The 72,089-nt window shown below is 28.7% G+C and overlaps 5 protein-coding genes, 1 long non-coding RNA gene and 1 pseudogene across 15 annotated transcripts; 1 reads left to right on the forward strand and 6 right to left on the reverse strand.

Moving 5' to 3' along the window:
• Positions 1 to 882: 882 nt before the first annotated feature.
• LOC111292438 (B-box zinc finger protein 18-like) lies at positions 883 to 8,207 on the reverse strand. Its single transcript, XM_022884835.2, has 5 exons — positions 7,749 to 8,207; positions 7,058 to 7,154; positions 6,827 to 6,942; positions 6,483 to 6,728; positions 883 to 1,212 (listed from the first exon to the last, which is right to left on the reverse strand). The coding sequence occupies exons 1-5, from the start codon at positions 7,839 to 7,841 to the stop codon at positions 1,204 to 1,206; spliced, it is 561 nt and encodes a 186-aa protein (XP_022740570.2). The 5' UTR covers positions 7,842 to 8,207; the 3' UTR covers positions 883 to 1,203.
• A 3,563-nt stretch (positions 8,208 to 11,770) lies between these two features.
• LOC111292426 (glyoxylase I 4-like) lies at positions 11,771 to 13,029 on the reverse strand. Its single transcript, XM_022884814.2, has 3 exons — positions 12,792 to 13,029; positions 12,590 to 12,704; positions 11,771 to 12,453 (listed from the first exon to the last, which is right to left on the reverse strand). The coding sequence occupies exons 1-3, from the start codon at positions 12,956 to 12,958 to the stop codon at positions 12,163 to 12,165; spliced, it is 573 nt and encodes a 190-aa protein (XP_022740549.1). The 5' UTR covers positions 12,959 to 13,029; the 3' UTR covers positions 11,771 to 12,162.
• Positions 13,030 to 16,375: 3,346 nt separating this feature from the next.
• On the reverse strand, positions 16,376 to 17,834 carry LOC111292218 (truncated transcription factor CAULIFLOWER A-like; annotated as a pseudogene). The gene is made up of 2 exons (XR_016345725.1): positions 17,693 to 17,834; positions 16,376 to 17,265 (listed from the first exon to the last, which is right to left on the reverse strand). The product of XR_016345725.1 is annotated as a truncated transcription factor CAULIFLOWER A-like (transcript).
• A 614-nt stretch (positions 17,835 to 18,448) lies between these two features.
• LOC111292219 (V-type proton ATPase 16 kDa proteolipid subunit) lies at positions 18,449 to 20,244 on the reverse strand. The gene is made up of 3 exons (XM_022884475.2): positions 20,035 to 20,244; positions 19,667 to 19,952; positions 18,449 to 18,926 (listed from the first exon to the last, which is right to left on the reverse strand). The coding sequence occupies exons 1-3, from the start codon at positions 20,111 to 20,113 to the stop codon at positions 18,794 to 18,796; spliced, it is 498 nt and encodes a 165-aa protein (XP_022740210.1). The 5' UTR covers positions 20,114 to 20,244; the 3' UTR covers positions 18,449 to 18,793.
• Positions 20,245 to 32,593: 12,349 nt separating this feature from the next.
• Positions 32,594 to 34,677, reverse strand: LOC149516405 (uncharacterized). The gene is made up of 3 exons (XR_016345729.1): positions 34,361 to 34,677; positions 33,229 to 33,320; positions 32,594 to 33,148 (listed from the first exon to the last, which is right to left on the reverse strand). It is a non-coding gene; the product is annotated as an uncharacterized LOC149516405 (long non-coding RNA).
• Positions 34,678 to 35,303: 626 nt separating this feature from the next.
• On the reverse strand, positions 35,304 to 37,715 carry LOC111293122 (polyprenal reductase 2-like). Of its 7 annotated transcripts, none has more exons than XM_022885870.2 (7): positions 37,409 to 37,712; positions 36,968 to 37,317; positions 36,306 to 36,540; positions 36,062 to 36,124; positions 35,841 to 35,939; positions 35,676 to 35,747; positions 35,304 to 35,558 (listed from the first exon to the last, which is right to left on the reverse strand). In XM_022885870.2, exons 1-7 carry the CDS (start codon positions 37,628 to 37,630, stop codon positions 35,454 to 35,456), a joined length of 1,146 nt encoding a protein of 381 aa, XP_022741605.1. In that variant the 5' UTR covers positions 37,631 to 37,712; the 3' UTR covers positions 35,304 to 35,453. The 7 variants fall into 7 exon arrangements, 5 of the variants coding, with proteins under 5 accessions (XP_022741605.1, XP_089622827.1, XP_089622829.1 ...); XM_089766701.1 differs by having other exon boundaries at positions 36,968 to 37,178; positions 37,409 to 37,687; XM_089766703.1 differs by lacking the exon at positions 36,062 to 36,124 and having other exon boundaries at positions 35,841 to 35,957; positions 36,279 to 36,540.
• Positions 37,716 to 67,513: 29,798 nt separating this feature from the next.
• LOC111292351 (NAC domain-containing protein 37-like) lies at positions 67,514 to 71,712 on the forward strand. 3 transcript variants are annotated; one of them, XM_089766704.1, is made up of 4 exons: positions 67,514 to 67,609; positions 69,305 to 69,481; positions 69,708 to 69,979; positions 70,913 to 71,712. In XM_089766704.1, exons 2-4 carry the CDS (start codon positions 69,316 to 69,318, stop codon positions 71,501 to 71,503), a joined length of 1,029 nt encoding a protein of 342 aa, XP_089622830.1. In that variant the 5' UTR covers positions 67,514 to 67,609; positions 69,305 to 69,315; the 3' UTR covers positions 71,504 to 71,712. The 3 variants fall into 3 exon arrangements, with proteins under 3 accessions (XP_089622830.1, XP_089622832.1, XP_089622831.1); XM_089766706.1 differs by lacking the exon at positions 67,514 to 67,609 and adding an exon at positions 68,041 to 68,412; XM_089766705.1 differs by lacking the exon at positions 67,514 to 67,609 and having other exon boundaries at positions 69,015 to 69,481.
• Positions 71,713 to 72,089: the final 377 nt, after the last annotated feature.

A 72,089-nucleotide genomic window follows, 5' to 3' on the forward strand; every position in this document is an offset into this window, starting at 1 on the left:
AAAGGGATGTTACCCATCAACTCAGGACTAATTTGGATTTTCTCACACCTTCAATCTAATTATATTATTTTTATTTTTATTTAAAATTATTAAATTATTTTTTAAATTTAATAAAAATCAATAATTTTATTACTATATAATATATAAAAAATTTTCTTAGTATAATATTAATAAAAAATATTATTATTTATAAATTTTATTATTGTATAATAAATTAATAAATAAATATTATATTATAAACAGAAATAAAATTTATTATCTGCATACTTAAAAATAGATATTACTATTTTAACTAAAAATAGATATCAGCATACCTAATAAAAGAAATGAAAATTTCCTCTTATATATTAGTATTATTTTTATTAATTTTTAATTATTTATGAATAAAATTATTATCTTACATAAAAATAATTTTTTTATTTTTTATTAATTTTATAAATATTAAAAAATTTAAATTTTTTATTATGTACAAATTTTAATTTAATTTATTAATTTTTATTCTCACTATAATTAATTTATCCGTCACAAATGTTTTTCATTCAATTACATATATTATCATTGATTTTTATTTCAACGGTATAATAATCAATTTAATTATTATAATAATTAATCTTAATTTTATTATTATTTTCAATTTTATCGAAATCAACCACCCCTTCGTAAGAACATAGAACATCATCATCATCAATCAAGAAATTCGAGTTTCCTTCTTCTTTTTCTAGTTTCCTCCACCCTTTTCTTATCATCCCTTCACGATAAACAGCAGAAATGATCACCTTTTTTCTAGTTTCATTTTCTTTTTTCATGTTTATTTTTTTTCTAGTTTCATGTTAGCATTAGCTGAATTAAGAGATTCTCTGGGTATGCATTACTCTTTAAGCATTAATCTCCCAAGCATTACCAAATGCTCCCAAGTGCTTTAAGAAGTCACAAAAAGTGCCGTTTTTTACAATGCCATTTCAACATCACAAACAAAATTTACAGAAGAACGACAGAACACATTCTTTTACTTTGCAGCAGGTGCTATAAAGCTGTCTGAAAACCACTCTAAACAACTACGCCAATTGTTGAAGATGATAAGTTTACCAGCTACGGAGCAGTTAACAAAAGTAAACAGAGGCCCTCGAGGCTTCTGGCTTCCATATAAAATCGAACCGAGAACCAGGTCTCCTAATCATCATCACATCTGCCTAGAACAGTGAATTATTGTTCCTTGAGACAAAAAAAACAGGGGTCAGGGCAATTTTGCAAGCTTAAGAAAACAATTTGATGCATAGACTATAGTTTTATTCCTGAATATGCTTGGGCGGCGTTGGTGCACCTACATCATGAGACAGAAATGAAATGATTGTATCAAGTTCACAAGAAGGCTGTTCATATCACATTATGAACTTCAGAAATGTACCATTCCTCTTTATAATCTCGCAGTTCAACTTGTAAATCAAGACGAAATTTTTCTTGGCAATAAAAGCGTCATTTATCCAAAAATAATCAAATAAATGCACTAGCACTGAAATCATTATATTTTGGAGAATTTCTAGGAAAATTTTCTGACACAAGCTTTATTAGTGTCCCGCAATATTATTCTTTAAGGCACAGATGAATGATGACTACTTTCTCTTATAAAATCTTATCATTCACTATTTGATTTCATGAATCTTAGGAATATCTTCAACACCTTGTTATCATATTTCCATAACTATCTTCTCAATCTGATGTTACAATCTGATTTGAGAAGTTATATAATCCTCATATTTGGGTTTTTGTCTTTCCATGCATTCATGCATTGAAACAAATGCATGCCTATTGCACATGAAATAGAAATTTGAGGGCTTCCAACCAAGACATCTACTAAATCTCACTCCTTAATGAGTGATTAGAGATATTACCCCTAAATATTTTGAAAGAACAAGATCATGTGTTTTAAATGTAGCAAAAGAGAGGAAGCCCGATACAAAGATGTATTGTTTGTAGTTTAGAATGTAATGCATCCCACATTGGATAAAAAATTTTAATTATTGATGAATAAAATTAATTTTTGTATTAATTTTATTTATATTTTAAATAATTATGTTTGAATAGAAACAATTATTATATGATAAAAGTTCATAACTATTTGAATATAAGTAGATTATAGTTTATAAAGGTCATGATTATATAAAAGATCATAACCATCTGAATTGAAGTTTATATCTGTTCATTATAAATAAATCTTTCAATATAACTATTTTCACTACTTCTGATTAGAAAGTTTTGATGTTTTGTTGTATCCTAAAAGCATAATTGCTTTTAAGAAAAAAATTTTCACGTCTCAAAATCAAAATTCTTTTCTATTATTTTTCTTCTTTTATTTATTTTTTCTAACAATTTAAAGGCAATTATGAGAAATTTATAATTCACATGATGAAGATATTCGAAAAAGAAATTGGAGATCAATAGTAGAGAAGGCTCAATGTGTCAAAGAATTAATATTTTCACGGACCAAAATATTAATTTTCATAAAGATTTTCATTAAAGGTATGCATTTTATTTTTTGCATAATTACTAGTAAAAAGATTGACTGATGAAATAAGCATGTTAACAATTTATTTCATTAGTGTGTAAAGTCGAAACATAATATGCAAAATATTGATTATATTGCACAAGGTTATGCATATATTGAAATTGATTCCACAATTGAGTTTAATGAATTGTATTATATTTATTTAAAAAATTAATGCTTATAAAGATTGGGATGAGAAATAGTCTGAAAACTTAAAAAAGAAATACATTAATTCATTTATGACCAAAAAAATTATCACTTAGTGTCAAACAACAAATTAAATTGAGTTCTAATGGAATGGCCAATTGTTTAATTGTCGTGTTTTGGTTATATATAGAATAGAAAAATTGTCCCATGGTTTCTATGAAAACAATAAAAAATGGATAAAAGAATTTATTATAAGAAATTAGATGTAAGTAAAGAATATATGCAGAAAATAAGATTTGCCTACAAGATTAGTTTTATTATTAAATTATGACACCAAAATTGAGATACTAAGCTGAATCAAGTTATTCGTATGGTTCTATCTTTGTTGATCGTTTTTAAATCAAATGTTAATATATTTTTTTAATTTATTATTGGTTCAAATTTTAACTAGTATTTAATTTTCATGAAAACTAATTAAAATTAAATTGATGTATGTGAATAATTATTATTAAGATACGGTGTTTTATGGATTAATTGGTGCATAATAAACCAAATAATTGTTATTATTAGAAGCATAAGCAGTGTAACATGTATTTTACTTGCTGGGTGTATTACGCTATAAGTGATTGTATAAACTAAAATTTTATTGTAAACAATCACAAAGTAAAAATCATAAATAACAGTCAAAGAGTTAATCAATGATTACAAAAATACGTTGTTGCTTTTCGCGTATAGGATATTGATTAAACGAAAAGGCATGTCATTAAAAATTATCGAAGTATTTATCGGTTACTAGTATTTTGAAGGATGTTTATCAATATCTAATAGCCATGTTTATAAATTAGAAAAGAACATGCAAATTCAATGTTCCAAAGGCACCAATACATGCATGTGTTTAATTTCATTTTATGATGGCATGAAGAACATTGATACAGTTTGCCATATATTACGAAAATGAACTATATGGGATGAAATTTTCTTTCTTATACATATAAAAAAGATATAGACTATGGAGATAAAATATCATCATCCAATTAAGATATGGACTATAGAGATAGAATGCCATCATCCAATTAATACATTATTAGTTTCATGACAATGGTAAGGATGTGGAGGGTTATACCATATTAACATATGGGCTTAGATAATAATATTGGTTTGTGAAAGCCATAAGTCTTAGAGTTAGCCAATCAATGATTTAACCAATACAAATTCATCACGAATTTTTGCATAAAATATGAGTAGAACTCACATTATAATCATTGTTTATACTGTTTTATGAAAATAATTCTTTGGATTCATGTTTCATGACTTGCATTGATATGGTGATCTAGATATGAATATATTGATCACAAAATAATTGTGAAAGTATTTAAAATTAGAGTTAAATATACTATGAACTTTTATTGTATATAGGCATATTGGTCATATGAGTAAAGTTTGAATTTATTATATATTTAAAAATATAATGACCAATTAAAAGTGATAAATAACATAGATATATAGGCTACACAATGGTGGAGAAATAAAATACTCATAAAATTTTAAAATCAAATTTAGAAATTTCAATAGTCATGAATTTGGAATTGGCCATTAGGTAATTACTTTATGCATTGAGAACTCATGATAATATTTGAAATAGTTGATTTTCACTAAAAGTCCTTATTATAAATGAGATAACTTTCACAAACAAATCTATATGATTTGTAGGTATTTTGTGGATTATTATAGTTAGCTTAGAATAGCCATAAGTCAAAATTGATGCCACAATCTTGATCAGGTTGTGGTAATTTTTTGTTATATATAGGGTCTAATTCATGGATTGTACAAATGATTTATTATTTATAGCTTTCTATAGTAAAAATTTTAAAGTATATTTACTTTGAAAATCATGAATGATTCAAAGATCTTGTGAATTTAAAAACTTTTATAATAGCAAAAAGAATGTTATTTGATTCATTTGGGTGATGATAATAGTTTTGTTCATGGTAATAAAAGTATTAATAGTGCCTATGATGAAATAGATTCATAATTAAGTATTTATGAATTGACAAAAAAGTCTAAAAAAGAGACTATAGAAGCATGATTATAGTTAAAATCTGCTCATTGATGTAAACTTTTATATTGAGTTAAAATATAAAAGTTTTAAAACTTTTATAGAAATATTAAGATATTCGCTAGTTATCTTTCATTAAGGGTGGATTTAGAGGCCTTTTACTTAAAAAAGTGAAAAGATAAATGAAATGACAACTTGATTAAGTATATATGATATCTTGACAATTGAATGAAATATTCTTTAATAAAAGAATACATACTTGCACATTGTGGGGGTGATAAGAATCAAAATAAATAAAAAATTACCATCATAGTGTTATAAGATTTCAATATAATTTTATGAGTAAATTATACAAGCTAATAAGTTTAGACACTTATTAAAGTAAAATCATAAAAAGGTCTTTACAAATCTTAAAATGACTAAAATGGTTTGGTTTGTTCATTGAGTTCATCCAATTTTACTATAAGTATAATTGTATTAAAGATATATAAAAGTACGAAAATAGAATGGTTGATATTTATGAGTATAGAATTGTGGGCACAACCAAAACCAACTATTTCTTAAAATGATAAGAATGAGGCAACAATGTGTGGAGCATATAAGTAATATCCAAAATGAAAAGTTTGGACTTATTAACCTTAAGTGATTATATTAGAGATTTAATCTCAAGTGGGGTTAATTACTATAAAAAGAAATTGAATTCCAAGACATTGGTTAGTAGTACTACAAGTAGAATGCATTTAAACCCTTACTATTAGACACCAATAATGGGAACCTAATTTTGAATTAGTAACCCCTAAATACAAAATTTAATGGGTAAAAATAAGTTATTATTATGTGTCTATCAAGCATTAGCAAAATCCATTCAAATTTTAAAAACTGGTGTGATCCATTGTGTGGGGAGGTTGAGTTTTTATAATCTTAATGGAGTTTTAAATGTCTAAAGCAATGGAGACATAATGAAAACTCTACCTATATAAACACAGAAGTAGTACCACTTTAACAAGAAAAATTAGGGTCTCTCTTGTAAATGTTTATAAATAGGATCAGCACATAGTATAATGATGCTAAAAATAGTTATAAACCTCTGATAAAAGAATAAATTAATATTATGTATGTTATATCTTCAATTATGACCCTAAGAGTTAAAGTTTAATCTGCAGACACTATCAACTTCGTTACAATTCTAAGATTTATACACTAATTGAATTATTAAATCAAGAGATACGTCTAGTATTCATAATATTTATTTGTGTGAAAGGTAAAAATTAAGCACAAATATTCCACACTAATGAGGGATTGTTGATAGTTTAGAATATAGTACATCTTACATTAGATAGAACGATTTAATTATTGATAAATAAAATTAATTTTTATATTAATTTTATTCATATTTTAAATAATTATGTTTGAATAGAAACAATTATCATATGATAATTTTTCATAATTATTTGAATATAAATAGATTATTATTCGTAAAGATCATATTATATAAAATGTCATAACCATCTGAATAGAAATTTATGTTTATTCATTCATTATAAATAAATCTTTTAATATAAGCATTTTTACTGCTTCTAATTGAAGAGTTTAAGATTTTATTTTATCATAAAGGTATAATTACTTTTAAAAAAGTGTTTTTCACGCTTCAAAATTAAAATTTTTTTTTATTATCTCTTTTCTTTTATTTATTTTTTCTAACATATATTAAGTATTAACAGTAAAAGTAGTTCTAACCTGATTGTTTGAGGCTTGTCCATGTATTCGACGAGGCTTCATATTCAAATCAATCATTTTAGTATCTATTTTGACGTGGCCATCAGCATTAACATCTATCCTTTGAACAGGAGAGACCTTGTGATTTTGTTGGTTCTCTCCCATTATTGGTTTAGCTGGCTGAATTTGGACTCTTCTTGTCTCACTGGGATCCACCGGTTGTGAAGCTGGGTCCTGATCTATATTACCAGGTTTATCCCCTGTAAACTGCATAAGAAAAAAAACATAGCAATAAAATTCCAAGGGCACATTAAAACTCCAGGAGGAAAATACGACCCAATTCTCTTCAAAGATAAGTGACAAACCTCTACTCTCTGCCTTAATAGAACATATCTTCCATGAGTTCTTTTACCCCCAACATGTACAATCATATCACATTGCAAACAAAGGGAACTTCCATCTATGTCACAGTAAAAGAAAGCTACATGCACATTCCAAGGCATGAACATAGGTTTAAGAAACTTCTATAGAACCAGATAAAGCAACAGCTCTATAATAAAAGAAAAAAAGTAAAAGACAAAAGGACACCTGCATACCAGGTGCATTTTCACATATGTCACAGTGAGGAACATCAATGGGATTTGCCAGACCGACCCGGACATGCCGGCTAGCAAGCTTATTGCACATGTGGACCTGCCATAATGACCAACAGTTCAAAGCAAAGCTTCGATTTTCCAGGACAATCCAGAACAATGAAAGAATTCTTATTCTAATTCTAAACAAGTTTGAAGAAGCATCCTTTCGATAACAACACATAGGTTGTTTTTGAGAAGAAATAAAATCAAATATACCAATCTATTTTCCATAAAAATAAATCTCTACTTTTCTACACGAAAAAAAAAAAAAAAAAAACCCCAAAGTATTCGTTAGACTAAAACTATTCATCAAATTTGGAATTCCAGCTAAGAACTTATAGAAAAATAAGTCTGAACAATTGCTTATGGTAGCAGATATACAGAAGAGACAGACAACATAAAGGAAAAAAGTTCAATCTTGAAGAAGAAAAGAGGGGCCTTTAGTTGGGTTTGGATTAAAGAACCAAATAACAAGTAGCTAGTAAGTAATAAACAATTAGACTAGCAAGCAAGCACGAGAAAATCCCTGCCTCCTACAAAGAAGAACAATAGACCACAAAATCCCACATGGGGTCCGGTTAACAGCTAGAAAACTCCCCAAAGTGTATAGTTACATGAAGAAAAACAAGAATCAATTGAATAAAGAACCAACCTTTTCATCGCAGGCACGGCAAAGAGCAGCCTCATCGGCAGCACAGAAGAGAACAGCAGCAGCACTTTCACAAGCGTCACAAAGGGTTCGCATAATTCTCTCTCACTCCTATACTCTCCCAATCAACCAGCAAAAATATTCATCTTCTTTTCACGTAAGAATAGGCCGTAGACACAAAAGAACAACCCCAACTAAAAAGCAAAAGGAAACAAGATGTTTTATAATCAAATGAAATGATACGCAGAGGTAGCTGTTTTGTTGTTGGGGTTGGTTGGTGATGATGATGATGATGGCAAGGACTAGGATTGGTGGTAGGGAAGAATAAAAAAAAAAGAGATGTTTTTCTTTTATAGTATTAGAGGAGATTAGAGAAATGGATGAGGATAATGTGGGTATTTAATAAGCAGGCGACACAGACATCATATGAACGGGGAGAGAGAGGGGACTGGACTACGGAGTGGAGATGTGTTTCGTTTTGTCAACTTTTGGTTTGATTCATTTGGTATTTGCTCAGTTGATGGACACCACAAGTTTTAGACAGAGAGCCTTGGCTCTTAGGAGTTGTGGGGCTGAGAACGTCTCTCGCTTTAATCTTGCCCACCAGTCACATATCTGCCAGGGGAGATGGGACCCAGGTTTTTTTCTTCTATCCAGTGAACTTTGGTCTGCTGCTTCTGGAAGCCTTGCCGTCGACAGAGCATCTCTTTCTCTCTCTCACCCTCATGAATCTGTACCTGATTGGTTCCAAAATCTTCTCCGTCGAGATTAAAGTGGTTGATGCCTGATGCAGGAGGCATATCTTGTTTCCGTAATTTTTGTACCCAATTTTCCTGTTTTCTCTTATCACAAACGAAATTAGTTCCCAAGTTTTTTAGTTTTGCAGGATGGTATCCAATCCAACCCAACTACGCCATACACAACCCTTATGTAATTACTTTGTATTTTTACCATGTTAACAAATCTATATTTTGAAAAAGAAAATTTATATTCAATCCTTTTGTAATTACTTTTTATTTTTACTATGTTAACAAATCTATATTTAAAAAAAAAAAAATTAGGCTCCGTTGGTTTGGAAAACTATTTTTTATTTTTATTTTTTAAAAATATTTTTTATTTTTCGTTTTTCAAAAAATATATTTAATAAATGAAAATAAAAATTATTTTTTAAAATACAAAAATAAATAAAATATTCAATAATATTACTATTAATGTTATTTAATTATAAATATAATATATATTTATTAATTAAAAAATAACGTATAGTAATTATTTTCACAATTAAAAATATATATTCTTTCCATATTTCCATTCATTTTTATTTTCCAAAAACTTAATTTTCATTCTCAATACCTTTTCAATCATATTTTTCATTTTTTTAAAAATAAAAACAAAAAATAATTTTATTTTTTAAAATTAAACACTACTTTAATTTCTTTAAAATTTTTTACTGGTAATTACAACTTTGAATATGTACCACTTAAACTCATGAATTCAGTCAGCAAGCAATTACATCTCATCCATAGTTGTAAATTTCGGATATAAGGGTCGAAACGCTTCAAGTTTAATCAAATGAATATATTAAGAGAAGCTTTTCGTGCCAATATTAATGTCGAATAATTTCGATTGATTTTAGGTATCTTGGATAATTTCGGGTTGTTTGGGCAAAATTAATAATTTCGGCTGGTGCAAAATTCATTCATCATGGACCTTTGCTCTATATTACCATGTCTTCAACTTTTATCATTTTTTTTCTGCACTTTACCTTCTCACTATCATACTGACAGATCCAAAAGCCAAATTCCAGAATCTTTTAAAAAAAGTAAGATCGTAAGAATATCATAAAAGAAAATTAAAAAATATAAAAAATAAGTAAAAATTTGGCAATTGGCAGTGGAGGTTTTGAGTCTCGGCTAAGAAAAAAAAAAAACAAAAGGTTGTTGAGCGATGAAAAATGAAAAGCGACGGAAGAGGTGTTGCTGGAAGGACAGCGGCAGTAAAAATCAAGAAAAGACCAAAGGAAGAAGGAGAGGATAGACTTGAAACAGAATAGCTGTAGGTTAGAAGGCTAGAAAAAAAATAAAAAATGAAAGGAAGAAAAAGAACCAACAATTGATTAGTTAATTGGTTAAAGTTCGCCTTTTTTAACAAAAAAATATTAAATTCAAATTTGACTAGTAATTACTTGTTAGAATTATTTTAAATATATAATTTATAATTATTTATTTAAAATTATAATGTATGATACATTATTTATCTTTATATTTTTTCTTAAAACAAAAAAAAGATAAAAGGATTTTTTGTAATGTGTAGGAGTATCACATTAAAGCATAAACCTAACTCAAATGATGGATGTTTGTTGGGCTTATATAATTTACTTAAATATATAAAATGGATGTTTGTTGGGCTTATATAATTGATTTAGACTTAAATATATATATGAGATGTTTAAATTTTTCTTTAAAAATTTGATAAATTTATTTATTTATTTTTAGTTTTAAAATTTTAGTAATAAAAATATGATAATATATGATTTTGTTTGTTGTAATTTGGAGTTTAAATGTTACATACTAAATTTTATTTAAATGATATTTAAAGATATTTGAATTGTTGAAAGATGTAAATCTTAATTATTTTTATTTTATTATTAGTGATATTTTATATAAATTTAAATATATTTATAAGTATTTATATACTTCATATCCAAATATCCGAAACAATATGACAACTTTAATCTCAGCACAACAAATGAAAGAAGGTCAATAATAAGGATGACAATTGGACAAGTCAAAATAGATTTTTACTCAATTCAAAATCAATTTAATAATTTTTTTTAATTTTTTATACTCAAATTATTTTATATTACATAAAATTATATTTGATTTGATCTTAAATTAATAAAATATTATTTTTAATATAAATATAAAAATAAATATATATAATTAAATAAATAATTAAAAAATAATTTTTTATATATATCGAATCGAATAAAATCGAATTTATTTAAAATCTAACCTGATCCTATCTTAACTTTTTTTACTAGCACCCGATTTGATTTAATTCAATATTTGATTTTTAAAAAGATAAAAATTTTATCTTAAAAAATTGAGTCAGATTAAAACTTATTAAATATGGATTGAATTGCATTCCGACCAGTTCAATCATTATAGCTAGTACTATTTATTATCTACGAGAGAAGATGGGGCTAATGACAGCTTGCGTTTGTGGGCTTAGACAGCTTGCGGAATTAAGGAATTTGTTATATTTATTTAGCATATTATAATTAATTAATTATAATTTAAAATTATATAAAATTTATAAAAATTTATATAAAACTTAAACTCGTAAACGATGAATTTGTTATAATATTTTATTATAATTAAATAATTATAAATTTATAATAAAAAAATTATAAGTAATATGCACGTAAATGAACAAAATTATAATGCAGTATACATTATTCACCAAAGCCATTTATTTATAAGGACATTGTCTTGTCTTCGATTGAACCACGATAAATTAACAATGCAAAATCGTTTTTGTTAATATAACTGATGATTTCATTGAATCAAAATGAAAGTAGAAATTTGCTTAATAACAGTAGAAGAAATTAATTTTAATTACACATTTCAGTTGGAAGATATTTGTTTGTCTTTTTCGCCAAGGTTTATATGATCCTGTGGTGTTCATTTCTTTCTTCTTCCTCCGGCCATCCTTTTGATTGTGGTGTCCACATTTTCCCCTGCCACATAAATGAAATAACAACTAAATTCAATTGAAATTGAGTGAAATCAGATGATGAATGGCTGTAGTTGTAGTTGGTAATAATCAAAGCAGCCACGGCTCTTGCTTGTAAGCAACACTTTCTGAAAAAAAAAAAAAAGCAGCACTGAGTAATAATTGGAAATCTGAAGATGGAGTAGAGCTCTACAAAGTAACCCCAGGCAAGCCTCAGGTAAAAGGGGCTTATGTATATAATAATGGACAATTAACCGGACAGTAAAAATAAATTGCAGGCATCTTCATAGATTGAAAAATTTTTTATAACAAAAAGGAAGCAGATGCTGCAATATGACATTTCACATATAACAGTGACAGCTGGCCTTGCCAGGCCAAGGCACAATATGACAATATGGCAACTCTCAGTTTTTACAGACCATTTCTTTCATCCTTTTGATCTATATAAGAGGCCATATTTCCAATTCAATACAATCAAAAGCCTCATCTAGGCTTACAGGATATAGATATATTACACAAGGATTAAAACTCAATCTTACAAACTTATCAAATACTATAACCAATACAATTTCTTCATGAAAACAAGACACTAGATCATTATAAGACCTGTAAAAACAATTGCAGCATATAACAGCAGAAAAGAAAGTGAAGTTGTTCACTTTTTTTTTTTTTGTGCTGTTCAAAATGAAATGTTTAACATTTCCATGCTCAAGCTCTCCATCATCGCATTTTCCATGAATCCACATTTAGATGGTGCAGCCTTGTTGAAACTGCATAGCCTTCGCTTGATTGAGCAGGAAGAGAGAGGAAGGATGGGAATGTTCTCACAGTTGCAGAGCTCAACCATGTACCCATCTGGATCATGGAAGAATACCTGATCAACCCTGTTCCCTTCATCTTCAACCACAGCTGTGACATACTTAATTCCCATGTCTTGCAGCCTCCTCTTGACAAGGCCAACATCTGTACACTGTCATCACAAACCATTTCAGCAAAAACTTGTTGAAACATATTAGTGATATCACTTCCTACTAGCTAGCTGCTACTGTAAATTAATGCTGCAGGCATAGTTTCTGAAAGATTCAACTTGAATTCATATATTATACCTGGAAGGATATGTGATTATCCTTAGGATTAATTGGCCGCGGTTCAACACTAGTGTCAAAATCATCAATTGATGGATTCTCAATTAAGTGTATCCCAATGCCATAGTTATACAACCTGCATAAGATCCAGCAGATCAGTTATTTATTATCCTGCTTCATTAAAAACTGAATTTCTTGAAGAAGGCTAGAGCATCAAACTTACCAAGCTCCATTGAACTTGAAAGAAGAAGGGCGTTTTATGAGAACAAAGCCCAAAACTTCTTCATAGAACCGCACAGAATCCCAAACTGATCTACACAACAATGAAACATGATTCAATGAGAGAAGTGGCAATGCCTCATGGTTGGTCACTTCCTCAATCTCAATCATGTTTTCACTCTTACACTTTGCTTCTTCTTTTATCTACTTTCTCACTTGCTTGCACTCTGCATGACTAGGTTACTGCCTTGTGGTCCTTTTATAAAGCAATATTGGGAAACATCTCATTTCCTAAATTCGAATTCAAGAAATTATGAGGAACTTTCCTAGCAAATTCTCTTTCTCCCAACCAGACGCATATACATTAGAGAAATTGTCTGATACCCTTTATTTTGAAGAAAAAGGAAAAGTGCTTACATTTCCTATTATTGGACATCACTTTTGTTTTTATTTTTTTTGGCTCCACTGTTAGGTTAACTAGATAAAAATCTTAGTTTAATGAGTTGGTTCATGAGTCACTCTTAAGAAGTGGCATCCAATAAGTCTGAAGTTCAAATTTTAACACTTGTAATCCCTTTCTCTTATTTTTATTAGTAAACTGTGAACTCTTTTTTTAAAAAAAATTGTCCAATATTAACTTGATTAGCCTCTTTTATAGAAGTATATGTAAAACAACTTAAAATTCTTACCAAAATTTTCACGGTTCTTACTTTTATCAGTTATTCTATTCTATTCAAGTGTAAATCTCATTATAATCTGAATAATTCAAAAAAAAAAAAGTAGTATTAGTAATTAGATTAAAGGCTCCCAAGATAGTATTTGGATTTCGTCTAGGAAAAAGGCCACATGATCTGTTTCCTTGGGTTCTATGGCTTTGATTTATACAGACAAGAGGCCATTTAGACATTAAGCAGAGGGTCTTTAAACCTGTCGCCATTCCATCAGTACTGAATTTGCCGTGCTAGATAGCATATACTTCTAATTATTATAAGCCTAAGGCAAACATGTTTATGATCAGGTGAAAAAAATAGAGTTGGCTTGATTTTTTAAACGTTTCTTTCGTTTCAAATCAATCTTACTTTTTCGTTTGAAGATATTTCAATGTGTGGATTCCAATTAGCTAGTTACTGCTTTGGCACGCGTTTTTTGCACTGATCATTCGTCTACATAACCATTTACTTGAAACTGACCAAGATTTTTCCTCCCATCAGGTTCGGCAGAAATCAAGTTACAAGAAAAAACAAAGCTGTCTGGTTTAGCTTGTATAAGCCCTTTGAGTTATAGGCTAACATTGAAGATGCTGATAAAAAAAGTAGCTAAGATCAAAGACAAATCTATTCAATTATGGTTCTTTTGTGCCCAAATTTGGTGATTTTGAAGGCTATAACCAAACAAACATCAAGGAAGAGCAGAGCTCTTTTAGCCCTTCTAGGTACTAAAGACAAAAAGTACAAAGTTCCAAAAAGGTCGGAAACTTCTTTGATGCTTCCCGTTTACAGGATGACATTATCAAATTTCCTTCACCGATGTTTCACTCAAAGAAAAAGGACAGGAGGCTGGTTTGAAACTTGACAGACCCTTCAGTGAAATCATTGGAAGCATTTTTTCTACGTAATTGGCCCAGCCTCCATGTATCCTGATCGCATCACATGGTTGCTAATAAAAATTTGTCCGTACAATTATACATCCTAATTTCTGTTAATCGTGTCAGCAGTTTCAAACAAGTTTGGTTCTTTGGCCCTAAGCCCCCTTGATTCTCTTTTTCTTTCTTCGTTTCATTTTGGCCGGTTTGTTTTTTTCTGGAGGACCAGTGTTGACAATAACAATTTGACATGTCTAATTAGTAAGATTCACCACCTCAGGATTAACGTTTTCTTCATTTCCAGCAAACATATTGAATATTTTGCCAGAAAATGCTGACATGAAATTGGGTTTCCTTTTTTATGCGATTTTGGTACAAATATTGGATTATCTCTGCAACTAGATTTTGATAGCGCACCAGAAAACAGCTTGACAGGAAAGCTTATCCGTATCCAAGCTGTCAATAAAGCCATAAATCGGTGAGTGAGACGATGACGACGACCATCAAAACAACATCAGCATCGATGTTTCTGGGTAGAACATGAATCAATAAGATTCAGGAAAGTGAAATATCTAGGGGGCAAAGCGCAAAAGTGGTAGAACATCCATAAGCAGGCATTTGAAATGGCGATGCGAGTCTGTCTTCAAGCTTAGCTGTTTTGGGTTATAGAGAAGACAACATTGATCGAGTCCAAGTGACAAGTCCAAAGCCCGGAAAACAATTCAGTAGCATTTACACAGGCCTTAAACTGTCCAGCCCATGAGTACTATTCTAATAACGTTATAAAAAGGAAAATTCTCATTTGCATACCTGCTGCTGCTGGTTAAAGATCATACTACTATTCATCTAGCATGTCTGCTGCTTCTGGTTAAAGATACAGGCAACCCAATTATTAAGGAAGTATTGGTGTCAAATCTATATGGTTGTTACAATGTTTTTACAGTAAAAGATGTCCAAGCAACTTCTAATCAAATATGGATGTGATTTTGATAAGAGTTAATATGTAATTCCCTCAAAATATATCACTTCTCATTATTTGATACTTATAAAAAAAATTACAATTTGGTATTCAACTTTTATTCCATCATGTTATTTACCTCATACATCAATTTATTTAATAATATGCTAATGTGATAAAAAAATCAAAGAATAAATCATGATATATGATGTATTTTCATTAGCTAATATTTATCACGTTATCATTTTATTTAACACTGTTAATCAAAAGTGACAAGTATTGACGAGAAGAGAGATAAAATATAAAATTTGTGAATTTTTTATTAATACCCAATCGTGAAAAATGATATAATTTAGGAGTCAATTATAAAGTAGCAAACAATAATCATAGAGTTATGAAGTATGCATTTAATTTAAAAAATCAGGGAAAAATATATATATATTTAGCTAGGAGTTAAATAAAAGATGAATATTGATTAAATTATATATTTTGATCACTATTTCATTTCTTTATTTGATCTACAGAGTCATATGGTTTATCATTGATTAGAAAATAATTCAAAATCTTGGATAAATCAAACTAAAGCAGATAGAAACAACATTGAAGTTAAAATCCGAATTGAAATAGTATAACCTTAGGTAAAAAACCAAATAAAACAGTGCAAATAAAACCTGAAGTCTAAATGGAAGTAATTGTAAAGACTACCTCCAAACACCCAAGTTTGTAGTGATTCTAAAATAATCAAACTCTTACCCCATGACTAAAACCTTGGTTCCTTGTTTTTCATCTCATTTTATTCATTGATGTCATGGTTGAAATCAGTGAACTCAGAATGAAGCATTTGAGGAAACACACGTTGCATTATCAACTGTTGCCGATTATTAGTATTCAACTCTGGTCGCATGGATGGAGCATAGAAGCAAGTTTGGAATGCAGCCTTAGGCTCCTTGAACAACACATTGCATGGCAGTCGACATTGGATCATGAAGAACTGGAATTGATGGTGGATTGAACATTACATTGTTTGTCAAGGCAATTCTTGGATCATGACGACCAGGAAACGAATGCTGGGAATTGTAAATCACATTGTTTAGTATAATGCTGCCACTAGATGCAATCCCTGATTGAACACTGAAATCAAGATTATTCATCATCGACATCCTTAGCGCTTTATCAATGGGATTTAGGCCGAGGGAAGCTTTACAAGAGCCTCATCAGTAGGGGAAAGGGAAGGTAGTTGTATGTTAAGGGGTTTTGTAGGGGGAGGAAGTTGCTCCCAAATAACTCCAAAATCCACGTTCTTTTGAGGAAAGGATTTGATGTGATCAAAATGGTTTAGAATCTCGACAGGTAAATGAGCTTGGATGTGCTTATCAGAATGGTTTAGATTCTTCAGATGAGAGGCTGCAGGGATGTAATAGAAGGATTTGGCTTTGATTTGGAAGATTGCATCAAATTATGCTGATCATCTCCCTTCATCAACATGGTCTTCCGATTTTCAACTTCAAGGTTCAGATCAAGTTTAGTAAGAAACGATGCAATTTCTTCAGGGGAGAAATTGTCAATACGATCATTCCATGTTGGAAACTTGGCTTCGAAATTTGCTTTGCGTACATGGGCAACCTCATCGTGAACCTGTCTCCTAAGTATGCTGAAAAAATGAAATATAATAGAGATTTTCTTTTGCGCATCCGATGCAGCCTTACTCTTGTATTTGTCGATGATGCTGTTAACCTGATCAGGATCTGAAGGCCATATTTCAACCTTAGCAGGGCTATCCTTCAATTTGGGTTCGAAAATGATCATGCAAACCTTCACATCGCAAAGGATGGAGAACTCATAAGCCTTCTTTTTCAAGCCTTTCATTCGCTTCTTAAGTGTTGTAGCTCGAGTCTTCTCATGCTCTAGAAGTTTCATGCTCAATTTTCCACGAGCCATCTAACAATAATCATGAAATTAACGAATCAAAATGAAAAGAAATCATATATTTAGACACTTTTAACTTCGAATATTCATGTTTTGAAGATGTCAATATCGTCTAAACTTTAAACCTAATCAATAACCAAAACAGAAAACCAAATCCCAAACACATGGATTCAAATTTCAAGCTCAGTTAATCTTTTTACGCCAAACTAAATCGTGTTCATGCATGGGTTTTATCCCATATACATAGATCACACAGGTTTATGGTTTGCTTTATTCCTTAAATCTTTACTATACACAATTTATACATGGCAAAAACTCATTGTTTATGGCAATAAACCCGATTAAAGTACAAGGAGAAGAACAATAAAAGGCAAAACGATGAACAAAGTTCCATTAACCATAAAGAGAAAAGAGCACCTATATAAATTAGAGTAGTTACCTTGGATTTTTTCACTGGCCTGTCTCGCGGCTACCTCAAAGATGCAGTTTCTCAAACTTTTTACAGGGAAACAGGGCTTTCTCTTAATATTTTTTTTTTTGGTAAAAAAATATTCAAGATAGATAAGTTAGTTAATCCCTCATATAACAACAAAATATATTATACCTGATAACCTAAGATAAATGTTTACAAATTATGCATTCGAGATGAGCCTAACAAGCGACCACCAACAAAATTCAAACCTAAGACTTTTTCGTCGAAGAAGACGAATCTTAACTAATTGAGCCAATTATTGTAATATATTCTCATTACAAGTATGGAATGTAATTCAAGGATGCTGAATCTTGATTCAGAGAAAAGGAAATTTTATGCTTATTGATAGAACCAGACCTTCGTCTGACATCAAAGCGTTCATAAATGCACCTATTACTTAGGTGTCTTTTTCTTTTTTGCCTTTTTGTTTGAATGTTTAAATATTTCATTACACAGCTCCATCGTTTCGTATGTTTGCATTATTTGGAGTATGATCCTTTTAAATTTTAGTATAGAAACCTAATTGATGAGATTTTACTGGATTTAATCGACTTAAGAGGGAAAGAGACAGTTATTATTCATTCACCTTCCAAATGGCAACCTACATCTTGTCTATCTAACATATATAGAAAATTAAACCCATCCATAGCATCTGATTGGCCTTATGATAGACTCAACAAAGAGAGCAATGCTACAAGCACTCAAAAAAAGCAGAGAGAAATGTGGAAGAAGGGAAGCTGACAGTAGAACTTCATTGCATCAATGTCAATACCAAGATGATCAGAGACAGAGCAGACATGAAGTATCATTATAACAGTCTTTACATCTCATCGACCTTACATGTAGATTACATGAATAGATAAGAAAAAAATGTAAAACAAGGTTTATTTCAAATTGAATCTATGTTCTAATCATACAAACAGCATAGAACCACTTAAAGAAAATTCATGAATGAGTTCAAAATAACTACTTGAAAAATGTTTCACACTGCATGCTAGTGAAACAAATAGGAGACAAGACAACCAAATGATGCCAACTAGCAATAACCCAAGTCTCAGAACTTGCACTCTATTCTGCTCGGGATTGACCAGCCCGGGAAGAAAGGATGATGCCAACAATGAGTCCATACAGAGCCAAAGCCTCAGCAAAAATGAGAATTAGAATCATTCCAACAAAAAGCTTCGGCTGTTGGGCATTCGCTCTGCAAAAAATAACAATAGCAAGCAAATATATGTATAGAAAAAACTAAATCAAACAAGGCACATTGTCACAATTGAAATGTATCTAAAAACTGAAGATACAGCAAAAACATTTAGCCAATAAAAATAGTACACATGAAAATATATGGAAGTAACCAAGAGAAATAACACAAAAAAAAAAACAACGCAATCCATAAATACACCACAAGTCTGTATTCATTGGCAACAATTCTAAACTTCTCCACACGAGTCAGCAAGACCTTTAAAAGTAATTTTTTCTCTTTCTAAATACTTTGATATTTATAACTTCAAAATACCTTATTGAGTAAAAATAAACTACATTTCATATAACAAGTAAAATTGCAACTAATCTAGGTCCAATTCACTCAACTGCAACAAATTGGCCACTGTAGCTTCATCAGAATTCGTAAAATGAAAAGCTAACCATATGCACACCGTTGTTATGACAAAAAAATTAACGCACTCCCATCAGTAGCAGTCAAATCCTAAAACTAAACTGCCTACAAAAATTTATCGTAATATTGAAGGCTAAATTTCTGAAATTACAGATTTTACTATGCCCTAAGTTGAATTACTTTTACTAATATAATCAGTGAAAAATATCTATATAACAAAAGAACAGAGAATGAAATCTGTATCCAGCAAACAACATTTCAATATTAAAGAATTGAAAAGCAAAATACCAAAAACAAATAATTACAAGAAGATTAGATAACAATACCTAACGCCAGCGTCGCCGACGATTCCAATAGCCATGCCGGCGGAGAGACCAGCGAGGCCACAAGCGAGACCAGAGGAAAGATGAGCATAGCCATCGAAAAGGTAGTAAGATTTGGCCTTCGGGTTAATCCCAGTACTTATAATAACCGCAATAATCAACCCATATATACCCAAAACTCCAGCCATAACAACAGGGACGATCGATTTCATTACCAGCTCTGGCCTCATCACTCCCATCGACGCCACTCCGACACCACTCTTCGCCGTCCCGTACGCGGCTCCCATACCTGAAAAAACCAAACCAATTGGATAGGGAAATTAGAACCGATCAAAAATTGAAAAATTTTCGAGATAGGGTTAGATTTTTACAGGAGAAAACGAGGGCAGCAGCCGCGCCGAGGAAGCCAAAGAAAGGAGCAGTTTCATCGCCGCTGAATGTGGACGGCATTTTTTTTTCTAAATTTTCACCGACGATTTGAAGATTTGGGGAACTATGATCTGTGGAATTCTTTGGTGATCAGAGGAAGAGAGAGAGATGAAGAAGGAACCACGAAATTTCAGTGGACCCACTTGAGCGTGATCATGCCACAGCCATACAACCAGTCAAACTTGTCTTAGGCCTGTTTTGGGCTGAAAAGCGCATTTCTTAGATTTGGACATGTCTTGGGCCTGATTTGCGTTGAATAAGACTATTCTTCGTTACTCCTGTCAAAAAAAAAAAAATTAAATACATATTAAATATCTGAATTTTATAATTTTTGTTACATTAGTACCTAAAAAATATTTCTATCACAGTGGCCCTTGAACTCTAATTCCATAACTTAATTACTCCAAAATTTAACTCCGTTAGAAAAAAAGTTAACATATTTTAAATTGTCAATTAAATAACATTAGCTATCAACAAAAATTTCACATCTTCAATTGATTTTTTTTCATGTCATTAAAAATTCACATTAGATATCAACACCAAAACAAAAAAAAAATTAACATTTTTTATTTTTTAACTGAGATAAAAAAATTTTCAAGAAGCTACTTTCTTTGAGAAAAGAAAAAAACTATTAGTTTAAGGAAAAAAAAAACTTGATAAACAAAGAGGGATTATGTTTTAAAATTCAATCTTTGTAATCATTCCAAATTGTGTAATTGAAGTGTAGTATTTAGGCAATCGATTCAAAAAGTACAATCATTGGTAGTTTTGTATTTAGGACAATCAATTTAGAAAGTGTAATCGATTGGAGGTTTTATGTTTAGGACAATTGATTGATCTTTGAAATTAAGGGTTTAGATTAGTGATAGTGTGGGTTAAATGTCTGAAAGTGAGACATTAGAATTGACTTGTAAAGTGAGAAATTGATTCAGAAGTTTGGCTATAGATTTCAGAGGAGGTAGATTTCAATATTAATCCAAACTTAAAACCGAATTCAATGTCCAATATTGTTACATCTTCTTTATATTTTGGGTAAACATAAAATTTCTTTTTTTTTACTCTATGGAGTGGTGGAGGTATAAATTGGAGCTTTTAATCCATAATGACAAAAAAAAATTTTTTTTGAATGATTTGTTGATTTTGAAGTTGAGGTAGATCTATTCTCTACCATTTAAAGAGAATCAAAGAAAGAAATAGAAAGATTGAAATAGCTTTCTTAAATACCCAAAAAAGTTACATGATTTTAAACCTTAAATACCTACACTATTATCTTTCTTTGTTTCTGTCGACTATTTCTTCTTCTTCTTAAACAACAAAAAAAAAAGTTAGGTTCTTAGAATTTTTTTTATCTTAATTAAAAAATAAAAAGTGTTATTTTTTGTTGTTGTTTTAGGTTGATATTTGATGTGGATTTTTAATGATGTGAAAAATAAATCGAGTTGAAGAAGTAGAATTTTTGTTAACAACCAACGTTATTTGACTAGCCATTTAAAACACATCAACTTTTTGTCGAGCGGAGTTAAATTTTAAAGTAAACTAACTTACGAAATTAAAGTTCAGATATTAATGTGGTAGAAAAATTCTTTAGGTACCAAATGTGACAAAAATAACAAAGTTCAAGGGCCAAATATGTGTTTAACCAAAACAAAAAATCTCATTAGATTATTTTTTATTTATTTTTTATTTGAGATTATTAGAATTTAACTTAATTGGTGAAATTAAAAATTCAATGCTTTATCAACCATTCTACCAACCAACCATTCAAACACTAACAGTTGTGTTTTTTTTTCAATTACACTAGTTCAAAAAGTATGGAAAAGATATGGTTTACTTGAACTAGGAAGTAAACCTCGCTTCGCTTCAAGATAAAATAATTTCATACTAAATTAAAGTTAAAAAAAATAAAATATATAGATTTATATATACTTGTAGTTAAAGAGATTACTCAGACATATTTTACTATTACCAAAGCACCAATATAATTATCAATATATTTTCCAAAACCTTTGTTTTGAAGAGTGATTAAAACTAACAAAGAAGAGGAAAGCAAATTGGCATGAACTCAACAATACTTCATAATTGAACTTATGTCTGTAAATAAGCTTAAATTTTTTAACATCCAATATTGTTAATTCATCATCCTATAGTAAAATAAAACAAAATAAGATCAATGATAAAAATAATTTATTAGCATGATGAAAAATACAACAAAAACTATTTTTTTGCTACTCAGAATCTAGCACACGTAAAAACTTTGTAATACACACAAAAGAATGATATTAAGCAACAAAAGCAAATTTTATTTCATTAGTAAAATGGCAAAACTTCGTAATACACACAAAACTTACTATAAATAAGAATGCATTTATGAAAGTAGATATAAGCAAACTTCATGACAAAAGGTAAAACACAAAGTAATAAAGGATAAGGAATAAAATGAATAAAGAATCTGTTATATAAAATTGTCATTGTACCAATAATTACTTAATCATGCATTATTTAGCAACCAAAAGTACTCGTAAAGCAAACACTAGATACAATTATTATGAGATCAGCATGTTTAAGGCCTTAACATCTTTAGCCTTACCCTGCAACATACATTACAAAACAACCAAAAGAACTTCACTATTAGCAGCATTACATTATTAAATTCTAACATCCAATATATCAATTGCATTCTTAAGGTTAGTTAAAATACAACAACATGAATATTAAAGGAGAAAACAATAAAAAATATTGCAATATAAGGTAAATAATCAAAATTCATTTCAAATAAATTTTGCAAAGACAATCATACTTTTAGTAAAGACATAATGAAATGGTTGAATGCAACAGACTGTATGTTATTAGGACATCTAAAACTGCTTGTATTAGTGTATCCTACAAGCAAATGTAAAGAATACCTGTTAAAAAGAAGCCTCACCTCAAATCAATTTTCAATTCAAAACAAAAGCTATTGAACATTAGTATTTTGATAATAGCCTAACTCAAATCACCCAAAGATTCTTTTGTTCTCTTAGTTTGTGTTGAGCAAAAAAAAGGAAAATATGACAGATTTATAAATACAAAACACTATAGAAAACATTATCTATATATACAAAATGACACATAGTAAAAAAAAATACAAAAATAGAATCACATAACCTTAAACTTAAAAAACTTACATCTCTAACTATACTTTTAAAATAAATATCACAAAAACCCAACCAAAACAAAACACTAAACTTTCCACTTACCTCGAACCTAATCAACAAACAACCTTGGACAACTCCTATAAAAAATAATTTTAGTCATCATTTATACAACCAAATCTTAAACAACACACCTTTTAAACTTAAAAAAAAAAAAAAAAAAAACAACATGCAAAGCTCTCCAGCTATACTTTTAAAATAAATATCACAATATAATCCCAAAAACCCAACCAAAATAGAACATTAAACTTTTCACTCACCTTAAATGTAATCAATAAGTAATCTTTAGCAACTCTTGCAAGGAAAAAAAAAAAAACAAAATGCCTAATCTTAAACAACACAATCTTTAAGTCATCTCTAACCAAACTAAAATAACATGCAAACATCAAAACACCAACAATGAATCAAGCAAAAAAAAAAAAAAACTAAAAAAAACACAAAAAAATTACAAATACACAAACTCAAACTAAACTAACATTCAAGTCAAAAAATAAAAACAAATCAAACAATTTTCACCATATTCATGCAATAAAATAAAATCCAATTCAATTTAAAGACATATAAAGCTATTAGCCTTGAATTGATTCTTATTTTAAAATGAAAAAACATTAAGTTAAATAAAATTGATTAAGATTTTGAAAAAGATTTATTTAATACACATTTTTAAGTTTTCTTATTTTTAGTACTAAATAAATAATGTGTTTTTCAAAGTATAAACAAACCTTTCTTTTTTTTTTTTCATATTTCTCAAACCAAATTTATCTTTAAACATTATTTATTTATGCTTAAATGAAAGTTCAATTATTGTTTTTAAAGTGCACTTATTCATTTTGGACTAAATACAATTTTGAAAATATTGGTTTTAAGAAATAGATTAACTTAAGAAAGTTGTTTTATGAAAACATAATTTTCCAATATTGAACTTACTTTATTTTTCTATATCAATTCACAAAGTTTAATATTTGAATTTTATATAGATAGAAAGCCCTTTAAGTCTAGTTTTTAAATTTTCAAACAATTTTTATTTGGAGTTGTATAACTTAATATATGATCAAATTAGTAAGTATAATACAAAACAGAAAACAATCAGTGATACTATTCATCCAGAATAATTTAGTATCTAAAATCTAGCTGACCCAATCGATTGGATACTAATATCGATCGATTCTCTCAGCTGTAATGGTAAAAAATTAAGTAAAATTCAAAATCCAATCAATCCCTTAATGTATCAGATTGATCCCTTACGCCTAAAAGTGCTTCAACAACTACTTTCAAAGGAAAAAATGATGTGTTTTCATTTTTCAAGCTTGTCCACGGCTAATTCCTCAATTCTTTCATAAATTGGACATTCCAACACATTAAGAAAGTTGATGAATCAAGAGAATAACTTCAAACAAGTCATATTTTCATATTTTTAAAGAAATCAAGAGTTTTAGAGCTTAAATTCAATATCATTTGTATTTCTTGCATCTCAAATATTATTGTATTTCATTCATCATTTTTTTAGTACTTCATTAGACAAATACTCAACCTTTAAAGTTATTTTAGTTTGTAAAAATTATTTGGGTTATTTTGTAAGTAAGATGTCAGGTATCCTTTTGATTGTATAAGGGTAGATGTTTTTATCTTAAGCCTTAGGAAGAAAAAGATAAAGTTGTATTCTCAATTCAAATTTAGTAGATCGAAGTCTCAGTGTGAACAATCAAGATAAAGGACATAAGTGCCTTGAAGAGAAGGGCCAAACTTTTATAAATCCTTATATTTGATTTCTCTAACCCTATCTCTTTACTTTGCATTCATTGTTATTACTTATATTTACTTTAAGATTATCAATTTATTGTTATTTACATTATATTTTGATATTGGTTTTAATTTCACATTCAATTGTATTGAAATCATTGTTTGTGAAATTTTTAGAGAAATCCAATTTACCCCCTATTTGATCACCATCTCACCTAAAAAGTTAACAATTGGTATAAAAGCTTTGGTATCTTTTTGTAGGTTTAACCACCTTAAGAAAAGTTATTATAGCTTAATTTAGGTTTCAAAATGGTGAGAAAATCCTTAAAGCTTTCATGTTCGATAAATATGAGTTTTGTAAATGGAGAATAAGGACAAAGATGTTTATAATGACCCTTGATTTTAAAACTTGAAATGTCATAGAGAAAGGGCTTAAAATTCCTTCAAATGATGTAAACTAATAAGACAAATGATGAATGATGTCAAGGTAAAGTACTTACTTTATAGAGCTTTTGACTTTCATAACTTTAACTTAGTATCAAAATACTCAATCTTAAATGATATATAAGAAAAGTTGGATGAAATACATGAAATACAATAATTCAACTTAAATGCATCAGGTCTTATGGCTTTTAAAAATCCAAAGGTAACTTCTAGTTCTATTGATTCAAATTCATATACTTTTGATGAATTACAAGATACTTATAATAAGCTTTTATCCTAAATGTGAATCAATGAAGAAAAAATATAAAAAAATGATATCAAATTTGAGTGTTGAAAATGTGAATGCAAAAAATATTTTGGAAAAAAATGAAAAAATGAAAAAAAATTTTAGAAACTTTCAAAATAGAAATGAATTTTTAGAAAAAGAAAATATTATTTTCAAAATCAATTTTGATAAATTGACGAATGAAAAATAAAAGCTTTAAAAGAGTTCATTAAGTACAAAAATGATTAAATGTAATTTTTGTTATTTTCATGGTCATACTTCACCTACTTATCCTATTAGAAAAAAAGTCTCATTTAGAATTAGACGAAAATGGGTTCCTAAAGGGACAAGAGATTTGATGACTAACTCTCAAGGACCTAAAGCAATTTAGGTATCAAAAATTAAATGAGATTATTCTTGTAGGTATGCTAGAGTAAAAAACTACAATGTGATATTAAAGATTGAAACTCTAAACACACAATGGAGATAGGTAACATCTAAGCTTTTATGAATTTGAATTTGGTTATCTGTTCTTGATGAATTTTGAATACTAAATTATTATCTGTTTTATTGATATATCTTGATTGATTCTAAATTATTTTAAAGAAAATACATGCGCACATATGCTTGTTGATATTGTGTTTAATGCTTGAAATATATTTTATATATGCTTGATGTGATTAACTTATGTGCTTAATTATTTTTATATTTATAAACAAACCTAAGAGGAGCATTCGAAGCTTAATAATTTCGAAATTTTATATTTTACTTTGAAAATGATTTTTGCTAGAGTCAAGCTTTAAAATGTGAAATATTATTTTAACAAGTTTTTAAATAGAAATGAATTTGAATATCTTGGATTCAATGTTTTAAACCTACTCTAACAAAGAAATATGATAACTTGCATTGGTTTTAATTTTTCACAATGTTAAGTGCAATTTATAAAGGATTTTGGAGCTTAAAATATTAAATCTTGTTTTTTAACAATTATGGGTATAAAAATCATTTGTACTACAATTTCAAATTATGATATAAAACTTTTCTAAATAGTTTAAAGAACTTAAAATATATTTTTAATATTTTTGCCCATCTTAGTAACCTTTTCAAAGAAATATAGGGTTTAAGAATTAACTTTTTGATTTCTTTGTTTTTAAGGCCAAATGACTACTTGAACAACTTTTTTTGACATTTGAAATTTGTTGGAATGATTCAAGTTGGTTAAAAATGAGTATGACAAGTTTTTAGATTTTTTTCAAGATCCTTTTCAAACAAAAATGAGTTACAAAATTTTCAAAAGGTAAAATCTTGGACATATTAAACTTTGAAAGGTTCATTCTATTTTGTTTGGCATAAATGAATTTTTTTACATGAGTTTGGTGATACAAATATGATTTTTATGGCTTTAGTACATTTTGTATAGTATATATTGATCCTTGAATAGTATAAAACCCAAAAAGCTTGCTTGAAAAATTGGTTCATATTATATATGTTTTATGACTCCAACAAATTTTATTATTTAGAAAAATATTTACAAACTTGTTCCAAAGTTTTTTTTGAATGGAAGTCATAAAGGTTTAAATGTTTCAATGGTGTTTTGGGCACTATCCATGCTTAAATGAGGTTTGGACCATTGAAAATTTGAAATATATGCATTTGTTGAATATTTGTGCTTTTATCAGATTTTCTTGATCGTCCAAATACATTTCCATAACATAAGTTTCAAATAGGGTAAAGTTAGAACATTTTCAAAATCATGCCAAAATTTACTTTAAAATGTTTTTATCCAAATGCATTATTTCTATAAGTGTAAAATGACATTTTTAACATGTTTAAATTTTATTTTAAACTAAAAATATCAAAATCCTAGATTTGGAATAAAAGAATTATAATTTTTTACTGTTTTATTGCTCCAACAGAAAAAAGAGATCAATCTCCTCTTTAAGGGATCGATTGATTTTTTGGCCAGAAGCAAAATGAACTTGAAAATCACAAGAAGGGATCGATCACCTTACATGAGGGATCGATCACCTAAATGACAAGATCAATCCCCTCATGGAAACAATCAATCCATTCACCCAAGATGCCACCAAATTCATTTTGGCTATTCAAATAGGTTGGAATCACATATGCCAAGCTTATGTTACACCCTTTTAACTCCATGGCCTTTAACCTTTGACTTTTAATTTTAACTTTGATATTGAATTTTTCAATAATTTTTTAATATATATGTTTTGGAATTAAAAAAGGTATGCATATGAATATTTATTTAATTATATTTTTAAATGCTACCTTGGAACAAATATTTTATTCTAAAATTAAAAATTTTCTTTCAATACTTGAATTTATTATTTCTCATATTTGAAATTAAATTTTATTACTCTCATAAATCTCATGTACACATGGATGAAATTAATTTTTGATGCAATGCTCATGTGGTCAAAATGCTTGATTTGAAAATGCTTAAATTGTTTATTTCTTAATTTTTGAAATAGTTTTGAAATATGTTTATTTTATGCTTAATTGAGTTATTTTTTTATTTTTGCTTTTAAATTTGATGCATGATGAACTACTTAATTTTAAATTAAATATATTGTTAGTTCATCTATTGTTCTTGTTAAGTGTATGCTAAATATGATTTAGCTTGACTTGATATTTGAATTTTTATGCCTAAAGTTCATATGATTAGAACCTGACTTAAGTGAATGATTTTCTTATGATGTTTATTTTTGCCTTAAGTTATTGTCTTTTATGGCTTATAATTTGTGTAGACATATTTATGCTTTTGTGATGAAATTTTTTTGAATATATTTGGATAGTAAATATGTCTTCCTTCAGCTTTTCAATTTCTATATGGCTTTTAACATATTCTTTTATGATTTCTTGAATAATTTTGAATATTGAATTTGTTTTCTTTATGTTTGTTATTTTCACAAATTGACTTTTGCACATTGTATGAGTAACTTTATTTTTTATGTCATTCTTGTGATATATGATGTTTAATTTGATATATTACCTCTAGCTTAAATGTATATCTCCTTTACTTTTGGCAATTGTGTTTAATGATAAAATTTTATTTTTCCTATTGTGACTTGGAATATGAAATTCATTTTCTAACAATTAGTATAATTTTTATCAATTGATATTCTTGATGTTATTAATGAATATTTTTTTGTCAAAAATATTTTCTAAGTCTATACTAGAAGAACTTGAAATGAGCATGAATGAGCTTACATTTTTGAAATTTTAAGTACAACAAGTAAAGCATGTCATCTTCATCAATCAAACCTACTTTTGCTTAAATGAAGTGGATTGGAGAATTCAAAGCCAAATGAGCATGATAACAAAGCTTGAAAATAATGAAGATAAATTTATTGACTTTATTCCTATAATGTATGAGTTTGAATACATATACATGCTTGCTTTGATATGTGCAAATATATGATTTTGTGGTTAAATATATGAACACATTGCATAAATTAGTCACCAAGCTATTTCATAGAAATTGTCTTAATATTCTTGAAAGCTTGGATTGATTAATTCATTTTGATATTCATGCCTAGTTCTTAATTGTTTTTATTATTTTTGAAGTTAATAGTTTTTCATACATGAATATTTGTTTAAGATAAAATCTTTAAACATGATTATGAGTTGAATATATTAGTTTCTTGATCTTTAAATTACATTAACTCATAGATTATGAACTCATAATTTAAAATTTTATACATGTTCATTGATTGAAGTCCATTGAGATAACATGTACCATATTGTGTCTAATTGTTTACAATTTTTTGGTATATTACCATATATATTTTGAAATGATGTTTTTGCATATGTTTGTATGATTTTGATTTAAATATATGTTTAAATACTTACATATGTTTGGATTAAGTACATTGTTATGTCTTGAAATAACTCATAATATATTTGAATAATTATGCTTTTATTATTTTTTTGCTATAGCATATGTGCTCATTATGTTTGAAAAATCATGTTTACATAATATTTGTTATAACATGATGATTGAATCTCATTGCTCATTAGTACTCATGATTCATTACATATGTATAAGCTTATAGTTCTTATTTTGGATAGGTTATGCTTATAAAATATTAGTTTTATTATATTATAATTATTGATTAAATCTTTCATATACTTGAAATATGTGTGATCTTTGAAAGTTGTTGGACAAAAAAAATGCTAATGAATCTTTTGAGCTTTCATTGATGCTTGTTTAATATGTCTATCCTTGTTGCTTATACTTTTTATGCAACATTGTGTGTGCCTTAAATTAATTATTCCTTATTTTGAAAAAGAAAAAATCTTAGAATACAATTTTGCTTGAATTAAAATGAGTTATTTTGTGATAGCAATTGGTATGCTTTTTAATGACATATCTTTAACAATTGGTATCCTTAACATTTGATATAAGATTAAATATATGTGCTTGAATTTATGTTTAATTGCTATTGATGTTTTATATTCTAAGCCTATCTACAATAACATGATTTATGAGTAGGTTGTATATCATTCATTATCCTTTGTTTATAAATTTCATATAGTAAATTTAAGGACTTGTCCTAAAATGCTAAAATCGGATACATTATAATACTTTTATGCTCTTATATTTGAATATATGTATTTGAACTTGATTGTGAATACCACTTGATTACATGCATTCAAAAATACTCTTGATATTATTAGTATCATGCATTTTGTCATATGCCTTAAATTCATCTCTCTTTATTTTGCTATAACAAAAAAAAGTTGAGTTTAGAGTTATTTCTTCTTGTATATTTATAGCAATTGATATAGAGCTTAAACATTTGGTATAAAGAGTTTAAATAAAAAGGGAGAGAAATATTTTATGAATATATTTGCTCATACCTTTTTATGTTTATTTGCTCATACCTTTTTGCTATGATAAAAATGAGAAGAAATATTTTATGGACAAATTTGCTTGTGCTTGATCTGCGTATGTTTATGTATGCTTAATTGTTATATATGCTCTAACATATGTTAGTTGAGTCATTTTGCTTGTGCTTGATATATATATATATATATGTGTGTGTGTGTGTGTGTGTGTGTAGTTGAGTCATTTTGCTTGTGCTTGATATATATATATATATATATATGTGTGTGTGTATGTGTGTGTATGTGTGTGGAGTTTTGCCATGCATTGTTTAAGGGGAAGTTTTTTAAAATAGTTTTAAAAAATTTTAAATATATTAGAGAAAGTTTTTCATCAAGCAAATTTATCTTTAAGTTTTATCATATAAAAAAAAAAGATATTGTTAGGCTTAAATTGATCCTTATTTTGAAATGATAAAACATTAAGCTAAATAAGCTTGATTAAAATTTTAAAAAATATTTATTTAGTATATGTTCTTAAGCTTTATTATTTTTAGTACTAAATAAATAATGTGTTTTTCAAAGTCTAAACAAACATTTCTTTGTTTTCATATTTCTTAAACCAAATCTATCTTTAAACATTATTTATTTAAGCTTAAATAAAAGTCTAATTGTTGTTTTTAAAGTGAACTTATTTATTTTGGACTTAATACAATTTTGATAATATTAGTTTTGAGAAATATATTAACTTAAGAAAGTTATTTTACAAGAACAAAGTTTTTCAACATTGAACTTGTTTTATTTTCTGTATCAATTCATAAAGTTTTAATATTTGAATTTTACATGGATAGAAAGCCCTTTAAGTTTAGTTTCTAAATCTTTAAACAATTTTTGATTTGAAGTTATATAACTCGAGATATGATCAAATTAGTGAGTATAGTACAAAACAGAAGATAACCAGTGGTACTATTTATTCAGAATCATCCAGCATCTAAAATTTAGTTGACCCAATCGATTAGGTACCAAAACCAATCGATCCCCTTAGCTGTAACGGTCAAATATTGAATGAAATTCAAGAATCAATCAATCCCATAATGCATCTGATCCCTTATCAAAACCAATCGATCTAATATGCCTAAAAATGCTCTAACAGCTACTTTCAAAAGAGAAAATCATGTGTTTTCATTTTTTTAAGTTTTTTCAAAGGCTAGTTCCTCGATTTCTTTATAAATTAAGCATTCCAACATACCAAGAAGGTTGATAAATCAAGAGACCAAGATCAAATAAGTCATATTTTCATTTTTTCAAAGAAATCAAGAGTTTTAGAGCTTAAATTCAATACTTTGTATTTCTTTTATCCAAAATATTGTTGTGTTTTATTCATCATTTTCTTTGTACTTCATTAGATAAACACTCAACCTTGAAAGGTATTTTAGTTTACAAAAATTATTTGGGTTATCTTGTAACTAAGATGTGAGATATCCTCTCTTGATTGTATAAAGGTAGAGGTTTCTATCTTAAACCTTAGGAAGAAAAAGATAAGATTGTATTCTCAATTCAAATTTAGTGGATTAAAGCCTTAGTGTGGATAATCAATAAAGAAGACGTATGAGCTTTGAGGAAGGACCGAACCTCTGTAAATCCTTATATTTAATTTTTCTATTCCTATCTCTTTACTTTGCATTCATTGTTATTGTTTATATTTGCTTAAGATTATCAATTTATTGTTATTTGCATTATATTTTGATATTGGTTTTAATTCCACATTCAATTGTATTTAAATCATTGTTTGAAAAAAAATTTAGAGAAATCCAATTCACTCCCTTCTTGGATCACTATCTCAACTAAAAAACTAACAAAGACAATAAAAAAAAACCATTTATTCACCTTGAACTCAATCACAAAATAGCACCGAATAATCCCTATAAAAAAAAAAAAAACCAATCAAATAAAAAATAGAAACCAATTCATAAAGAAAAATCCCATTTCAATCACCATGCATGCAACCCAATCTCAAATAATACTATCTTTATATCACTTTAAATGAGAATCAAACAACACGCAAACCATAAAAGAAACAATTTAAACAAATAATAAGAAAAAAATAACAATGAAAAAATATTCTTTAGTAAGAAACCAAAACTTTGAAAAAATAAATACCTAAACTCCACTCAACAATTGAGCTACATTCTAGGATATGATAGACTGTGTGCTGGCTGAGATAGATTCATCCTTAATAAACTTTGGCTATCCTGTTGCACATCAACCTTGTCATTATAACATAAAAATGCAATTAGATCCAAAAACAAAAGCCTACAAGAAAGAGTGGTAACATACTTCTATCTACCTATATACAGTTTAATTTAAAAGACAATGGTGTATTTCGACTTAGAAGCAATCAATTCTTCCACTTGAAATACTTTGCTACCTAAGATGCTTAATTGCATTGCTCTTTCAGACAATCTGTTTGCTTGTTGATAAGTTGCTCCATGACTTTGCGTATGTTGCCTCGCCTTGTAGAAATGTTCAGGCCAACTCATAAGACCTCTATGTTCTCCACTTAAAGTTCTATGTGAAAGGTTAAATGAGGATGAACTTCTATACAAAACACTATCAACTTTAAATGTTGAAATATAAAAAATAATTACTTTTGCTCTTGTCTCAACTTGATACATTATGCTTCCCCTTGTCTCAAACTGATATCTGGATCACTGATGAGAAAAAATGGCTGATGTGGCACCTGGTTTCATTACACATCAATAGTCATACTTGGTTTTCTTTACTGCAAAGAGGAGTATAAACTACTTGAATTTATAGAACTGTAATTAAGTTCCATTTGGCCCAATTAATCTCACATAAGGGGTTTTATTGTGATATTAATTAAAATTTCCATCATTAAAATCGATGAATATAAAATGTGAGTTAGATAATTCAACTTGGGCCATATTTTTCAGCATAAGTCGACAGCATACTTCCGTTTCTTTGCATTCAAATGTTTGCGCAATTTCATTATTTTATCACAGAACCAAATTGATATTTGAAAATTTGGAATTTGTTTGTTTGCATATACAATTCATTATACCAATATCTAATATTTTATTACAGTTCATTCATCATATATCAACTGTGTCCAATGAAAAGTTGCAAGGTCGGCCAAATCAACTTAGCAAAATGATCATTAATGTGCCTCACATTCCAAAATAGGCTCTATGGAACTAGGAAACTTTTAGCCTTTGAGAACTAACTATAAGTAAAGTTGGCAGCTACTAATCTTTTTAACTTCCAATCATAAATATATATATATATATATATATATATATATATATTCTCCATCTTTTTACGTAATAACTGAATATAAGAATTAACATTTTGTTAAAAAATACATCAACTATCTTATGTATTAGATACAATGAGAGATATCTTCCAAAGTGTGACCATTACTAAATCTGTTTCTAAACAATGGATTTTTCTCAAGAATTAATTGTCTTTCTATATGCCAACAAACAATGAACTACCAAAACCAAGCACAAATCAGAAAAGTTATAAAATGTCAAGCTGCTATTAAAAAAAATTTTTTTTTAAAAAGCTGATAAAAAGTAATTTAATGAGTAATAAGGCAAATGGTCTTACAATTATAAAGAATATCCTGATTTTTGAAATTTTTTAACATTGGTTTCAAATGAAAACAAATCAAAACATATCAAAATCATACAACAAAACAAAATTTCACTCAACTTAAACATACACAAAAATAATCATAAAAACAAAACACCCACTAACCTGTAACTAAATCCAAAATAATATTCAACAACACCTACACAAAAAAAATATAATTAAAAAAAAAAACACAAATCAATTTACAAAATTATCCAACATACTATCATCCATGCAACATGCAACAAATATCTTAGACAAATATTTAAAAAAAAAATCAACATGCAAATCTTACAACAAAGCACACATGCAACACCTAAATGAAGATAACCCTTAAATCGAAATAACACCACCATGCAAACCTTACAACAGTCTCTCTTTTATTTTCGAAATTTCTTTTGACCCTTGTTTGCTGCTACATTAAAAAAAAATTTCAATAATAAAAAAACTAAAACAAAAAATTAGAAAAATCTAAACCTCATTTAACAATTCATCACCATCAAATGAAATTGAAGTCTGTAACATCAAAATCCTCCAAAACAAAAATCCCACATTCAATTAAAGAAAAAACAACCCAAAAAATTGACCAAAAAATGCATATTTAAAAAAAGAAAACCAAAAACAAAAGACAAAAAAAAAAAAAAAAAAAAAAAAACCGTTTTGGATCAGCATTCGGCTATTTTAAACCAGCCTAAGTAATACAAAACCCAAAAGAAACTTCAATAAACACAAATCTATTACACCTAGCAATAGAAAAGAAACTGGTTTAATACACGCGTTTATTGGCCACGTTTTTGTTCTTTAAACATAAAAATCACCGTGAAACTTCCATAGCAAAACCTTAAAAAAAAAAAATTACACGCGTCATCGATTGTCAAGGGATCCTATATAAAGTAGTATTGATGTACTTGTTTACAACCTTATTAACAAACATTAATCTAACAAAGAATCATGAGAGTTGAAGGAATATAAGTGAGAGACTTCAAAGCTGTTTGGTTTGATCCATGCTTTTACATAAATGATAAAAAGCTCGATGATAATGTTCAACAACGCTTCTTTTTCCTTCGGGTTGGGAAACTTATAGAATCTTCTTTCAAGTTATTAGAAAATCATAGTCATCTGTACATTTCAGTAACCAAGTTATTATCAAATAAAAAGAAATTGAAGACAATAAGAGCTAACCAATTTATAAAACAAACTTCAAAACATTCTCTTGGAACTAATACACAAATGGAAAAATGGCCCATCGGTTAAGTGGATAGTCCTCGAACTTCTGGAGGTACCACCGGTGGGTTTCTGCTGCAGCAAATGCAAGATTAGCCACCTGAAACGGTGACCAAATATTACTTACACAGTGTTGAGCTAGAGGGAACAAATTTATGAGGGGAAATGAATCTAATAATCCGCATGGTTCAGGAAAGTGGACGGGTGTAGAAAATACCACAAATACTAAAAGTAGCCATATAGTGAAGTCAGCTCCTCCACTTGCAACCAATAGGCCAGCATATATTATCTGTACAGAAGAAAGAAAGTAAGGTTCATGACTTTGACAGCAATTAGGGCATATTAGCAAGCATCTGCAAGACAGACTGAGAAAGAGAATCACCATCTCAGCTAAATAGTGTGGACTTGAGACAATTTCAAACCAATCACCATGTGGAATCACATATTCAACTGTTTGATCTCTGTGTTCTCTAAGTGAACCCTGATTAAAAGCCAGAGAATCAGCACGTGGACAAGTTACAAGCCGTAGATCATTTTGTTTCATTCCAAAAAAGTTTAAAAGAAAAAAATTTAACCATTGTGTTCAACCCATCTTGCTCAAACCTTAACATATATAGCTTTTATTTCACAATCTTGTTGAGAACAGCAAAATCCCAAGGAACTAACCTAAATTTTGAATTTTAAAACGAACCATCAATATCAGTTCTCCCACATTGAATTCATTTAATACTCCAAAATCAGGACAAAATGATGCATATAGATAGTAAAGTTTTGAATTTTCAAAAGTTCTGGACCTTTCAGTTCGAGAGAGGCCAGGCAATTGATTTACACAGAAGAAAACACCTACAAGAATTGCATGACAACAGTATTGATGGAGCCATCCCCAAGCAAATATAGCAGCACCAGCCCATTGGCACCATCCAAGCCTTGTCATAGGCTTCACATATCTCCACAAATCAAAATCTGTAGTTGACAGCATTTCTTGGCCTTCAACATTAAAGTCTGCTATTTGATCAGCTAAAAAATTAACAACTTCTAGTACACAAGATGCACAGAGTGACAGAGGTGCTGCTATATAAAAACTGCCAATGCAATCATCACACAATCAGAACTAAATACAATCTAAATTGTAACCAGGTTTACAAGGAAATTTAAGTTTTTTAACTGCAGCAATTAGAGAGGCCTTGAAAATAATACCAAGGTTACAAAATTCTAATGATGCTTATGCATTAACGCACCATACACAGCAAAAAAGGTCACACACTTATGGTCAATCTTCCAAATATACCATCCAAAATATCATACAATAAATTTAGATCAATAACAGAATCACGTTATGTACTAACATCTATTTCTTAATATAAGCCTTCCCAGTTTCTACATTGTCAATTGTACTGATTTTTTATAAGAACACTCATTTTCACAAGCTTAATCAACAAAGAGTCAGATAATTCGAAAAGGGCAATTCATACGGAAAATGAATTTATCAAAGGAGTTTCAGAAACTCACTAGACGCCAGTCAAGTATCCAAAAATGTGCATTCGAGCAGAAGAGCTGTAGTTAAAAACATGAAAGGTCTCGTATAGACGCCTAAGGACATGAACTTCCATCAACAACAGCAAGAACACAGACTTCCAAACATTGAATCTGTCTTCAGCTGAGGTAAAACGATATTTGTGCGAGGAAAAGACATGTGACCCTCCTGTCAAGTGACTAGCAGCTGCAGAATAACTCAATGACTCAGAACTCAAAGGTGCAACTTTGTATGCAAAGTACCAAGTACCCATTAACAACATCGTTGTCCAGGCTACGGCCAACAAATAAAAATGTAGAAAGAAACTCTGCGGAACTGTGAACTTCTACACTAGCGCAAAAACCAAGAGAGAAAATAAATAGTTTGAAGAATGAAATTTGATGGGAATTTCTATTAAAAAAAAAGTTGGTTCTTACATGGGATGAAGATGGCATAATCTTGCCCCTCTTGGCAAATCCTTGTAAAAGGGCATGAAATGAATTGAGACGTGAAGAAGGGAATGAAGCGATGAGGATAGGAAGAGTTCCGGCTATCCATGCCACTCTTAGAAGCCAAATAAGACCTGTTTTGATGGTATTCATTGACTGCAAATCAAAAACTTCGATCGAAATTCCAAACATTTTTTCATATTTCGGCATCAAACCAAAAGAGCGTTGTATTCGCCGTCTAAAGCCGGCTGGAGCTTGTAACGTGTCAACGATGAGGCGGTGAGGGTGTGAAAGTTGATTGGGCGATTGGGCCTTTAGTTGAACAGAGAAAAAGTGGGACATAATCTGAATAGAGCTGAAAAGCCTAAGTTGGGCTCTTTGAGGAATAGAGGAAAATAGGGCATAGAATCCAATTACAGACTAAATCTTGAGCTGGGCCCTTAATGAAAAAGAGAAAAAAAAACCAGTGTGCTCCGTTATCATTGGGTATGGCTTAGTCGTATGGACATCTAATCCTATTGAGCCCGATTCAAAATGTTTTTTTTTTTATCGAATATCATATTTTAAAAATAATTGTATAAATCAATAAAATTAAGTTTCAGTCTTTAATATATCCCTTTACATAATAAAAATGTAAATAAAAGAATGCACGAGGAAAATTGATGCAATGCAAATTAATAATGCGTGATATGCAAGTGATGAAAGAGAAGGAAACTTTACTTTGTCTCAACCAACAACCTTTGAAATTTTGTTGGATTAGAGTCAAATGTGCACGAATGCTTAGCATTTAATGCATCGTGATTAAGTTTTGGAGAAAAAAGAAGTTTTTTTTTTTTTTTTTACATCATTCTATTAACTTTCATCATTGTATTCAGTAAACCTACTACATCACAAAAATGTGGTCGATAATTTCACTATTTAAAAGAGCCCAACAAATTCAACTTTTAACGATTAAATGCTCAGTTTAAATTGAGAAATAAAAAAAATCCTAATTTGAGCATTTATTCACTTTTAAAACTCATTTTCATCCATTGTACTTATTGAGCAAATGTAATAATGAACTTGGGGATGATTAATCTCAACTTAATTACTATGAGGGAAAATGTAAATCGTTTTCGAGCACAAGCCATGGAGGAGCCACACGTTCACTTGGCTACATCATGTATTTTCCCAAGCCAAGTAGAGAGTTCTGGGGCCTTGGTGGCCAGGAGTAAGTATGCAAAAAGAAACCCCAAAGAATTGCATCAATGGTGAAATAATTATAGGGAGTAATGTGGACAAACCATCCAAGTGTAATCATTTTATTGTGCTGTATATCCACAAACTTTTCTGATGAATCCATTTTGTTCTTACAGCATTTGAAATGAGCCTACTCTTATAGTGGAGGTATGGAAGATCATACAAATGAAAATTTTCATGAGATGCCATCACAATATCTTGATCACATCACCATGGCCATGATATATTGTTTATATTGCCTTTGCTTTCAATTTCATGATGGCTCCATTAATTTTAGAACTAGCAAATAGCTAAAGAAAACCTATTAATGAACATGATGATCAAAACATTTTAATAAAATGTGACAGTAATCTTTCACTTTTGCTGACGTTTTAAAAAATCTTGAGTAATTAAACAAATAAAATGGTAGCAAAATATAATGAGTATATGAATTCAGAGTTTAACTTAATATATGTAATCACTTTTTAAAAAAATAATATTTAATAAATTTGAGATTCATATATCAATATATATAATTTTTTTTTTTATCTTTTGATCATGACATCTTTTATAAATATATATATATGTATATATAAAGTATATTTTAAATAAATATAGAAAGAATGAGCCAATTATGATAATTTTATACGTAAAAGCTTTTAGTTGCCGAAGGATTAAGTTATTAAAAGTACTTAAATGAGATTTAAATAATTAACAACTTGCAAATGGTGATATATATAAAACCATATGTTTTTTTATGTATGGGTTGTTATCAAAAGCTTATTAACATGGAATAAAGAAGGAAAAAGGTAGGCAAAAAGAATCTCACCTTTTTGACAAAAAAAAAAAAAAGGGTATGTAATCAAGGCCAAAATGTAGTATCCAGAAACCAAAGATCAGTTTGTGTGTGCAACACATATGCTAACAGAGAGATCTAACAAGTCAATTCATACGCGTTATAATCGATGTGAGTTGGACCCCCCACTTCCAACCCCAGAAAGCTCTGATCATGAACCACGAGGCAGAGAATGTATAGGAGGAGAGGAGCCCAAATCCCATTGTAAACCACCACCTCTTCCAGGACCCCCTCAGCTCACCTGTGGCCATCATGGCATCTATTTCTCCTCCCATTCTTTCCCTATCAATGGCCCATCTCCTCCTCATATTTGAGAGTTCCCCTATTGAGAAATGTTGCCTAATTGCTGGCCTATCCATCCAAATCATCCCTTTGTAAATTGTAATCCCCTGCTCTCCATCTGGAAAGACATTACAGGCAGCCAACTAATGAACATCTGACACATAATAAAAGGTAAAAACATGTTCCTCTGAGATTATTCGAAATGGATGCCAAACAGTTCCGTGTTGATAGAATATTGGATTTTATTTCTGAAAGTATAAAAAAAAAAATGTCCAGGATGATTGGAGTAACCCTCATCGGTTTCTTGACTTCTTGTTTCACGTCAGCACGTTCCATTGTCCTAAAGCCTGGCTGTAGGATTGCAGTTTTCTTGAAACTTAAAACAGACATCATTGATGAAAATCTGAGCCTGTTATTGCTTTATATATATATTTCCCTTTTTCTTTTGTTCCATGTTATTCTTTCATTTCTTCTTCAGTGACACACCTAGATGGATAGAAAGTTCAAGCGTCAATACTACGACTCCTCTTTCACCAGATCTTTCTCTCACAATGATTCTATTATCAGAAACCCTGGTTACTACAATATGCAAACCAATATTTGAGAGAGAAAGTGCTTGTTTGGGTGCAGTTTTCGATCAGTCACTAGCTTTTTCAAAATATGATAACAAATGTATAAATTAGCCACAGGATATCCACTCTAATTCACATAATGGTCAATCATCATCTCATGGAATGACATACTACTGACAAATTAAAAAGATAAAACCTTATTCTATTAATCCCAAAAGTCTAGAAAAGTTAGGGAAAATTTTATATTTGCCAATTTCTACCAAATGGTTCTAAAAATTTTGATTTTCAATCAAAGTCTCCTTAGTGAAAAAAGCATTTATATATAGAGGCTAGAAAAAGTAGTGTATTTTATTTCATTGTCAATACAAATGTTTGAATTAATGCCTACATGGAGTGCAATCATGATTGATGTCCCTTGAAACAAAGCTTGTGTTTCACACCTTAGAATAAAGAGTAGAAAAGGAACTGTGTTGTGTTATGAGTGTAGTTCAAGAGTTTGGTTAAAACCATTGATTTTTTTTCTTTTCTGTTGAATAGAAAACTATAGGAAAAGGGGGTTTTTTCCTTGACCAACTGCCAAGACGAAGCTTTAAAAGAAAAAAAAAATCTTGTAACAAACAAAAACTTGGAAGGGTAAGGTAAGGTTTTGTTCTTGGATAGAGAAAGAGAAAAGGAGAGGAGTTTGGAGGGTGGTCGATGTCAAAAAGGGGATTTAAGATCCCAATAGGACCCCCAAACGATCTCCTTTTGCTGGTTACGCTAACTCTTTATCTCCACGTTTGTTATTGTTAAACTGCGAGAGGTAGAAGAGAGAGAAGGGGTTTGTCTGGGGTTCACCGCCCCAGCTTTTATGGTGGGTGTGGGGTCCGCAAGGAGTGGTCTAATGAGTTCAATGATGCGGTCCGCCGCATGATTGAAGACCACGGCCGACCCATCACCGTCCTACGTGGACTATGCGTCCTACTTGTCTAGCCTTTCACTGTAGCCCAGCTTCCCAATCCACTGCCCCTCTTTCTATATTTCACTGCATCTATTGTCCCCATTGTATCAATGTTTTTGGCCATTATACCATTAGTTGAAATATCATGGTAGCCATCCGAGCATCTACTTAAGTATTGAGGGATGAAACCTATATATCATACAAATTTCCTTTATTTGGGTGTATGAAACTCATATATCATACAAAGTTCTTCGTACCTTCTAAAGATCTAATTGCATGAGTTATATTGGATTTGAGTCAAGTAACTATAAATTGGATCATTTTAAATAAAAAAATTATCAAATTATTTGAAATTCAGATAATTTCTTGTTTGAATATATCATTTTGTGTTTAAATTTTTTAGATTTGACATTTAAATTATTAAGATTTAATTCTTTCACTATAAGAAAAATGTTTTATGCTAACGCTTAAAAAACTGTCAATAAAACTTAAAAATTCATCGATATAACATAATAAATCTTTTACTGACAGACAAAATATCTATTCTAATAAATTTATAACCGTCAGTATATTTTTTGTCGGTATAGACCTATACTTATAGTTTTTAAGCTGTCAAAATATGTAATAGAGATATACTAATGGTTCTAATCTATTACTATATGTATAGTTGTTGGTATAATAACTATTATGTGTTTCACATTATACCTTTTACCGATGGCTATTCCCGTTAGTATAGAGTTGTATGTTCTAATTTTTTCAACTTACACCTACAATATCTCCATCAGTATTTCTTTTACCAACAGTTAATGCCTGTCAGTATAGCCTTATGCATTTTAACTTTTACCGACGATCTATGATGACTGTCAGTATAGCCTGAAATATTTCAATAGTAAAACGCGTCAATATAAATTTTAAGACATTGATAAAAAAATTTTTTTTTAATTATATTATTAATTATTAATATTAATTTTTTATAATCATAATATAATATGGTTTCATATAAAGTAAAAATACACAAAAAAGTAAAAATATTTAATAACATTCAAAATAAAACAACGACCAAATTATTTTTCAATCCACAAATTTAAAATAAGTCATGAACTAACATCATTATACCAAAAAAAAAAGTAACATTAATATCTATGATTGAATGTTTACAAACATGATGCTCAAAGTAAATAAACAACTTCTCAAAGTAAGATAATGCCATCCTAAGTTGGTTCAATATCTGTTTAACTAGTAAAACCCAATAAAGAATTTCATATCAAATTAAGCTTTTACCAGTCAATTAACATAGAAAACGTTTCCAAGGTCAAGTCAAGCATACTAGAAACTATAAACAAATGAATTGTTGACAAGATTTTGTCCACTGTTATAAGCTCCCCCCACTTCACCAACCTAAGCAGCTGTTGAAGTTGCTGAATTCTTCAGAATTGTTTGAAGGTCTCTAAAGGGCTGCTGCCCACATTTAGATAAGATAGATCTAGGATTTTGTTCATAAGTTGATTATCATTACCTACATATAAGGAAAATATGTAATTTAATAACTGAATTTCAAGAAATATTTTTTAAACAATGCAATTTACTATTTTGTTGTACCCGTACCAAGGTTGTTAAATGTGTTAGTCACTAATTGCAGAGATTTGGGTTTTCTTTTGTACAAATTGTGTGAACTAATTGGCATCAAAGAATCCTTCTGGTGCTATTACTAATGGTTGAACCTCAAATACTCTCTATATATATTTTGAGTCTAAATTCATCCAATACAGCCAAAAAAGCAAAAAAAAATAAAAAATAAAAGGTATGCTCGATGACATAAAATTAAAATATAGAAAATGAAAAATACCTTTGAAAAATGACGAGAGTCTTGATACTTCAACTTTAATTCAACTCTAAAACAAAATGGGTGCCGATGGGTTTAAGTTTGTAGAGTTGGTGAAAAGCGGAGAGAGTTGATGGAAGGTGCAGATTAGACTATGGGTATTGATAAGTAGAGAGAGTTGGTAGAAGTCGAAGATTAAGTATATAGAGTAGGTGGAAGGTGGAGGTAAAGAAAATGATTTACTTTTATAGGCCCGCCATTTTGTTTTTATTATTCAAGGTATTTTTTGTCAGAAATACCTTTAATAATCCCTTACAAAAAATTTAATGGGGTTATTCAAAGCGTTTCTAATCAAAAACACCTTGAATAATCCCCTGCCATTTTTTTATAGATTATTCAAGGCGTTTTTAGCAAAAAACATTTTGAATAATCTTCTTGTAAAAATTAAATGAGGTTATTCAAGGCGTTTCTGGCAAAAAACACTTTGAATAATCCCCTACTATTTTTTTGGAGATTATTCAAAGTGTTTTTGACCAGAAACATCTTGAATAATCCCTTGAAAAATTTAAATACGATTATTTAAAACATTTTTTGCTAAAATCGCCTTCAATGATCTCCTACAAAATTTTTTATATGGATTATTGAAAGCCATTTTTGGCTAAAAATGCATTTAATAATCCCTCTCCAAAATTTTGTAAATGGATTATTGAATGCGTTTTTGGCCAAAAATGCCTTTAATAATCCCATTCAATTTTTTATAAGCCAATAGTTTTTTTTTTGTTTTGAGACTACACTGATGGTTACGTTAATAACCGTCAGTAAATAATATATTTATATTGACGAATAGTCATATATCGTTAAAAAAAGTTTATTTATACCGACGGTTAAATAAGTGTTGGTATGAATATGGTATATTCCGACGATATTAAAGATCTATCAATAAAAGTTTCTTTTACTGACAGAATTTGATTGTCAGTATAACTAAGTGTCAGTATATGAAAAAAATTTTGTAGTGTTCAAATGTAAATAATTTTTAATTTAAATTGTTGAGTTTTAAAATCGAATAAATTTAATTTCATATTATTAAAATTTAATCTTTTTTATTCTTTGGGTTTAGTATATTTAATATTTAAATTCATTCAAGTTCAAAATATTAATTTTTTTATCAAATTAAATTGATTTAGATTTGGATGGATTGAACGAATTTTAAAACCTTTCCTATTTTTTATCATTTCTGTGAAAAAAGGAAAATTTATCATAAATACAACTAATAGAGTAATTTGGTTGAATCTTGCCATAACTCAAATTGCATATTTGTGGAAAAAAAAATTCATATTTTACCATGTCAAGTCAGCATGAAATTTTAGTTCGCTAACATATGTTGAAGCTCAGTATGTAGTCCTAACATTCAACTAGTGATCATTTTAATGCTCAATTTTGATTAATTAGTCTCCTTGCTCACTTTACAATAGATTTTATTAACTAATATTAGTCTTCTTTTAAAAAGTATTGGCCATTACACCAAAAACTTAAAAAAAACACTGGCTATATTGGCTTAATTTACATTCTAAGATTAAGAATCAAGATAAATCGGTACATATGTAATAGTTCATTAAAATTTTTATTATTATACATATAAAGTAACTAATTTGTGATAATGTATAACTTTGTGAACTTATCGTTAAATATAATAAAAAGAGTCACCATCAAATTTTTTTATTTAGGTATAATTAATCACCTAATTAAATCTGTTACATTTAAAAAAAGGCTTCAAACTTAACTCAAATATTTTTAAAAAGTAGATTTTAGTCTATAAAATCAGAATTAAGTTTGAAAGTAAGGCTATGTGTTGGAAAAAATATAGCATCCCTACAACGTACATCCAAAAGATGATATCAGTTAATTGTTATCTAAAAACCTAAAAATCTCACCCAATAATTAATTATTAAAAATTACTTTTAAATTACTCTAATATATTGGTAATAATTTAAAAATATTTTCTCATTTCAACAGTATTCAAAAAAACTATCTATTATGCTCGAAGAGGCTCTATCGTCGAATATTTAATTTTTTTTTTAAAGTTCTTATTCATAACAAGTGAGATTTAAAATTTTGATATAAAAAATTCTTATTTAAATTCTTTAATATGTTGATAAAATTAAAAAAGAATTTCCCACTTATAAATTAACATAACATTTGCCATTCGCAATGTTGTTAGTAATTCCATCATAGGAGATTCAAAATCCAATTTCATAAAGTAAAACAATTTATTTTCAGAAATATTCTCCAATACATTAGTAATATTTTTTATCAAAAATATCCTCTAATATATTAGCAGGATTTCATGAAAATTATTTTTCTTTTTGAAACTTACATTTTTGTCAAAAATTAATAAAATTTTCTAATATATTAGTAAAACCTTATTTTTAGATTAAAAAAATCACAAACATTCTAATATGTTGGTAAGGTTTTATTACTCAAAATTTATTGCTAAAGTTTTAACCTTCCAATATGTTGATAAGATTTATTTATTAAAAATTTATTTTATAAAAAAATTTAAACCTTCTAATATATTGGTAAAATTTTTTGTTCAAAAATTCAGTTTTAAAATTTAAACTTTCCAATATATTGGTAAGGTTTATTTATTCAAAATTCATTTTCAAAAGTTTAAACCTTCCAATATGTTGATAAGGTTTTATTTATTTAAAATTTTATTTATTTTTTTCGTTTATAAGAATTTAACCCTTCTTATATATTGGTAAGGTTTATTTATTATATTATTATCATTATTTTTTTTAGCTTTTATATTTTTAAATTTTTAAAAAATATTAAAATAAAACAAATAATAAAATAAAACAAAAACAAAAAAAACCCTAAACATGGCTCAACTTAGCTTGAAAAAAATGGCTCGATTTTTTTCCATAGTAATGGTCTTGCGGTTTCGCTCATCTGGGTCGGCTAGGCTCTTTAGCGGTTGAAAGGAGATGGATTTATGGGTCATGCACGTGACTAAGTCGGTTTAATGATAAAACATGTGGGTTAGTAGCAAATTAAATGCCTAAAAATGGTGTTGTTTTTTAATTAGTATAAAAGCAAAAAAATCTCCTTTTTTTTTTTTTTACATTTGTTCTTTCTCTAGATCTCTCTTTTTTCTCTCTTTCTGAATATCTTCCTTTTGTCTTTTTTTTTTTCTTCCAAATTTCGATCCCCAGAATCTTTAAAGCCCGTTGGTGAGTTCGCCATAATCTATGTCATTGCTGAAAAAATTCATCGTAAATTGGGTTGTTCATTGAAAACTAGGAATTTGGTTGAAAAGTTCATTGGATTCTTGAAATTTGTCGAAAAAAATTTCAAAAAAAAAAAAATTTTTTTTCAACATATTCAAATACCGTAAACGTGTTTTTCACTAAATTTCACTTGGATCAAACCAATATACGACCTAAATCTTCAAAACAACTCATGAAACAAAAAAAAAAATTGAAAAAGATTTTGAAAGCTCTATTACTCAATGTTATTGCTCTCTAATTTCTTTTAATTTTTTTTTTCTCTCTATGTTTGTTCGTCCATGTCTTTTGTGTGTTGATTGCAATACTATTTACAAGGGAAAAACTAGAAGAGTTCCCGATCACTTAGGATTCAATTTTCAAAATTTTTGTATTATCATTAAAAAAAATTAACATTTATTTCTAGGAGTTTAAACTCAAATCCAACCTTATTATAAAACTTCATCACCGACCTTTTCTCTAGTATGATTTTTGGCTAGTTAACCCTTTTTTTTAAATTATCTCTTTTTTTCCAAGAAATAAAACAAATAATAAATAATAAATAAATATAAATATAAAAAGGATATAAAACAAAAATAAGATAAATACATAAACTAAAAATAAATGTATAAAAAAATGAAGATAAATTCAGCAATAAAGAAAAAGTGAAAAATAAAACAAAATGAAGATAAAAAATCAAAATTCAACAATTAGGCTCTAAAAGGTCTGAGCCCAATTAGTTTGGGCCATTGACTAAATGGTATATTTACAGTTGTCTTTTTTTGCATAGTTTTTATGAAACAACAGTTAGGAAAAAACATAGATATCCATTACGTCCTAGTCCAAACTATTCAATATTTTTCTTTTTTTACAAAAGGCTCTTTGAAAATAAAGGCAAACCACTATTAAAAGTCAAGAGCTCTTTTAACACGAGGGCACTCAACTTTACAAATTAAGGGGCTCTTTCAACATAAAAGTATACAACTTTAAAAATTAAGGGTTTCTTCAATAAAAAGGCAAACAACTTTAAAAATTAAAGACGATACCTAAAAGTTTTAATGATCATGTCTAGAGGTCTTATAGATCACATTCGAAAAACAAAAAGATTATGCCCGGAGGTTTTACAAATCATTCATAACAGTGAAAAATTCTTAAAACAAATGCTTCACAACTTTAAAATTTTGAAAAATCTTTCTTAACTATGGTTGATCTTCTTAAAATGTCTATTTTTTTCAAAATTTGAAATTTTACCATAGACGTTTCTTCTCGATCTAGATTTTAAAATTTTTTCTTTGAACATATTCCTCAATCGAGGATCCAAAACTTCATATTTACATTCTCCATGTTGGGTCTTGTAATTTTCATATTTTTTAAATGCATGCACTAGATGTTCTTAAATACAATGCATGTAATGCAAATGTCAATTAATACATTTTCAAGTGTGGTACATAGATTCTCAAGACTCTTTTCCTTTAGCTTATAGGCTTTTCAAGTCTTGGGCAATAATAATAACACCAAATCGATCTTAACAATCCTACTCATTCAATGTTGACACCTATATCTTTCTTTTTCTAAAACCTTTCCTTTTCATCTTAAAAGTTAGTATCTTTACCTGGCCTTGAATATTTCATTTCTACCTTTGTCATTTTCAACCTTTCCAATGTAATGTAAGGATATTTCATGTAATATTCATTTATCAATCATTATTTCAATTTTAAAATGTAAAATGCAATCACATATTTCTTCTATTCATTGCAAGGCAATAAAAGAATATAAGAAAGAATAGAATGAAAATGAAGCATAGGCGTTGAAGGAAATGGAATGAATGAAATGAAATATCTTTTGTTTAAAAAGAAATAATGAAAAAATTTTATCAATAAAAAAATTTAAAAGGAAAAAATTACAAAATGGACACTTGGGACAAAAGTACCCAAAATCAATAATCAGATAATCATGACTAATATATCTTAGATTCTTTCTTGAAAACAACGAGATCGAACCTTCTTATCATGAGCTTTTATCATCCTTATTTGATATAATTGACTATAACACAGTATTAGGAGCCTCGTATCTTCAATAAATTCAATTGTTCATAGCATTCTTTGATCCATTTAGCTTCTTCTAACCTAATTTCCTTTAAGACTCTTAATGATAAGATTTTCACTTTCATTGGTAACGTAACTTCCATCGCATAAACCAAGAAAAATGAGGTTGCACTAATGGAAATGCGTACTGATGTCCGATAAGTATGCAAGGTGAAAAGTAACTTCCCATGCTAGTCTCTAAAGGTTTCGGTCATTTTTTCTAAAATCTTTTTAATATTCTTACTTGTGACTTCGACTGCCCAATTTATTTTCGAGCTATATGATGCTAACTTATGGTGCTTGATCTTAAACTAAACACACACCTCATTCATTATCTTACTATTTAGTTTCTTAGTATTATAAAAAATTATCCTTTTTGAAAGTGTATATCTATAGATTATTTTATTCTTTATGAACTTCTAGACCACGAATCATGTCACACTAATATATGAGACTGCTTTCACCCATTTTAATTTATCATCACGAAAATGAATCTATACCCATTTAAAGCTTTCAAGGTGATAGGATCAATAACATCCATGCCCCAAATAGAAAATGACCATAGTGGTGCTAAAAAATGTAAAGTAATAGGTAGAGCATAAATCTTATCGGCATGGATTTGGCACTTGTGACTTTTTTTAGCATAACTGATGCAGTTACTTTTCATTATTAGCCATTAGTATCCATCTCTCATGATTTGTCTTACCATCATTTGTCTATTTACATATATCCCACATATTCTATTATACATTTTCTCAAAGATCTTTGTTGTTTTAATTGCATCTACACATCTTAATAGCACCTGATCTTCGTCTTTTTTATAAAGAATATCTCCATCCAAGAAGAAACTCCATAGCCAATCTCTTGATAATTCTCTTAGCATTTTTTGTTGCTTGGTTCGAGCATTGTCGATTCTTAACATATTGTAAAATATTGTAATACATTGGCTTCTAGTTATTTTCTTTTTTAACATTGGAGTAATGTGCTAAAAAATCATTGATATCTAATTTGATGGGTTAAATTTTGGTATTGGCATCAATCTAGATTATTGTAGCCAAAATAGCTAAAGCATCGACAATCTAATTCTCTTCTCGAGGGAGATGTTCAAGCTGGATTGCTTTACACTATTTAATCAACTTTTAGATATACTTGTGATACTGAATAAGCTTCAAATCCCTATTTTTTCATTCTCCTTTCAATTGATAGATGATTAAAGTTGAATATCCATTCACCTTGAATACTTTAATCTCTCTATCTATTGTAGCTTGTAAACCTATAACATAAAACTCATATTTAGCAACATTATTAGTGCAATTGAAGTTCAATCTCACCATAATAGGGTAATAATGTTCCTTAGGGATATGAAAATTGTCTTAATTCCATGTTCTAAGGCATTAGCAACTTCATCAAAGTACATTCTCTATAATTTCTCACTATGCTTTTTTTCATCAAGTTGAAAGATGACCATTAAATCCTCATCATGAAAATCAAGCTTCATTGGCCCATAATTTTTAACAGTATAATCTATGAGGAATTTGACTATTAAACTTTTTTAGATTGCTTTCTAGCTCAAATATAAAATGTCGTATTCTGATATCATCACTTGCCAACTTGCAATCTTTCCTAACAACGACGGTTTCTTAAAGATATACTTGATTGGGTTTAAATTTACTATAAGCCAAGTGGTGTGGTAAGGCATATACTGTTTGAGTCTTTGGGTTATCCAAACTAATGTATAATACATCTTTTCTAATGAAGAATACTTAGACTCTATTTTGTGAACTTTTTACTTAAATAGTAAATGGCTTATTCTTTCTTGTTGGCTTCACCTTGTTAAACCAGCACATATATTATCAACTTCTCCCATACTATCAAATATAAGATTAATGGCCTTTTTGGAACAGACAGCTCTAACATAAAAAGATTTGACAAGTACTATTTGATTTTATCACAAGTTTCTTGGCATTCCTCATTCTATTCACTAAAATTGTTCTTATGAATAAACTTAAGTATAGGATCACATTTTAAGGTAAACTAAGAGATGAAATGAAAAATGTAATTCAATCTGCCCAAAAAAATCTCAAACTTCTTTTGGTGTGCTTGAAAGAGATAAGTTTTGGATGGCACATATTTTATCTGGATTGACTTCGATTCTTTTTTCATTAACCACAAAGCCTAGCAACTTCCCTAACTTAGCCCCCAATGTACACTTTGACAAATTAAGCTTAAGTTGGAACTTTTTTTTCCTCTCAAATAATTATATACGTTAACAACATGATCATTTCTTTTATGAGATTTTGCAATCATATTATCCACGTACATTTCAATCTATTTATGCATCATGTCATGAAATAATGTCACCATGAGTATTTGATAATTAGCTCCAGTATTTTTTAATCCAAAAGGTATGACTTTGTAACAGAAAATCCTCCATATGGTTACGAAGGTAATTTTCTCCATATCATCTTGGGTCATCTTTATTTAGTTGTACCCTGAAAAGCAATCCATGAAGGAAAACATGAAATAATTGGTTGTATTAACTACTGAAGTATCAATATAAGGTAAAAGGAAATTGTTATTTGGGCTAACTCTATTCAAGTCATGATAATCTACACACATTTAGACTTTTTCATCTTTCTTAAGAAGAGGCACTATGTTAGCTACCCATTTAGGGTATTTAGCCATTTGCAAAAAATCTGCATCAAACTACTTTTTTACTTCTTTTTTAATTTTCAACAACATTTTAGGGTTCATTTTTCTCAATTTCTGATAGGTTGATCTACATCCTGGTTTTAGAAGAAGTTTAGATTTCATTATCTCAATGCTAAGCCCTGGTATATCCTGAAAAAACCAAGCAAATAAATTTATAAATTCTTGAAGTAGATCTTCTAACCTTTATCTATCAGTCAAAAGAAGTAATGTGTCAATTTTAAATTCTTTTTTATTCTCATCATTTCTTAAATTTATCAGTTTAGTTATTTTATGATGAGGCTCAATCGATTTATTTTTTTGTTTAATTAGTCTCATTAGATTGAGGGGGAAGTGTAATCTTCAAAGTTATCTTCCTTATCAAGTTCATCAATGTGAATTGGGTTTTTAAAATCAAATTCCTAATCGTTATCATGATTATCTTCATATTCATTCGGAGACTTGAAAATGAATGAAATGGGAAGTATTGGTGAGGAGTATTAGCTTGAAAAATGAAAAACAAAAAATGGTAGAAGAAATGAATGAGAAATGTATTTTCCTAATCTTTTATTGAAATAATAAAAAAAATGGCCCATACATTAAAAATCATCCCAACGTTTTTAGACATAAGTAATTAAGGGTTACAATTACATTAATAGGCATTTTGATGACACTCTAATTTTTCAACTCACGGCTAGGAAGACATAGGTGGACCAATATTTCTTGCTCTTGGCCCTTTTCATCTTTTTTTACTATCATTTAGATGGACAATTTAGAAAAGGCTTCCTCCATGCTCAATTTGGGCACTTCATCCAAAGCTTCATCTCTGGGCCTGAAAATGTCAAAAAGATGTAGGATAACCATTGGCATGGTTTCTAGTTCATAACCCTTTAGACTTTCCATCATCTTTTCTTTGCCAATATCTTCATTCTCTCCCACCTTCTTGGTCATATCCCAAGCTATACCTTTCACTATTAGCTATGATCATCGGAGGCTCATTTATTCCTTGTAAGTTCATACTTAGTCTGGCCTTAAAATACCAATTCACTTTATTGATTTGATTGACCACGATTTTTGTGGGACATGGTTGGCTTAGTTTAGATCCTTCGCCTACATAGGTAATATTAACAAACTCGAAAGACTTATTGGAGCACCTTAACGCTTCATCGACAACTTCTACATATAGGTAATTCATGGTTTAAGTCACCAACAAATCTTTCTCCTCAAACACAATAACAAGCTAACATCCCATATTAAATTTGACCTTATGATGTATTGAAGATGGAAAAGCACTTGCCATATAAGCAATTATATGATGAAGAGATATCAATCACTTGAAACTTTACATTGAACATACATAGCCCAATTAGTAAAGGCATTAGATATCTCCAAAGAAAGTTGTTAGTATCATACCAGACAAAGTTTTGGTTTTTCTTAAAAATGTGGTATATGCTAGTACCAGTTATTTCGTTATATTATTTCAAATATTTCAATTTAGTATAAATATATTTATAAATATATATAAACTTGTACATTATAATCTTATTAATAATTTAAAAAATAAATATGCAATATCTTTAATATCAAATAAATAAATTTAAAAGTATAAGAAATAATATCATAAAATTTTCATGATATTTTTAAACACTTAATCTAATTATATGATATTTAAATAAATATTTTTTCAAGTAAATATTAAGATAAAAACAAAGAGATGACAAAAAAATTAACCTTGATTTCATGATTGTTAAACTTTAAAAAGGCAACACAATTGATTCCTTGAAAAAGATTGAAATATTTATGAACTTTGGTTTTAAAAAATAAAGTATAAAAGAAAACAAGTTAGAATAGAAAAAGGGAGAAACTCAATGTTTAAGGTTTATTTTATCAATTAATTTTATTTTTATTAGGTTAAAAATAGTTAAACAACAAAAAATAAATTCACATATATATGCCGACTGAAACAAGCCAATTCACCGAAATTCACTGAAACCAACCAAAACTAATGAAAATAACCAGTATTACTTTATACCAAATTTTCCATAAAAAAATTATCCTTAGGTGTATTGTATTTCGATATAACTGGAATATATAGTCTAGTACCGCCAGTAGCAAAATCAAATTAACAACTTTGCTTCAAAAACCTCCCGTCTAATTCTATCAAAAGCTCTAACAATCATATAGCTATTCTTCATAAGGGACATATCAATTGGCAACCTTGCCAACATCATCTTAGGAATGACATTGATTATAGACCCATTATTAATGAGGATTTTGGCTATGGTATGGCTCCTGCATTTGATAATGATATGTAAAACCTTAGTGCTTCCTTTTTCATTTGAAGGAATCTCATCATTGTTGAAAGCCATGTAATGTTGCACCACAAAGTTACAAGCCAAATGGTTCACATACTCCACTGATACATTGTGTGCCACATAAGCTTGATTTAACACTTTTAGCAAGGCATGACGATAAGGATTAAAATTCAACAACAGTAAAAACAACAAAATATAGGCTAGCATTTTATTTAGTTGTTCTACAATTGAATATTTATTATGCTTCACCAACTTTAAAAACTCATACATTTTTTTTTCTATCATTAGCTTTTCAGGAATTACCGTAGAATCATTCTTCTCTTCTTATTCTCTAACTTTGGCTTTTTTTTTTCTTACTTTTTTTTAACATCTCTAGCATGTAACATCTTTTACTTTGAGTTATGTCACCCACACCAGTTATAATGGTAGCATATGTTTTAGACATGGTCCCCTTTTGCCCTTAGACTGTAACATCGTAGCCATATCTCTATGTAACATTTTTTTTATCTTTGTATGGAAAGGGGCTAAGGACCTTGAAAGTCACTGGCTTGGGAACAAGTATGCTCATGACTGACTTCAGCTTCTCACTATAGTAGATTGTCACAGGTTTTGATATTAAATTTGATGGTATGTCAATGGTGGACACCTTAGCATTCATTAAAGTCTCTATTTCCTTATAGAACTCAATTTAGTAAAAACCTATCAACTTCTGCACCTTTGTTGTGGTACTGTTCACATCTTTTAATAAAGTGGTCAGGTACCTTACTATGATATTTACATTTATGATTCAACAATATCTTCCACAACAAGTACGTGAGTCCACCGAGTGTATCATATCAACCTAATACAAAGCATCAAATAATTAGTTGAAAGGAGTTTTGATTTCTTCTACTTTTTTTTTGACATAATGCTCTTAGCCCTTATTCAAAGCATTCATAATATGATTAGGCAATGGATTGTCACTAACATTTGGTGCTATCCTCTCACTAATGTCAAAATTTATTAGCCTAGCTTTGATTAGACCTTGGACCTTATGTTTCAGGGTAATACAATATTTGATGAAATGATCGACATTTCTAAAGTGGTAGTCACAATGAGTAGTGGGATCATACCACTTAAGATAAATGGACTTGAGTGGTTCTAGATGTACAACAGTAAGTAAATTATTTTTTACACTATCTTGGAATAACTTAGTATAAGTTATGGGGATGGGGTCAAATGTGAGCTTTTCTTGATTATTTTATGACCTTCATAGATCACTTGTTAGGTTAGTCAGGCATGATGGGGGTTTTACAGCAAGTATTATGAAAGGACTATACATATTAGTAGATGGTTTGAACAATAGTTGATAAACTGATAGGTGAGATGATTATGGAATAGGTTGGTATAAGATGGATGTGGTGTTGTTCTTAGCTGGATAATAGATAAGATAAACTAGTTAAGAATAAAAGGGTAAATTTTTGAATTATTACTCTTTAAAACTTACATTTTAAGCTTCATTCTCTTTCTTTTTAAGTATTCTGTTAGTGCTGGTGGTATCTTATCCTTCTATCTTACCATTTTTAATGGTATTTTTGATAATTTTACCTAAGATTACCATGTCAGTAAAATTTTTTGTTGCATTTCCTATCATTTTCTCACAAGTGAATGACTTTAATGTGCATACAAATAGCATTGTGCTTTTTTTCTTAGTTAAGGGTGCCTGGACTTGAACAACTACGTCCTTTCACTTTTAGGCATACTTTTTGAATGACTTCATTACCATTTTCTCAATACTCTGTAAAAAAAAAGTGATCAAAAGCCATGTTTATGATATGTTGATATTGATTAATAAATGCCCGAGCAAGCTCCTTTTAAGAGTCAATATAGGTTTTATTTAACTAGACATATCACCTCGTAGTTGAACCAATGAGGCTATCTTAGAACATATATATTAACAACTTTTAATTGTTAATGTAGATGGCTAATTTTTTACAGTAAATACTAATGCATATGATTAGATACTTAGTCTTTCATACTTTTCAAACTTTAAAACCTTAAATTTAGAAAGAATCACAATATCTAGGATCAAACAAAGCCCAACAACATTTATAGAGCCATAAAAGTCTATTCGTTCCATGGCTTGTAACCTTTCATTGAGTATATTCATTTTTTAATCAAATTTTAAGTCATTTAAAAACTTGACTACCTTCAGCTTCAATTTTTTCTTCTTGTTTAGATCATCCAAGTTAGAGACTTAAATGGGCTCTATTATATTTTTCATAAAGATAAGGTTAATAAAACTCTGAAAATACCTTTGAGTTAACGTAGAAGGCATTCCAGATAAGTATATTCTATCGAAAATGTGAATTGTTACGAAAGAATCCCCTGAGTGGATTGACCTTGATATAGGTCATACTTTAAAGAGTACAAAGGATCAATCACATCTTGTGATAGATAGTTTTGTGGGCTAGCATCTTTTTCCATAACTTTCCCTTTGTTTAACTTGTTCAAAGCTCTTAATGTCTTATTCAATTCTCCTCTAAGCTCTTTGTAGGCCATTTTTATTTTCTCAAGGCGATTAGCATTCTCTTGCTCCATTCATCTGGCTTATGCTTAGGTATTTTACTAATGGTGAGTTGGTTGAATAGAATTCTTGAACGATTGAGCTATCCTTAAACTTTATGTACCATAATTTTAAAGTTAGCAGACTATTCACGCACTAACTATGAATGGATGCAATGCATAAGATAATATTTACCCATTTTAAAAATTTCAACGAAAAAAACTTTCATTTATTCCACAGAAGTCTGTTTGACATAGAATATATTATTCTTAACTTGGTAAAATGCTTGATTTGCTTATATTTGTCCTTGGCCTCCTCAATAAAGTTCACCAAACATTGTCCATGCCTCCATGTTAGGTTGACCAGGCTTTTAGTGCTTCAACCTCTTCAACCATTTCTTTTACCTTGATCACTACCTTGCATAATTGTGTCACGAGATGCTCTTCATGCCTATATCTTCTCAAATTTTCTCTTTTACCAAACTAGACTTGGCATAACAATTCCCTTTGTTACCTTAATATTACAATAATGTGATTCCCTTGCTCATTCAATTTTTGCATTAAAATCTGAACATATTTCCTAAGTGCCATTCTCTTTTTGGGCTTACACACATTTATCTTCCATCTTAAAATATTTTTTCTTCAATCTTTCATTCTCACAAGTCAAATCAGTGATGTTTGTCTCTTTAGCCTTCACTTGGATACATAGTCTTTTGCACTCTTAGTGAAACTCTATCAGCTTATTAAGGGCAACGTCATATCCTCTAACAATTTTTTAGGCCCTAAGTTCTTACTTTTTTGCCTCAATAGTCATTTTTTTTCCATTTTGGTGTAGCTTTGTCAAGTTGTTAATGACTATGTCATGTTTCTTGATGACCTTGCCTATATTAACTTTTTGTTTCTTTGTTTCTTTTTTCATTTTCTTCCTTTCTTTTTGGAGCTTTTAAATTTTTTGCTTCAATTTGCCATTCTCAACTTCAAACCCTTTTCTTACAAGCTCTAGTTTTGAGGGTAATTTTTTCACATTATGATCTACTAATTAGCAAGAGTCTCTAGGTGTGAAAATAACTTTTTTGCTCCTCTTAGCTCTCTACATCGAATACCTCTAAGTGACTTTTTCAATGAATGACCCAAGACTTACTCTCTTGAGTTTTTTCCATGCCTTAAACATTGTCCACCTGTTATAGCATTTTTGGTTCACTAAAGAGAAAGTCTAATTGAGTGAGGTTATGTGTTATAGGGATAAATTGCTTAACCCCAAATTGCTTCCATAACAAAAGTGGTACATAGCTTGTTACACCTTATAAGCCAAAAAGTAGAACTCCAATCTCATTTCTACATTAATACAACATTGGTTCAAGATTCATCCATGGGACTAAGCATTTCACCTAGGTACATGTAAGATTTTGTAGTAAAACCATTCATTCTTTCTTAGATTTAGGATTTGGCCAATCACTTTCGTAAAACTCCTTAATTGGGGCTCTATCACTGAATTAAAGCTTCAAAAATGCATTTTTCTTGCTTCAAAATGGCTATTTATCCATAAATAGAACAATGGTGCACACCCAACAAAACATCTTTTTTCTCTTTTGGCGACAATAGGTTAGGGATCTAATTATACTAAGATTGCAGGTGAAGGATTGCAATCTTTTTCCATATGCCAAAAAAAATTGATCACTTCTATCTCTATCCCAAGACTGTGGAAAAAACCATCATGCTATATATAACCAAAGCAAACATATCTAGTCCTTAGTCATCATTCGAGTGTTTTGTGATGAAATCATAAAAAAAATTTCGAAGGTAAATTAATATGTTTACTTCTTTCATGTACTTATACATTCACAACTTCCTTATTAACTCTCATAAAATCATCTAATTTCTTACGAAATACTGGCTTTTACCTTCTAACATATATATTGTCTGACGATTATAGATACACACCCATCAATGTAGAATACTTTTTCATAGTCGACATCATGTCAACTTCATTTTAGATCCCAACATTGGACAGTTGCTCTGACGAGGGAGTTTTCGATTACCATCAAAATAAAATGAGTAATATGACCATACTTCTCATAAAAGGGTTAACTATCTAGATGAGCTCATATGCTTCTGTATGTCTGACAAGTCTTCCAAGTCATTTTGCTTAAGGCACAGATGAACTTCTTTTGGTTAAATAGAGACATGACCAAGTGATAAACAATCTCCATCTTTTTGTTAGGTTTTTTTTTACTCGACTTTCAGATTATAGGTGACTCGTATTTGGCAAAGGTAGATGAGGTACACATTAGATATTCAATGGACTTCATGAAAGTTTTTATTGAAAATAACTTTAGTGCAGATATTTTATACAGTCTTAATACATGTTTATAAATATGTAAAAAAAAAAAAAAGTAAAGAAATTGGATAGTTAACTCAATATAAGAGTAACAAAAAAAAAGTTAGTTGGCACAAATAAGGAAAATGAATAAAATACAATAATATGATCCCTAAACTTTATATCAATTCTAAAAGGTAAAGAAAACATGGCTCTACTTGCAGGTTAGACATGGCTCTGCCTACATGTTAGGCTCATAAAATTTACTATATGTAGTTTGGGTTAAATCTAAAGGTTCATAAATTATTTTTTAAATTATTATCCATGACAGACTAATAAGGCACTACAATCCTTGCTCATTATAGGCTACAAACATAAATGGTTCAATTTGAGTGAGAGAATTTTGTTAACCCTTATGAAAACATGAAATATCACAAAAGGGTAGGTATTTTAATCCTCCTTAAAGTACGGAGCATGAGTGTAGAGCTCATGTTATGTATATGCAAGTAGATGACAGAACATGACATGTTTAAATAAGAGACAATATTTAAAGAAAATTTTTTAAATTTATTAAGTTAGGTTTAGATAACATAAACTCATTTACTAGCCTGACTCTCGATTTATCCACAGTGGAGTTACTAAATTGTTATAACATATAAGTCCATGAACCTACCGCTATACACAATAAAATGAGTCGATACCAATATTTTTTATATTGAAATGCGATTAACCACCTAACTGAATCTATCTGATTTTAAAGAGACATCCCAAAATTGACTCGTATATTTTTAAAAGGTAGATTTTAGTTTACGAAATTAAAACTAGATTTAGGAGTATGGTTACATGTAGGGAATGTTATAGCACCCCTACAACATCCATCAAATGGATAGTACCAGTTGATTATGTGTTATCCAAAAGCCTAAAAAATCTTACCAAAAAATTGATCATTGAAAATTACTTTTAAATTAGTCTAATATGTTAGTAATAATTTAAGAATATTTTCTCACCTTGAGAGTATTCAAAAAAACTATTTGTCACGCTTGAATAGGCCTAATTGTCAGATTCATTTAATTAAAAAAAAAAGCCCTTATTCATTACAAATGAGATATAGAATTTTGATATAAAAAATTTTTATCTAAATTCTCTAATATGTTGATAAAATTTAGAAAAAAATTCTTACCTAGGAATTTACATATAAATTGTTATTTGCAATGTTTTTAGTAATTCCATCATAAGAGATTCAAAATGCAATTTCATAAAGTAAAATAATTTATTTTCAGAAATATCTCCCAATATGTTGAGAAAATTTTATGTCCAACGTATCATCTAATATGTTGGTAGGATTTAATGAAAATTATTTTCCTTTTTGAAACTTACATTTTCTCAAAAATTAATAAAATTTTTCAATATGTTGGTAAAACCTTATTTTTAGATAAAAAAAAATCACAAACCCTCCAACATGTTAGTAAAGTTTTATTTCTCAAAATTTATTGCTAAAATTTAAACATTCCAATATGTTTGTAAGATTTTTTATTTAAAATTTTATTTTTAAAATTTAAACCTTCTAGTATGATGGTAAGGTTTATTTATTTTAATTTTTTTTTTTGTTTTTAAAAATTTAACTTTTCTAATATGTCGGTAAGGTTTATTTATTATATTGTTATCATTATTATTATTTTTAGCCATTATAATTTTGAATTTAAAAAATATTAAAATAAAACAAATAACAAAAAAAAAAAAAAAAAAAAACCTAAACACGGCTTGACTCGGTTTGAAAGAAATGGCTCAACTTTTCTCTATTGCAATGGTTTTATGGCTCGACTCACCTAGTGCCACTCAACTTTCCAACAACTGAAGAGAGATGAGTTTATAGGTTGTGCGAGGGGGTTGGGTTAGTTTAGTGGTAAAACAAGTTGGTCAACAACAAATTAAAATGCCCCAAAATGGCATCATTTTTTATTTAGTCTAAAAGCAAAAAAAAAAAAAAAAAAATTTTTATTTTTCTTTCTTCCTCTATATTTTTTCTCTCTCCTCTCTTCCTTTTTTCTTCATTTTTTTTTCAAATGTTGATCACCAAAATCTTCAAAACTCATAGGTAAGTTTATCGAAAACTAGGAATATCAGTTGTATCTGGGTTCTTTGTTGGAAAGCTCCCTGAAATTTGGGACATTACTAGAAAACTCATCGAAAACCGAGTTGTTTGCTAAAAAACTTGTTGAAAATTGAGAATTTGGCCAAAAAGTTAACTGAATTCTGAAAAATTTTTAAAAAGATTTAAAAAATAAAAAAAATCATTTTTCAACATATGCAAATACCCTAAACATGTTTTTCACTCAACTTTACTCGGATGAAACCAATAAAAGACTCAAATCTTTGAAACAACTTATGAAACAAAAAAAAAAATCCCAAAAAGATCTTGAAAGCTTTACTATTTAATGCTATTGCTTTTTGATTTCTCTTAGTGTTTTTTTTCTCTTTGTGTTTGTTCGACTGTGTCTTCTATGTGTTGATTGCAACGCTATTTATAAAGAAAAAATTAGAAGACTTCTTAATCACTTAAGATCCGAATTTTAAAATTTTGTACTATCATGAAAAAATTAATATTTATCTATAGGAGTTTAAACTCAAATTCAATTATGATAAAACTGACCTTATCATCAAATTTCATCACCGACTCTTTTTTCCAATTTGATTTTTGGCCATTTAACCCTTTTCAAGAAATAAAATAAATAAAAAAATAAAGATAAATTTAAAAAAGATATAAAACAAAAACAAGTTAAATACATAAAGTAAAAGATAAATGCATAAAAAAATGTAAATAAATTTAGCAATAAAGATAAAATGAAATAAAAAATCAAAATTCAATAATTGAACTAAAAAAAATCCAAACCCAATTGATTTGAATTCCCAATGAAATAGAGTATTTACGTAATTCATTCTCACATTATAAAATATTTTGTTTCTTTTAAATTGGAACTTCGAAACTTTCAAATTAAAAGTTGTTAAAATTATTATTAAATTACCAACATTTGTTTCTGCGAAAAATGTAAATCTAACGAACATGCCAAAGTTGGATTTGTTTTTATTTTCAATAATTTGTGTTCACGGAACTTATAAGATTATGCAGTAGGATGATTGCTATGGACAGCAAAAGGACAAGGTCATCCAAGGCTTAAGTATCTCGTTATAATTGAACTTTTTTTTTTTTCCAAAGTCTTTTCCCCTTTCGGTTCATTTTCTTCTTCTTCCTTTCACTTGTCCAAAATGAGAATAAAAAAATTATATATGTTAAAATTTGAATTATATAATACCATTAATTGTATAAACAAATTAAATTAAATTTCAAGTTCAATTCAATACGAATTTGTATTGTGCTTCAAAATCCCAATTTTTACATCTGTTTTTAGCTACAAAATTTGTAAAAATTATTATGAGAATGACACTCCAGTTAGATCTACCTGGCCCGAAATGAATACTTCCTATTTCTTTCTTTTTATTATTATTTTTTCAATTGCATTCACAACGAGAAAACTTATCATTTTTTTTTGTCTACACAATATAAATGTGAAATTCGTGAAAGTTTTAGTAAAAATGATTTAATAAAAATTAAAATCAAAAATTAAAAATTTTTGTTACATAAATTAAGTTTGTAAATTTTGAAAAAATAATAAATTTTGATTTTATTTAGATAAATATTTTTAGTAGAACTTTTGAAAAAAATTTTACTTTTGATATACTCGACAATTTTGAATTACCCTTTTCGTCACATGTTGTTACCCCCTTTTTTTTTTATGTCCCAAAATTATTTTCTCTTTTTTTTTAATATTTAAAACTTTTACTATTTTATTTTTAAAATTATTTTTTATGATTTTTCTTTACTTTTTTATATTAAAAATCATAAAATTTAAATTTTATAAAAAATTTAAATTTTAATATTAAATGTATTAAAATCAGTTTTTTTTCTTAAATTTTATGAAAATCAATAACGTCTAAATAATTGAAGATGAAAAAAGTATAAATAATATTTTTTGCATACTTTTAACTTTCTCATTGAATTTTATTAACCCATCAATTTTTACTTTTAATTTTAATTTTCATTAAATTATTCTTAATATAAAATTTTACGAATTTTACTTAAAGAATTTCGTAAAAATTAATCTTTACGTCCACGACTTATACTTATCAAGGGCCGGTATGGTGGGCCACATTAGATATTCTCAAGATAGCCTTTTTGAAATTGTTTCTTACTTTTAATCCTTTTGCAAGAAAATGGCATGCAAAAAAGCTATATGTTGGTAATAATAACAAGTTACAACCTTACACACTCAAGAACCTATATAAAAATATAACCTATCTCTCTGTAAATATATATTTTTATAAAATTATTAGTATAAGAAAAATTATAATTATATTTAAGTATTACATATAAAAAATCAATTAATTTAGTAAATAAATGAATCAATCAACAAAACTAACTTATAATTGAATAAATTTAACATAAAATTGAACCAAATTTACATATGATGAGAGACATCAAAGCCATATTTGATACATAAGATGATAATCAGTTTATATTATATTTGGTTTATATCTTAAAAAAGAGATAGGATTATAAGAATAATTAATTATCATCTTAGTATAGGTTGATTCAATCTTTTCAAAGTGAAAAGAAATATTTTTAATCCTTGGGATTGAACTTATATATCTTATTATATCCTTAAAAATTATATCAATATTTAAATTGTATAAATTTTGAAAAAAAATAATTTTGATCAATAAATAAATTATTTTATCATAATCTTTGTATACATCAAACACAAAAAGAATGATGTTATTTAATTTAATCTTATTTATAATATTTTTTTATTTTATTTCATTATAATTTTATATATCAAACACATCCTAAATTTCAAACCTCCTCCTAATTGGTGCTTTATAAATATGTCTTTATATTATACAATCAAGTTCATTAATTATTAATATATAATGAAATTTTTGTTTGGTATCAAAGAAGAGAGATGCTATACAATATCAAAAGTGGATGGCGTGTTTTTGTATATATTTACTAATTTAGGAATAGATTATACCCACCATCACCCTTTCTCATGATAGCAACTTAGTATCAATCAAGAATTATTAGATCAGGCCACCACCTTGAAATAAAGGCCTAATGGAGCTGGTCCTTTCTAAATGTACTGTTCTTCAAGTCTTAATCCAAGCAGGACCGCTTGACTATTTTGGTGGCATGTCTATAGCCCTGTTGATTGTTGCTGATGCTTCATAATTTTAGCTTTTGATAAAGTTATAACTACAAGTAAAAATTATAATTAAAATAAAATATATTAATTTCATGGGAGAAATCAATAAACTAAATGAAATTACATATATATCAATGAAAGAATTGATATATAATTGAATAAATCCAATATAAAATCTCACAAAATTAACATATGATTAAATTTGAATGTGAAATTTCAATATTTCATAACCTCTTATTTATCATTAAAACAAAGTTTCATTACTGAAAAACTGTTGCATAAGATTTTGAATCTACATCGAGGAGTTATAATAATTAATTATAATATATATATGTGTGTAAAAATTTATAATTATACTTGTGAATATTTTTGTAAATAAAATTATGAATCTTTCAAGTTAAAATAAATAATAACTCACATATTTATTATAGATATTCATAATATATACTAAGATATATATATATATGTAATTTTAAAATTAACTTAAAGTGTCTATCTTATTAAATTAAACTTTTTTCATCTTTTAAAATTATTAATTGAATTGAATTAAGTTAATTTGTAATTGATTTTGATACGTAAGATTAAGAAATTTATATGGTTGTTTTTTCTTTTTGGAATGACTCCATTTTTTTTTAAATCAGAAAGAGATTGACCAAATTAAACGAGGAAAAGATGATGAGGAGCGAAAGTGATGAAAGTGGAAGTCGGGGGTCCCCTCATCAAAGGCACCCGCGATCCTTGCTGTATATTTTTGTCTTTCCATAGTTTATCTTCTACGTAAAGAACGATGTCCATCCACCAACTGGTCTCCGCCACGTGAATTCCACTGTTTTCCTCACCGTACGTATTCTATTCATCTCCATTATACCTGTCGAAAAATCATTTGTAGGCCGTAATTCCTACTTGAAATGACCTGAAAATTCCTAAGAGTGATGCCTTATTTCGGAGTGGCCCGTTCTTCGGTTCTCACTGTTTGTGTTGTTAGTTTTGGAAATAAAAGGGGGGGTTTGGTAAATTACTATGTCCGACAGCGGCGAGACAAAGAGTGACAGCGTGGACGGACTGTCCTTTGGCGGCAGCACGTTGCCAACGTGGCCGATGTGTTAAAAAGTTTGCGAAGGAGAATTATTGGATTAGAAATTTTACGATATGTTAGGGATGAGAAAGTTGGGTAACTTTATACAAAAAGCACCATTTTAATAGTAAGTTAACGTAAAATTAGTCACGTTCAAAGAGTTTAAGATGTTAATTATTATTTATTTATAATATATAAAATAAAATAATTATAATGATATGACTCTTATTTTCTCTCAAGTGGTTCATACAAAATACAAAATAAAATAATTATAATGATATAACTCTCACCTTTTTTCAAGTGGTTTATATTCATTATCCAAAAAAAAAAAAAAAAACAATAATGTATATGTATTAAGACTATTATATGCAAGAAGTAAAATAATTTATTTAAAATATAGAGTTTAGATTAAATTATTCATTCATTTTATTAAAATTAAAATTAAAATTTTAACATTTATAAATTTCATTTCTTTAACTTTTTTAGACTTTTATCTCCTTGAAACAAAAAATTTTATTCACTTATTGATAATATAATCCTTAGTTACAGATAAGAAGAATGTCCATGGACCAAACTATGACAAACCCATTATAAATAATTTATTACTCAATTTATAAGTATATAACAATAAAATCTATTATAAGACTTCTAATAATAATTATAATTAAACTGTTCATAAAAGTTAAATAGTTCAAACTATAGATTAAGATTATAAATTTTTTTTAAATTTTTTATTAGTATTAATATATAAATTGGATTGAAACTTAGTTAATATTGAGTGAATTTATTAATTGATTATAATATTATTTTTATAAATATTAAATTAAAAAAAATTTTAAAAGACAAATTATATTATATAAATATAAGATCTATTTTATCTACTTCCATCAATTAAATTTTTTTTATATTTGTATTTTAGATTATATATAACTAGCTTGCTACTCGTGTGATGTACGGATTATTTTTCTTTTATTTAAATTTAAAAAATATATAAATTAATATTATTGAATTATTTACATGTTCAAAATATATGTAAAATATAAATAATATAATTAAAATATCAAATTCTAATAAAAATAAAAATTTTAATTAAAAAATTAACAAACTTTAAAATATATGATAAATAATATTAGAAAAAGAAAAAACATCTAGAAGATATTGTAAATAATATTATTAAGTATACCAACAGAATATTAAAATAGAAACTAAAAGTCTTATCACTTCAAATAAACTTTATTCAATTTGCATCATTTTTAACTTCTTTTATAATTTTTATACATTTGTAGATTTATATAATTTTAACATAAGTTTTATTTATTTAAGAGAAATAATGATTTTAAATGTTTAAATAATATACATGATAATTTACTCACATGTACATTTATCTTTAAAAGTTTTAATAATATCATAATCTTTAGCATCTATATGACTTTTCAAATATTTGTACCTTTCAATTATTTTGAGGTTGATATCTGATACAAAATTATATTCTAATAAAAATTGAAATGAAAACAGTTTTAAATTTTAAGTAAGTAATAATATTAAATTATAAACAATTATTTAAGAAAATTATTGACAGAAGATTTTAATGAAATGTATTAAAATACTTACTTTTTGGTATTTTTTCAAGTAAATAACAACTCTCCTCTCAATAAAATATCTAATAAACATTTGTAACAATCAATCTTGAACTTTCATAAAAAAAGTTGTGATCATTGAGTTCTATTTCAAAAATATATGAATGGTGTATTAACTATTCCAATATTTTTTTTCACTTTGGCATTTCCATCTTCTGCATAAATAAATGAAACAAATTTATTGAGTTTATTTTCTTATTTGTTTTTAAATCATAATAAAAAAGATATTAGCTTAAATAGGTTCTAATTAAATTTATTATAAATTGAGAAATAGAAAAAAATGTTACAGCTAATTTGAAAAAAAAAATTCTTATATTATAGAGTGAATAGTATATTTAGTGAAATAGTACCTATCATAAGAAAATATATATTAATTCCTATAGCAAAAATAGACTAATAAAAAGAGAGATTAAATTAATAGTAAACAAATTATGTTTAGCTTATATATTTCATGGGATATTGGAAAAACTATATAACTAAGAACTACCAAGGCTTTCATGAAGTTGTTCTACTATTTATATATATTTTAGATTTTTTAAAAATATTAATATTAAAAGTTCATGATAAATATTGATTTAAATTTTATTTTAATTTAGACATATCTAAATCTATTTTTTAAAATTGATAGATTGTTTATTAAAATTATCTTTATCTATAACTAATATATTTAAAAGACGGAGATAATGCAAAAATTATTTATCAAAAATATTAAAGATATTAAATAATATTTTTAAAAGTTATGATAAATTTAAATAATTATATTTAATACAGATAAATTATAAAAAATAAATTACTTTTAAATTAATTTTAAATTGAGATGAAATAATATAAAAAAATTATTAAAATTTAAATTAATTTTTAATTAAATTTTAAAAATTATTTATGTAAGCGTTCATGTTAATAAATACTATTTAATAGCTATGTATGTTATAATATATATATATGATTAGTAATAAGAAATAAATATCAATAACAGAGATGTGGAATATTGACTTGTCGCGAACGCGTTGAGAAATGTAAAGAAAAACAGAGAAAGGATGAGAAAGAGAAGAGCGACGAATGAAAAAGGCAATTAATTTGTGTAGGAAGCTAGGTATTGACGTAAGCAACTGGGGACAGCCATCAACCATGCGCAATCGAGCGGTCCTCCCCTCCTCCGTCCTCCCCTTTTATATTCCCTTCATCCCTCTCTTTCTCTTTTGTCTCTCTAGTCTTTGTTTCTGTCCCTTTTCACTTCTTATACTCCTCCTTTGTCTTCTTCTTCTTCATTTCTTCTGTCTCAAAACGAATAGTTAACTCCACCATTAGCTTGTTCCAGGTAAGCTTTTGCATTTGCATGGAAAATCCTCTCTTTCTTTTCAATAATATTCTTATAATTTATTCTCAATATTGTTTAGTACTGTGTCATGTCGTCACCTCCTTTGTAGAATTTTTTGCATCAGTTATTTTTATATTCCTCTTTCCTGGAAAGCAGCACATCGCTTGCCTAGATTACAACATTGGATGTCATTATTCACACTTCCATTTTTGTCTGTTTTCACATAATTTTGTTTGGTCAAAGAAGCCACACATTATTACATAAAAGACTAAAAATTTGGTAAAATATAGTTAAAACGTTTATTTCTTTGTCATTTACAAATTCTAACACTAACCCACCAACCAGTTACATATAATTTCTGCGGAACTTTCCATTGGAGATATGTAGTTGTTTCTTTTTCCTACTTGAGTTTGAGAGAAAACCCATAGTTGAAAATGATCTCTTTTTCATTGTAGCAGCAAGCAACTTGTTGACAAAAAAATCTTACCCGATTCTTGACCGATTTCCCCTGTGAAAACATGAATGCCTACCTTATCAACCTTACCAATATCTGAATAAGTTTAGAGGTCATTTTTGTATTTGATTTAAACGTTTGGAAACTATAGCTATTTGAGAATTGGAGCCAAACACTGTAAACGTTTTCTTTTATCTTTTTCTCTTTTTTTTCATTTTGGTCAGCTACCATTCTTTTTTCTTTCATATCAGTCTAGAAAAGAAGATCAGACGTGCTATGGAAATTCTAGACAAACTGACAAAGTGGACAGAGTCCGTTTCATTTGCAATGAGACACAGCTTCCGCAAGTGCCTCATCAATACTGCTTTTAATCTTTTCTTTTTATCTTTATAGTTTTTATCTCTTACTCTTTTGTCAGGCCTTGATCCAATAGAAACTGTGTCTCTCTTTCAAACAAACGCGTGCTTAATTGTGATAACGTCATCCACCTTGTCCACTCCTTCAACTTTCTAATCTGTTATAGAACAACTCAAAATCTCAAACTCAAATGTGTTTATGGTAACATTTCTTTGATTAATTATTTATATATTTTTTTAAAAAACTAATTTTTGTTTGTTTCAACCCTTTTAGTAAAACTTTCTCTTGATGATTTTTATATTACAGAACACCCCCTTTTTTTAAGAAAAAAAAAAAGGATAATTTAGTAATGGAAACCCCGTTCTTGATGCATCATTTCCACCATTCACCAACACAAGACAACATCATTAGCTCAAACCTCTAGTTGTCCGTTTTCCTTGAGAGATCTGCACCACAAAGAGAGAGAATATATGTTCCATCTTCTCTCTTGGTTTGAATCAAAAACAAATTCTCATGATTCAGTTTTTCCCTTTTCACCTCTTATTAAAAATCATTAATGTCTATGAAATAATGGGTTTTGTTTTATAACACGCACTAATTTAATTTACTTTCATCAGAAAGATAGTAAACATGGAGGGTGAGTGTTGCTCACTACCAAATGAGCTAGCTTGATGATGATTATGATAACACTTGTTACCTTTTCAATTGGAGAGAATTCATTATTTTCTTTAACTCTTTCTTTTTTTTTTTTTTTGTTGTCCTCTGGTAATTTATGGTTTCTCTCTTCTCTTTTTAAGTTCATTTATTCGTTATGATTTAGAGATGATGAAGCTATACAAGAGTTGTATAGTGCTAATATTGTGAGTGTGATGAATTTGATGCAGCAACAACAGTTATGACGGAGTCCATGGAGTCATGTGTCCCACCTGGATTCCGGTTCCACCCGACGGACGAAGAGCTTGTTGGGTATTATCTAAGGAAGAAAGTTGCATCGCAGAAAATTGATCTTGATGTTATCAGAGACATTGATCTCTACAGGATCGAACCATGGGATCTTCAAGGTGAACATCCTTGTTTTTTCCTTTTGGTTTGATCTTTTAAGGTTTCTGTTTTGCTGTTCAATTCTGAAGTCTGGGTTAATAAGATCCACAGTTAGGGTTTAACATTTGCATGAGAACTTAATAACCCTAGAAATGGATGTTAACCTGAATATATATATGTATATATATCTTTTATTCTTTTAATAGTACAAATATATATAAGATTTGAATATTATGGTGTGGGCAGAGAGATGCCGTATCGGATATGAGGAGCAAAACGAGTGGTATTTCTTCAGCCACAAGGATAAGAAGTATCCAACGGGGACAAGAACTAACAGAGCAACCATGGCTGGTTTTTGGAAAGCAACAGGGCGAGACAAGGCAGTTTATGATAAATCAAAGCTGATTGGCATGAGGAAGACTCTTGTTTTCTACAAAGGAAGAGCTCCAAATGGACAGAAAACTGACTGGATCATGCATGAATACAGGCTTGAATCCGACGAGAATGGACCTCCACAGGCAAGCACATATATGAATTAATTTTTCTCTGATCATCACTTTCTATCCCTCTATTTGTCAACAGAGTCGTTATTAAAGTGAAAAAGTGTATATATATTGTCTTCATGGTCGTCCAACATTATGAGTAGCTTTGAAACAGGCTCTTTCTTGACCTACTATTTGGAACTTTCTTTGTCAAGTATTTCTGTCCAAAGAAAAGATTAGGAATCCATTCCTATCAAGTCATGAAATAGAAGTTCAGACTCTTTTCCTCTCTCTCTCTCTCTCTCTCTCTCTCTTAGAACAGGATGATTAGTGCCTGCCTTGTAAATTCTTCACATGTTAAACCTAACTTTCAGTGACGACAAAATAGATGAATTTGCACCACTATACAATTTATGTGAGGAACGGAATCACTTTTTTGCTTTCCATACAAAAACCATTTCTACTGAAATGTCAACATATAATATGATTTGTAGAAAGATGCGTGACTTCCACCAACTCTAAGTCAAAAAAGTGATTCGTGCTTATAAGTTTTCATGGCAAAATATAATATGCTCTCTTTCGATTCCTTTTCTGGCATGGGCTTTTTATCTCTTCCCTATTCATCAGTATGTCAAAAGCAAAAATCAATTTCTTCGCTATAGTTTTCATATGTCATCACCTACTGGTTATAATATATACTTCTCTTTACCAAACAGAAAGAAACGCTTGCAAAAGCCAAAAGAACACATATTCAAATTGAAAAGGGAAAACTTTAATATCCTTTGGCAAGAAAATTATCTGAAATGAATTCAAGCAAATATATACAAAACTTTGTCCATTATGTCATAATGGTATGTGTTTTTTGGTTGTTAGAGATTGAACCATTGTCATTGAAAATTAAAAGTCTAGCACTCTATCCACAAATCAAAACGGCTCTTGGTTAATGGTAGTTTTTTTATGTTTTTGCAGGAGGAAGGATGGGTTGTGTGTCGAGCCTTTAAGAAGAGAACTACTGGTCAAACCAAGAGCATTGAAGGGTGGGACTCAAGCTACTTCAATGATGAAGCAAGTGGTATTAGTTCCGCGGTTGATCCAATCGATTACATCTCGAGGCAACCCCATAATTTTTTACCTCCAAATTTCTTGTGTAAACAAGAGATAGAGGCAGATAATTTAAACTTTGTCCACTCTGATAATTTTGTACAGCTTCCTCAGCTAGAGAGCCCATCTCTGCCATTGATAAAGAGGCCAAGCTCGATATCTCTAATATCAGAGAGTAATACTAATTATGAAGAAGATCAGAACAGAATGAGCAACAACACCCAGAAAGTTACTGATTGGAGAGCCCTTGACAAGTTCGTTGCTTCTCAGCTGAGTCAAGAAGACAGATATGGTGGTGATCAAGGAGGAGTTTCAAGCTTTGATGCCAGTAATAGTAGTGACACAGACATGGCGTTGCTGCTATTACAGAGTAGCGGTAGAGAAGAAGGGAACAAGTTGAACGAGTTCTTGAATTCAAGTTCAGATTGTGATATTGGAATATGCATATTTGATAAATGAAGGATAATATAAGGAGTTCATGAAGATGCTTGTATCGCTTAGTATTATAAACGTTTGATGCATAATGAGACATTTTTGTAAAAAAAATGGTTGTGATGAGTGACGAAATTCTCTCTATCTCTCTTTTGGAATGCATGCGAAGCATTCAAATTAGCTATAATTACTAATATTCATATAGCTAATTATAAAGCCTTTACAACTACCCATTGTTTCACGTCTTATTTAATTCGAGGTTTTATTTTATTTAATTTATTTTCTGAGTCTTGAAAGGCTTTTTTTTTTATCCATTAGTCAAATTTAATTGGGTTTTAAAATTAATTCACTTAGGTTTTTGTTACTTGGGTTAGGACTAGTTGATTTTGGGCTTAAATTTATTGTTAGGTCTGATTCTGGATGTTAACCCAAACCAATACCCATTCCTAATTTATTATTTTATTTTATTTCTCACTTTTATTAGTTTTTATTTTATTTATTTAAAAAAATCCGAAATTGCAAATGGGGAGAGTCAAGTTTAGAAAAGGATCCAAATCCTTAAAATTGTTTTGGAATTAAAAGTTTTGTGATCCAAATTACATTTTTGGTTGGG

The sequence above is a fragment of the Durio zibethinus genome, chromosome 10, assembly GCF_047325235.1.
Source record: "Durio zibethinus cultivar Kanyao isolate XHJ-2024 chromosome 10, ASM4732523v1, whole genome shotgun sequence".
NCBI lineage: Eukaryota > Viridiplantae > Streptophyta > Magnoliopsida > Malvales > Malvaceae > Durio > Durio zibethinus.

Coding starts and splice junctions, on each gene's coding strand:
- LOC111292351 (XM_089766706.1), top strand. CDS start 68,340: ATGGAAATTCTAGACAAACTGACAAAGTGGACAGAGTCCGTTTCATTT. Junction 68,413..69,304: donor GAGACACAGCTTCCGCAAGT/GCCTCATCAATA, acceptor AATTTGATGCAG/CAACAACAGTTATGACGGAG. Junction 69,482..69,707: donor CGAACCATGGGATCTTCAAG/GTGAACATCCTT, acceptor TGGTGTGGGCAG/AGAGATGCCGTATCGGATAT.
- LOC111292438 (XM_022884835.2), bottom strand. CDS start 7,841: ATGCGAACCCTTTGTGACGCTTGTGAAAGTGCTGCTGCTGTTCTCTTC. Junction 7,155..7,748: donor GCCGTGCCTGCGATGAAAAG/GTTGGTTCTTTA, acceptor TCATTATGGCAG/GTCCACATGTGCAATAAGCT. Junction 6,729..6,826: donor TATTAAGGCAGAGAGTAGAG/GTTTGTCACTTA, acceptor TTTCTTATGCAG/TTTACAGGGGATAAACCTGG.
- LOC111292219 (XM_022884475.2), bottom strand. CDS start 20,113: ATGCCGTCCACATTCAGCGGCGATGAAACTGCTCCTTTCTTTGGCTTC. Junction 19,953..20,034: donor TGCTGCCCTCGTTTTCTCCT/GTAAAAATCTAA, acceptor TGGTTTTTTCAG/GTATGGGAGCCGCGTACGGG. Junction 18,927..19,666: donor GTCGGCGACGCTGGCGTTAG/GTATTGTTATCT, acceptor TATTTTTTGCAG/AGCGAATGCCCAACAGCCGA.
- LOC111292426 (XM_022884814.2), bottom strand. CDS start 12,958: ATGATTGAGATTGAGGAAGTGACCAACCATGAGGCATTGCCACTTCTC. Junction 12,705..12,791: donor TTCAAGTTCAATGGAGCTTG/GTAAGTTTGATG, acceptor GATCTTATGCAG/GTTGTATAACTATGGCATTG. Junction 12,454..12,589: donor ATAATCACATATCCTTCCAG/GTATAATATATG, acceptor TTGTGATGACAG/TGTACAGATGTTGGCCTTGT.
- LOC111293122 (XM_022885870.2), bottom strand. CDS start 37,630: ATGCCGAAATATGAAAAAATGTTTGGAATTTCGATCGAAGTTTTTGAT. Junction 36,125..36,305: donor ACTGTTGTCATGCAATTCTT/GTAGGTGTTTTC, acceptor TTCAAAATTTAG/GTTAGTTCCTTGGGATTTTG. Junction 35,748..35,840: donor CACACTATTTAGCTGAGATG/GTGATTCTCTTT, acceptor TCTTCTGTACAG/ATAATATATGCTGGCCTATT.